Genomic DNA, 67,904 nt, shown 5'->3' with positions numbered 1-67,904 from the left:
TCCTTGAGATTTATCTTGGACATTGCAAACTTACGATATCTTGATTTAGGAAGTGCTTTAGCGAGTGTTTGGTTATGCGATGATGCTTCAACCCTGTTTCCACCGCAACTTTTTAGAAGCTCGAAGTCTTAGATTCTGCATTAACACTGTCTTAACAAAAAGTATAAGTAAAAAGTTGTTAATCCATAGAACCTTAAAATAGAAGCAAAGAAAACATAAAGTTCTTACATGTTACCTGTTGATCTGCCCTCAAATGAATTAAGTCCCTACCATCTTCAGAAAAAGGTACAACAAATTAATGAATTGGTTCCCTACCTACCATACCAATTCATCTCTTGTATGATCCCACCCTAGAGAGAAAAAAAATTTGCTTACTGGATGAAGATCAAATCTGCAGAAGAAGTTAAAGAATCAAATAAATGGCAATCAATCTCATTCACGCATGTGATTGCATTTGCCTGATTAACACGTGATATTGGCACGGCTCAATCAAATAACACAGAGCTTTTATGAATTATAAAACACTGTTCTGATTGAACCGCACCAATATCTCATTTCATGTACTCAACTACAAAACATCATGTTCTTGCCCGCCCTGCAATCAATAACGGAAAAACATATAGTACTACGAAAGAAAAACATTGAAATATGTAACTAGAGTGGTGAAGGAGATGGTAATATATGTTTTGTGAGAATGAGAATTGAAGAAAGCATATAGATATATGAAAGCAAAGAGAGAAAGAAAGAAAGTTGAGTGTATAGGTATTTATTATGAGTTGAGTTGGTGTGCTGCTACTGGCAGTGCCAACCACACTTCAAATTCAAATAGGAAATGACTTTTGGAATCTTTGACAGATGTGTGAGTAGACTTCTTAACATATCAACTTTCATTTATAATTTTTGTTAATATAAGTCATTTTGTTATGGTTATGTTTTGGTAGATGAGTTGTGTTTCCGTGACATGAGCAAGTAGAATGATAATAATAATAGGCGCATGCATGGTTCATGGGACCATGTTTCCGCAAGGAATGCCCATGACTAAGGGGAAGATAGATTTGCTTTCACACGTTTTTGAAGGAATAAAGGTTTACTTTTATCATCACAACTTATGTTGTTAGCAAGATTATGTTCTTTTTCTTTTATCCGGAATTTTCACAAATAAAGCTTCCTAATTAACTTTTTCACAACTACAAAGCCTTATCCATATGTGAATTGGATTTTTGATTGTGTACTTGTTAATCCTTCAATCAATGTTAGTACATGTGAATGACTATTTTAAATATGCTCTTGCCTTGTATATCATGATAGGTCTTTTAAACATAGTCACAAAATTTATGTGAATAGATAAGTTCAAATAAGTCAATTTAAATAGGTCTTTAAGTATTTTATAACCACTTTAAAAATAATTAAATAAAGCATGCTAATTAACTTTTTTTTCAACAATGGGTTTTTCCATTTGTGAAGTGGATTTTCAATTGTGTATGTAGTTTTAATCCTTCAATCATTGCTAATATGCCTTCAGTTCTACTATGTGTCGTTCACAAGACTCACATGTCGAGGCCTAAAAACAAGCGCTACGAAGGAAATTACAGAGAAATAAGTACGACCTTACTTAAGCTTAGAGCAAATAACTTTGACTTTCTGCGAACTTCCTACCGTTAGATCCTATCAAACGGTTATCCACACGAGACGTTGGATCAAGCGAAAGAGGTTATAACCTCCCCTCTATATAAAGCCCTTCACACGCCAACTCATGTATTCTGCTCATTCACATACTCATACTACTTCTCATGCAGCCATTGACTTGGACGTTGAAATGCTAACCTTACAGATCCACCACTCCGCCGTACTGGAAACTCGCTTCACCGTGCTTGAGAGTCCTATTTCACTTAATCATTAACTATTTCTGGTTCTACAACAAAACTATGATTGTGTGTGTGGGAAACACCATATAATTTCCACAAAATTCCACGAGAAACATCCATCTCTTCACCATAACTCGACAAGCTTTGATCTCCTCTTCTTCTCTTTCGAATCATTGATCGAATTCTTAGAATGATAGTAATATCAAGAGCCATTTGATCAAACGTTCCTTCGACCGTTCCAATTGTCAGCATTCTCGATCTCGCTAGGGAGGCTTTGGTCTCTCCGATGATTGGAGATGACATTTTCTACATTGTCTTGGTAACTTATCCTTCCACACCTACACTAGAAGACCGAGTTCCTTTATGAAGGTTCGAAAAACACAATAAGGGGGATGGATTGGGTTTTTAATAAAATAAAAACTTATGACACGTTTGGTTATCCTGGTTCGTTTGAACTCAAACTACACCAGTCCACCCACCCGCCAAGGTGATTTTGCCTCTCTCTTACGAGGACTTAATCCACTAAATCAAACTTGATTACAACAACGTTCACAATGACAACCGTCAAAGTCTTCTTGAAATAAACCACAACCCGATTTCTCAAGGAACAATAACAACAAAACTTAATCTTATATGTTTACAAAAGTGCTTCTAATAAGCAGTATCACAACTGTGATGTATACACAATGTTTAAGAACAATGCACAAAAACAATAAAAAAATGAATAGTAATTTGAGAGCTTTTCGTAAAGGTTTGTGCGTGAGAATTCTTGTCTTTAACTTCAGTAGTGTCTTCAATATATAGTGAAGCTTTTTGAACCGTTTGAGAGACACACTTTTCATTTTTGGAATGTTGAAATAATATGATTTAAGACCTTTTCAAAGATAGAGATTTTGTCCGTAGAATTGATGATCCATCCGTTAACCTTGAATTAATTACTTCGTAACGAAAATGAGTATTAGAGCATTACGCCAGCATTGGTGCAAGAAGCGTTTCTGTATCAGAGCTTTATCAAAACTTATGCTTTTGAAAAATTACAGTCAAAACCTGAGCAATCGACAACCTTACTACTTTGATCTTGGAGAGCTTGTTATAGTGGCTTTCAGAACACGATCTTCTTAGAACGAAGATCAAGTGGCAAATACTTGTTCTTGTGGACTTCCTTCAAAGTCATCAGAACTTCTTGTTTCCATAAACTTCCTTCAGAGATTAGATCTTCTTATTCTTGTAAACCTCTCTCTCGATGAAGCTTTCTGATACTAAGAGACTAATGTTCAGACTATCTTCTTCTTATAAGCTTCCCTCAATGCAGCCTTTTGCTTTGTTTTCTGCTTCAGAACTTTTGAAACATAAATAAACAATTAGGGAGCATATATGTTCTTATTAAAACTATGTGTTTGTTATCATCAAAACTATTTCAAATATGTAGAACCAAACTTTGTTCTAACACTTTAATATAATATACTCATTAATTAAAATAAAATAAACTATATTTATAATCATATAATATATATTTTTTAATTCTATACATACGTATGACATAATTTTAGACTTGATAATAATATAATAATTATTTATACTTAAAAAATAAATATAAAAGAGAAAAAAATTAAGAATATAAAGAAAAAAAATGGTGGGGTTGAAATTTTTCTTCTTATAGTAGGAGTTAGTGACTATTATTAACACTAAAAAATTAGTGTTAAACTTACATAAATATGTTATTCCCTCCGTCTCACAATAAGTGTTATCTTTCCTATTTTTATTTGTCTCAAATTATTTATCAATTTAGAATACCAATGTGATATTTATTAATTCTTTCCACTAATTAACCCTTATTTATTGTATTTTAATTCATTTAAGTATTCCACTATCTATTATTAATAAGGTTATTTTAGTAAGGGTTAAATAAGTTTTTGGTTCCTCTAAATATCATAACTTCATTTTTAGTCCCTCAAAAAATTTCCTTCAAAGAATAGTCCTCTTAAAGTTTTCCATCCACACTTTTGGTCCCTCTTGTCAACGTCCGTTAACAGAAACTGATGTGGCACACCACGTGGCAATGCCATCGTGGCCAGATGATGACGTGTCATGCCACGTGGCTAAGGTCAACATAATACTTGAATCTATAAATTTTCGTAGCTAACCGGCAGATAAAATCGTAGCTAATTTGTGACAAATTTATTGAGGAATTTTGATTCAGAAAAAGATACAGTTTGTTCATCGTGATGAAGTACAAAATGTTAATTTTATTTTTCTTCAATTTGTTCATTGTGATGAAGATGAAGTACAAGATGCTAATTTTATTTTTCTTCCCCCAAGCCCTAATTTTATAGACGCCCTTCTTTCTTTCTCCTGCCATGCAAGTTTAAGCAGAAATGGAAGACCGCTAAGTACATCGTCATCGCACATTTGTCTCTTGGATTGTGGAAGTAAGTTTTCCAACCAGAAAGCGTTCCTCAACATCATCTTTCATATTTCTCCTTTGTATTAAGTTTGTTCCTTTTCTTCCATTAGGTTACATAACTTCTTGAACCGGAACCACCGTATTGGAGTTCGAATGGTCATTGTCGTCAACTCTACTTGTAAGGGTAAGTCCCCTCCTTCCTTAAATGACTTAGTTATGCCGTCAATTTTGAAAACCCAATTTTCTACTAAAAATCTCAAATCTTCATTTTTCTCAAAATTTGAAATTGACTTTCGTAATTTAGGATCTATCTTTTGCAATTTAGGATTTATCACTCAATTGAATTCCACTTTGTTTTGAGATTAAGGTTTGGGATATGGTAACGATTTTGACTAATGCTTAGAAGCGAGCAGGAAACATACAATATCGTGTGACAAAATTTCAGTTGAGATGAATAGAAAGTAATTTCTTTCTTTCTTGAAGTGTGCAGATAAATGGTATTCAATTTTTTTATCCTATTGGATTCATTTTCTACCCATATCTAATAAATAACATAACTGAAACTTACATATTTATGAGATTAATTTCATACATTAGGTCTTTTCTTCTCGCTATGTAAGTGTTCATTTGTATTTGTTTGATTTAAAAAATAAATTATATTCATCTTTGTGTGTGTTGTTTTTGTCGAAAATTGTAATTTGTGGTATATTAATTTTGATCCCATTTGGTCCTTTTATGAATTTAATGTGAACAAACTGCATCTTTTTAGAATCAGAATTTCTGTGATAAATTTGCTACAAATTAGCTACGATTTTAGCTATCAATTAGCTACGAAAATTTATGGGTTCAAGTATCATGTTGACCTTAGCCACGTGGCATGACACGTCAGCATTTGGCCACACTGGCATTGCCACATAGCGTGCCACATCAGCTTCTGTTAACGGACGTTGACAGGAGAGACCAAAAGTGTGGACGGAAAATTTTAGGAGGATCATTCTTTGAAGGAAATTTTTTGAAGGACTAAAAACGAAGTTTGAAATATTTAGAGGGACCAAAAACTTATTTAACCCTTTTAGTTAATGAGACTCATTTTATCATTGAAATCAACATAATTAATCATTTTCTTAAAAAGAGTGAAAATCTTAAAGAGGACACCTATTGTGAGACGGAGGGAGTAATTAAAAAAGAATGAACAAAAGTAATATTAAAAATTACCAAAATATTGAACATAAAATAATTGTCATATATTTTTTAAAAATATCTTGTTATCTTAGTTTTGAGGTATCTATGATAATACTCTATAAAAGTAAAAAAAAAAAAACTAAATTGTTTTGGATAGTTCACTTAAAAAATTGGGGAAAAGGAAAAAATATAGATTGAGCTCAAAAATATATATTTTTGGCTGATTTAGAAGAATATTTTATTAAATTAATAATAAATAAATAAAAATAAAAGAAATAAGTAATTAACTTATCTTTATATAGGTTATAGAGAAAACTAAGTTAGTTAGTTTTGATTAATAATTAAAGAAAATGATAATTAAAAAACATGAGTTAAGAATTTTGTTTTCTTAAAATTAATGAAGTAAGAAGTTAGTGGGGGTGATAGTTAACTTAGAAATATGAGTTAAATTCTTTAATAAAATAATAAAGTAAGTAGTTAGTTAGATAAAGTGATTTTTAATAAATTGTTAAAAAATTAAATAATTATAAATAAAATTAAATGAGTGACATAGGAAACATCACAATTAATATATATTATGATAAGTAAAGGTAGATCATGTGATAAGCTATCATATTACTTTGCATGCAAAACAACGATAAATGTTAAACAATTTATAAAATGCAAAAACAAATAGAGACACTTATGCATAGTAGAGATCATGATAACATTGATCCCACTTGATGAGAAACAGAAGATGATAATTTTTTCTAAAAATAAGCATGGCATAATAAGAATGTTATGGCACAATGAGTAAAATATCACATTTAGTGGAAACAACATATTTATCCTAAGCAAGGTTTCTTAATCCTTATTCATGGCATATGTGCAAGATATGAAACACTTATACATGGCAGAGATGATATGATATAGTGAAGAAGAATCATGAAGCATGTGTATAGTATAAGAAATATCATTCTAGATGATGCATATAAGATTCTCTAAAATATGTATAAGTTTCTCATCTTAAAGTGTACCTAGCAAGAGTATTCAAATCAAGGCATAGAAAGTGTCACATTTTGTGGGATATAATATCTTTAATTTTAAATGTGTGATAAATTTTTTGAAAGATATCTAATGGCGTGTCTTACAAATATGTTTTAGGCAAAATAAGGTTGTACATGTTAATTTTAGGTAATCGAAATATACAAATAAAGGTCACAAATTCCATCTCTAAAAGAGAAAACATACTTTAAATTGAAAAAAAAATAAGAGGTTCATAATGGAATTGCAAAATGGAAAAGTACATAAGGAAAAATGCAAAGTTAAAATTATAGGAATCAAAGAAAAATTGCAAGAAATCTAATATGGGATATTCTTCTTCAGACTCATCATGATGGAAAAGATGATGAGGAAGTTTGGTTTTGTCAGGAATGAAGTGGTGTCTGATGAAATCAATTTTCTCATTTAGTATGTCAATTTTCCCGCATAAAATTTTCATCAGATCCCTGGTTGTGAGAATCTGAGGAGAGGAATCATCACTTTCGATAATTTTGGTATGTATTGACTACTGATTCTTCTCTCTCTTCTGCTGATAACTGGATTTCGTATGTTTTTTTCATTCTTCAACTCATAATGAATTAAGGGTAAGATAGATTTTCCTATTTTTGTGATTTTCTCATTGAAGTTTGTTTTCTTGTTAAGGTTGAATTATGTTTTCTCCAATATTTTTCTGACCAAATTCCCATATGTATAGGTGCATTTTTATTCTTATTTATAACATGTAATCAACTAATAGTTGGGCCCAATTTAACTTTACTTTGTTCTCTATAAATCATATGGTCTTTACATATGCTTGGGTTAGAAAACCAAAGTTTCTCGGTTTGGGAAAGAGAATGTAGGTTAAAATGTAGTGGATCATTATACTCTAAAGGATTATATATCTGGCTGTGAGTGGTGAAGGAATGGGTGAGGATGGTTCTATCACTAAGGAGGATGCAACATGAAAATAGTTATACATATTGGCTTTGTCTCCTAATTCAGTGGGGTGATCTTCATGAGGGAGATCAAGAAGTTCTCCAAATTTTTAAACTGTTGATTGTGCGATTGATACATAGAGATTATTTCTTTGTCTAATCCTTCAAACAATCTTATTAAGTTGATTACAATCTATGTGATTGTTATTGGCCTCTCATATCAACAAAATTCAATGAAAATCTGGTTTGAATCGATTGCACACAAAGTGTTTAACAAATTTTTTAATTCCATTTTTGTGTATTATTTCATTGGAATTTGGTTACTACTGTGTAATTTATATTCAAACTCAAATTGCTGAAAATATATTGGTTCTCTTTCTCATCTCACGTATTCGTTCTATCAGGTTTACGCATATCCGCTCTTTTTTATAAGGGTTCAGGATAGATGATTGTCAATCCAATATTGTTTCTGCGCACCATAGTTAAACTCTTTTCAAAACAAAATTTTATTATGAAAATTTCATTTGCGATCTATTCACCCCTCTAGATTGTAGCTTATCGTCAACATACTCTTTCCTCCTTTGAATCCTCAATCCATGAAGTACTGATTGATTATGTTATACCATGCTTGAGGTGCTTGCTTCAGACCATATAGTGCTTTTCTTAGTCTTAACACTTTGCTTTCTTCGTCTTCAAACAAGAATCGTTATGGCTACTTCACATAGATCTCTTCTTGAATAACCCTGTTAAGGAAGATAAATTTGACATTTAGTTGATGGATACTCCATCCTTTTTGTGCCACAAGAGCTATTAGAGCTCTTATGGTATCAAAACGAGCTACCTCTAAAAATGTCTCATTGTAGTCAATCCCTGGTTGCTGTGAGTAACCCTTAGCTACTAGCCTCGTTTTATGTTTCTGAATGGTTCCGTCGAGGTTGAACTTTGTCTTATAATCCCATTTAACCCTAATGATATCTTTTCCATTGGTACGATTTACTAACTCCCATGTGTTGTTTTTCTCGATCATCTTTATCTCTTCTTCTATTGCCTTGACCCATAGTTTCTAGTTTGACGCTTCTTAAAATCCTCCAAGTTTAAATATGGCTAGGTTGCAGGTTTCATATATGCCCACCAAAGACCTTACTCGTCTTGAAGTAGACTCTGGTGATGATAGTTCTTGTTCTCATTGTTGAGGTGGAGGAGAAACAGGTTCACCTGGATCTTCTTCCTCAGCTTCTTCTTGAGGTAGTTAAGCTGGTATAAGGATGTTCTTCTCCACTTTTTCTTCATCCCAATTCCAAGAAGCACTCTCATGAATTTCAACATCTCGACTGATGATGAGTTTCTTAGTTTGTAAATTGTAGACACGATAACCCTTAGAGATTACGATATACCCCCAGGAAGATACCTCATATAGTTTTGTCTTCAAGTTTGTGCCTTTTCACTTTTGGAATGTGAATGTAGAAAATAGATCCAAGGACCCTTAGGTGCTTTGCTGATGGATTCTTTCCGTTCCAATCTTCAATTGGAGTCTTATCTTATACTATCTTAGTTGGACATCTGTTAAGTATGTAAATAGCAGTGTAGACTGCTTCAGCCCAAAATGTGTTAGGGAATCCCTTCTTATTAAGTATCGATCTATCCATCTCCATAATTGTGCGGTTATTTATTTCGGACAGACCAATTTGTTGAGGAGAATATGCGAATTTAAGTTGTGGCTCTATGCCTTCATCCTCGCAAAAAATTTCAAACTCGCGAGCGGTGTACACTTTTCTGCGATCACTTCTTAGTACTTTTATCTATTTCCCAATTTTGATTTTCAACAAGGGCGTTGAACTTTTTAAATACTCCAAAGAATTCTGATTTTTCTTTTAAGAAATAAACCCATTTCATTCTAGAGAAATCATCAAGGAAGAGTATGAAGTACATGTTATTCTCATGTGATGGCATTCTCATCGGTCCATAGATGTCAGCATGTATATGCTCCAATAGGTCTTTCACTCTACATGCTCTGTCTATTGAGAGCGAAATTCAATGTTACTTATCGAGGAAACATCCTTCGCGCGCGCGACATCATTCTCCTTTTCTTGGAAGATCTCTCATCATGTTCTTTTGGTGTAACAACTTCAAGGCATGTGTGTTGAAGTGACCAAATCTTTGATGCCAGAGTCATGAACCATCAACTTATGCCTTCATGACAATGTTAATTGCATATTTCAAATGGGAAGCTTCTATTACTCTTCTCCATCTTCACTTGGGTTATCTAAACCCCTTGTTTTTATTGACGAATATTTTGCATACCCCATCTTCAAAGTAAAGTGTGTAGCCTCTCTCCATCATTTGACAAATGCTTAGAATATTTTCTTTAAAGCTAGGAACTAGTAAGACATAATGGATGAGTCACATACCTTTATTTGTCTCCACCATGATAATGGTTTTTCCTTTTGATTCTACCATACCGCCATTTCCTAGTCGAATTTTGACTTTGATAGTCTCATCAATGCTTTTGAAAATGGTCTCATCCTTGGCCATGATATTTCTGCAACCACTTCCTTGGCCATGTCGTACGTTGAGTCTTGACTGGCATAGAACGTACATTTTTCTTGATCGTGATCCTCTGTGATATTAGCTTGATGCCTATTTTTGTTGCTATAATTTTTTTCTATGTGCCTGCAATTCTTCCAATGGTTGCATTGCGGCCTGGTCTTTTGCAAATATTACATGGAGGATTTTGGGGCTGAAATTTGAGTTTTGACTGGAAGGAATTTTTAAGTGTATCTTATTTATGCCAATATAGTCTTTGCTCATATGCTTCAAGACAATCTACTTATTCTGTCACTGATAGAGTGGACAAATCTTTACTTTCCTCAATCGTTGTCAAGATTGAGCCAAACGTGTGTGTGTGTGTGGGGGGGGGGGGGGGGGGTGATAATTAGAATATTCTCAATAAATTTCTTGTCAAGAATATCCTCCCCAAAAGCTTTCATTTGACTAATTATTTTTTTAACTTTAGAATATTAATCTTTAACTGTCTCGAACTCCTTCATCTTCAATAATTTAAAATATCTTCTTAGAAAAAGAAGTTTAACGTGACATACCTTGTCGCTTCCTCGAAACTCCTCCCGCAATGTGTTTCATGCTTTTTTTGCAATCTTAACACCCATAATTTTTGAAAAAATTGCATCAGTCACCGCTTGTTGCAAGGAGACAACGCCTTTGAATTTTTATATTTATTTTTCTTCAACTCTTTTTCTTGAGCTGCACAAAGAGTTGAAGTATCTGTGGCGGTGAAGCCTTATTCAACTATGTCCCATAAATCTTGAGATGTAAAAAATGTCTCCATTTTAATACGCCAAAAATCATATTTTCACAATTGGAAACAAGGAGAAAAATATATGATGATTGAGTGGTGTTATTCATAGGTTAGGAAAATTATTAGAGTGAATTAATAGTACATGACAATTTTTTTGAAGTAGTTGAGAAAAGGTAGGTAATATAACTACTCTCAAAGTACGACTCAACGTAGCTCTGATGTCACTGTTGATATTTGAATAGTTGATAGTTGATATAAGATAGTCTTAGAGAGTTGTTTAGAACAAAGACAATATGAAGTTTTTTGGATGATCAATTACAAAGTATCAATTGCCTATTTATAGGTTCAAGTCAAAAACCTCCCAATAATGATGACTGTTTCTAAATTATTTGACTTCTTTCTAGATGTTTCATGATAGTTTAGTATCATAATAATTCTAGTTCTAGCACTTACTTACACATTATTATCTAAGAGAATTCTAAAAATTTGTAGCAATTTCAGCACAAGCTAAGGAAGACAAATACATACCAACAAATAGCAGGACAAAAAGTAATAAATAATTATCACGATCTAAACTCCAGAGAGAATTGTCCTGAATACTACGCCACAATAAAGAACAAGTTAGATCTCAAGCCAATACTGCTAAAACTGTCAGATCAAAGCCTACTAGAAAAAAAATTGAACACTCACACTCACAATCTAGCGAAAATATCATCCGCTATTGATCATTAATCAAAGTGATAGAATTTCGAAGTCAATCTGTAAAGATGCAAGAGTTCTCGACTGATCTCCTCAAAAACCATTTCCAAATCAAATTAAAATTATGATTTGTATAGTTTTTTTTAACATGATTTTTCCACTCAAATTTATTATATTTAAATTTAAACCTCTATACATTCAAGTCAATTTGAACTAAAATCAAGTTTACAACACCAATTCAATTAAAATTAATTTTTGTCAACACATACACTCCATTGTTATTGCATACTTAATATATAGTACTTGACTTGCTTAATTGTATTTAACAGCAGCACATGAAATGTCAAAGAGATATCCCAATTTCAAAAGTTTAATGTACTTGGCTAATACATACACACACAAGCTATACCTAGCTGTCTAGCCTTTGTACTTGAACTTAATTTCAACCTGTCATCCCACACCACAATAATAATAGTACAACATATACATTGCATGCAACAGAGAAACTAAAGAAGAAAAGCCAAAACACAAGATGATTCATGTCATTGCTGAAACATAATGTAAAGAAGCAATAGAAAAAAGTGATAGATGAATTTATCAATGTGACATAACTGGCAAATTAAAGTAAGCAGAGAAAAAGTGTTTCTCTCTTGACCAAAGGACCAGTACTTTGTAGTAGCCAGCCACGATGTGTCCCTATCTTCATGTGAAACAGTGTCTTTTTCTTCACCTTCTTTTACACTAGACAACAATCTCTATTTAACAATGTCTCATTACACAATAACGTGAAAAAATATCCTGCAAATGTTTTCACCTCCCATTTGTCATTCTAGCTAACTCATCAAAATCTCTCATCACTTTTGATAATACAAATAATAAACTACAAACACTAATACCATAATATTTAAAACCTAGAACTAATGTTACCTTAAAGATGATAATGATGTTGTGTAGTGTGGTAAATGAATGAATATATATCAATATTGTTGTTCGTACTTGTGCCAACATAGTAACATGATAATGCACCTCTTTAGTATGTAGAGTCTTGACCTGTGTTCCTTAGCTTTCTTGAGGAACCTTTTCTTCAAGGTGGAGTTAGGTAGGTTTTGAGAATTAGTAGGATATGTTTTTGAATAACAGTTATCCATGTTTGTTGTAGAATATTTTTTGGGAAGAAGTAGCTGAGAAGGTGGAAGTGAATGTGATGATGATGAGGAGAAGAGGGGAGTGAAAAACATGAGATATGAAAGAATGAAGTAGTATGTATGGGAAATAGTACTGAGTACTGTGTTGAGTAGGAAGCATTGTAGGGCTTGTTTGGTACGATCTGAGTCATAATCAGTGTGGGCTTTCTCTTGGTTTGGGACTCATTGGATAGATAGATGGATAGGCCCGTGAGAGAGAGAATCCAACAATCTTGTGAATGGATATATACCAACTTCAGTTAGTTTCCTTGCTTCAATACAATATACAAATATCAACTTACTATTTTGTTTTATTTGTTGTTTGTTTTTGTTATAAAATTAAACAAAGATAAGTTACTATTATTATTATTATTATTATTATTATTATTAATGTGAGATTTTGGATCGAACTCTAGTATGGCCGAAGGGTAGCTTCTTGGTTCGACAGGGTTAAGCATGAAGTCGAAGGTTGTTCACATGCTTGTGTCGAAGATGCTAGGGTTGTTAGCATGTTAAATTAGGTTTTAGTGTTTAAACCCTAATTTGTTAAGTTAGCTTGTTTATTAAGTTGACTTGTGTAATGGGCCTTGTGGAAAAAGCCCATTAGTTAGTATGTTAGGTTTTATTATAAATAGCATACTAGTCTCTCATCATTGCTAAGCTGCAAATCCTAATTTAGGGTGAGAGAGGTTATTTGTTATTCTTGTAAACTTGTAATCTTGTTTTAAGAGAAAGTGAAAGAATAGCAGTTATAACCAATTATTGTGTTCTTCTTCTCCCCTATAATTCCCTATTATACTTTGTTATTGGTATCGTTTTTCACAACAAATTGGTGCGGTGAGCGTGGAGAAGATGCCGTCAACAAAGTATGAGATTGAAAAGTTCACCGGAGTGAATGATTTCGGTCTGTGGCGCTTGAAGATGAAAGCCCTACTGGTTCAGCAGGGTTGTTTGGAAGCGTTGAAGGGAGAGGCAGCCATGAATGCTGCATTAACGGCAGCGGAGAAGACGACTATGATTGAGAAGGCACACAGCGCAATTTTGTTGAGCCTTGGTGATAAGGTTCTCAGGCAGGTATCAAAGGAGACGACGGCATCAGGGTTATGGGTGAAACTTGAAAGTTTGTACATGACCAAATCGCTGGTAAATCGACTCTACCTGAAGCAAGCTTTGTATTCATTCAAGATGATTGAAGACAAAGTATTGGCTGAGCAGTTGGATATGTTCAACAAGCTGATTCTTGATCTTGAAAATATTGATGTGAAAATCGATGATGAAGATCAAGCGCTGTTACTATTGTGTTCTTTGCCTCGATCACATGCTCACTTCAAAGAAACTCTCTTGTATGGAAGGGAGTCCCTGACGTTTGAAGAAGTTCAATCAGCCTTGTACTCTAAGGACTTGAATGAACGAAAGGAGCATAAACCTTCGACTGTTGGCGAAGGTTTGGCCGTTAAAGGAAAACTCTTACGAAAGGATGGTAAGTTCGACAAGAAGAAAGGCAAAAGCCAGTCGAAGACTTACAGTGGCGAAGCATCTGGCATTCGATGCTACCATTGTAAGAAGGAGGGTCACACAAGAAAGGTGTGCCCTGAACGCTTGAAATATCATGGAGGTAAGGATAATGGCAACGCTGCCATTGTTCAAGATGATTTCGAATCATCTGATGTTCTTGTGGTTTCAAGCAGTGACTCTAAGAAGGAGTGGATTATGGATTCAGGTTGCACTTGGCACATGACTCCAAACAAAGACTTGTTCGAGGAATTATGTGATCAAGATGGTGGATCAGTATTGCTGGGAAACAACAAGGCTTGCAAGATTGCAGGTGTTGGATCTGTGAGATTCAAGCTCCATGATGAGTCAATAAGGTTGTTGACTGAAGTCAGGTATGTTCCTGATTTGAAGAGAAATTTGCTTTCTCTTGGTGAATTCGACAAGAAAGGATATGTTTTCCAAGGAGAGAAAAGTATCCTAAGAGTCATGAAGGGGTCGAAGGAAGTCTTGAGAGGCGTGAAGAAACAAGGCTTGTATACCCTTGAGGCTGAAGTTGTAAGTGGTTCGACAAATGTTGTATCCACGAAACCTTTGTCGAAGACAGAAATCTGGCACATGAGATTGGGCCATGTCAGTGAAAGGGGTCTGGTCGAATTAGGGAAACAAAATCTGCTTGGTGGAGACAAAATCGAAAAGCTGAAGTTTTGTGAACCCTGTGTACTTGGAAAATCTTGCAGAGTGAAGTTCAACAAAGGCAAACAAAGAACACATGGATCCCTTGATTACATCCATGCTGATCTTTGGGGGCCTGCAAGGTGTCCATCACATTCAGGAGCAAGGTATTTTCTATCCATAGTAGATGATTATTCCAGAAAATTATGGGTATTCATCCAGAAGACTAAGGATGAAACTTTTGAGAATTTCAAAAGTTGGAAGACTCTGGTTGAAAATCAGACTGGCAGGAAGGTCAAGAGGTTGAGAACCGACAATGGCCTTGAATTTTGCAATGAGGCATTCGACAGTTTTTGTGCTGCCTTTGGTATTGCAAGGCACAGAACTACTGCAGGTACTCCACAGCAAAATGGTTTGGCTGAAAGATTTAATCGAACTATTTTGGAGAGAGTCAGATGCATGTTGACTAGTGCGGGGTTAAAGAAGGTGTTCTGGGCTGAGGCTGTTTCGACAGCAACATATCTGATAAACAGATGTCCTTCGACAGCGTTAGATATGAAGACACCTGAAGAAGTTTGGTCGGGACATCCACCAGATCTCGACAAACTGAGAGTATTTGGCTGTGTAGCCTATGCTCACATTAGGCAAGACAAGGTCGAACCTAGAGCTCTGAAATGCATGTTCATGGGATACCCTGAAGGAGTCAAAGCTTATAGGCTATGGTGCCTAGAGCCAGGTCACAGGAGGTGTATCACCAGTCGAGATGTAGTTTTCAATGAAGCTGAAATGGCTTTTAAGAAAACTGATGATGTTGGTCGAAGTACAGAAACATCTGACGAAGAGCTGGAACAGGTAGAGATTCCTGTTGAGGTGGAGCATGTTGATGCTGAATTGCATATCCCAGATGAAGTCGAAGAAGAAGCAGAAGATGCTGAAGTTAAGGAAACTGACGATGACTACCTATTGTCGAGAGATAGGTCGAGAAGAGTCATCAAGCCACCTCAGAGACTTGGATATGCAGATCTTATAGCTTATGCCTTAATCTCTGCAAGTGAGGTTCTAGACGAAGAACCTAGAGACTATAAGGAAGTTATGAGGAGTCGAAATAAGACTGAATGGCTGAAGGCCATGGATGATGAGATGAAATCTCTTCATGATAATCATACTTGGGAACTGATCAAGAAACCTGTTGGGGCAAGGTTAGTCAGCTGTAAATGGATTTTCAAAGTTAAGGAAGGAATTGAAGGAGTGACGTCGAAAAGATACAAGGCAAGGTTAGTTGCAAGGGGTTTCACTCAGAAAGAAGGTGTCGACTTCAATGATGTGTTTTCTCCTGTTGTGAAGCATAGGTCCATTCGAATGTTGCTTGCCATGGTGGCACAGTTCGATCTTGAACTGGAACAGATGGATGTGAAGACTGCGCTCTTGTATGGTGATTTAGATGAAACGATCCTGATGAGGCAACCTGAAGGGTATGTCGAAAAGGGGAAGGAAGATTATGTGTGCAAGTTAAAGAGATCTTTGTATGGGCTGAAACAATCTCCTCGACAGTGGAATAGGAGATTCGACAAGTTCATGGCACACATAAGTTTCATTAGAAGTCAGTTCGACCACTGTGTTTACTTCAGATTTCGACCTGGTAATTCATTTGTTATTTTGTTGCTTTATGTGGATGATATTCTCATAGCAAGCAACAGTGTCGAAGATGTGATGAGGGTGAAGGCTGAACTCAATAAGGAGTTCGATATGAAGGATCTGGGAGCTGCTTCCAGGATTCTTGGAATTGACATTCGAAGAGATAGAAAGAAGTCGAAGTTATGCCTATCTCAAGAGGCATGTCTACGGAAGATTCTTGAAAAGTTTGGTATGTCGAATTCGAAGCCAGTTGTGACTCCAACAAACCCTCAATTCAAGCTGAGTATTGATCAATGTCCCAGTACTGATGTGGAAAGAGCCTATATGAATAGCATCCCATATGCTAATATAGTTGGTTCTTTGATGTATGCTATGGTTTGTACTAGACCCGACATAGCATACGCAGTAAGTCTTGTAAGCAGGTACATGGCGAATCCTGGAAAGGCTCACTGGCAAGCATTGAAGTGGATTTTAAGGTACATAAATGGGTCTCTGAATAGAGTCCTAATTTATGGTGGAGCCTTGGGTGAAGATGGTAAAGCAGTAATCGAAGGATATGTCGACTCTGATTATGCAGGTTGTATGGATACCAGGAAATCTATTTCTGGATATGTTTTCACTATGTTTGGCACAGCAATTAGTTGGAAAGCAACACTTCAGAAGGTTGTTGCTCTATCAACCACTGAAGCGGAGTACATTGCATTAACTGAAGCTGTGAAAGAAGCATTGTGGCTTGAAGGTTTTGCGAAGGAGCTGAAACTTCAAGGTCGAGGTATCACTGTTAAATGTGATAGTCAAAGTGCAATACACCTGTCGAAGAATTCAGCCTATCATGAGCGAACTAAGCACATTGATGTGAGGCTGCATTTCGTCAGAGGAGTAATCGAGCGTGGAGAAGTCCAAGTGCTGAAGGTTTCGACTGAAGACAATGCTGCTGATATGATCACCAAGACATTGCCGAGTTGCAAGTTTTTCCACTGTATGCAGTTGATAAAGCTGCATGAAGAAAGCTAGTTTGTTCCCTTGATGTTGTAGAGTTAGATCCAAGGTGGAGATTTGTGAGATTTTGGATCGAACTCTAGTATGGCCGAAGGGTAGCTTCTTGGTTCGACAGGGTTAAGCATGAAGTCGAAGGTTGTTCACATGCTTGTGTCGAAGATGCTAAGGTTGTTAGCATGTTAAATTAGGTTTTAGTGTTTAAACCCTAATTTGTTAAGTTAGCTTGTTTATTAAGTTGACTTGTGTAATGGGCCTTGTGGAAAAAGTCCATTAGTTAGTATGTTAGGTTTTATTATAAATAGCATACTAGTCTCTCATCATTGCTAAGCTGCAAATCCTAATTTAGGGTGAGAGAGGTTATTTGTTATTCTTGTAAACTTGTAATCTTGTTTTAAGAGAAAGTGAAAGAATAGCAGTTATAACCAATTATTGTGTTCTTCTTCTCCCCTATAATTCCCTATTATACTTTGTTATTGGTATCGTTTTTCACAACAATTAAAAATAGGACTAATAATTACTTTTACAACTATAAAGTGAATGTGAGATTTGAATCATGTTCTTTGCAGATATATCACTCCCTCCAGTGAGATAGCACCAACCCAACCTCCCTCCATCCAGGGACGAAGCTACATGATGGGAAGGGTGGGCCTATGCCCCACCATCTTTTTAATTTTTAGTATATAAAATATATTGTTTTATATTAAATGCAATATAAGTTAGGAAGAAAATTTTATATTAGTTTACATTTGATAAAAAAAATAGTGATTTGTATAGTTTCCAATACCATCATTCCAGCCATTTAAAATGTAACCATTATTTTGGCTGCTTTGTTTTTTTTTTTTAAATGTTTGGTTTAAAGTAATAAATTAAGGTGAAAATATAACCATTATTTTCTTCTTTATTGCTTACCTTTTAAAAGATGAATTTTTAATTTTAATCTTTATATATTTATTATTTATTTTTATTATTGTAATAAGATTGAAAATATATGTTTTTACTTTAACAAGCTTGAAACCATGTATACACACACAAGTGAGAATGACTATTGTCTTTGAAGGATTCTTTGTTATCCGATTTCTAAATCATCCAACAACAAGTGAAAAACAAAGAGCCTTGATTGGAGACCGCATTAATTTTCATTCAATTATATATATATATCATCGTCATAAAAGTGAATGTGACATGGAAAACAAAAATTATTCCAAATTTGCATGACATTAGGACAATCTATAAGAGTGTGTAAGATAAGTTACACCGCATATATAACAAGAGGCATCTGTTGACATGTGATGAGTTACTCGTGTATAATTGGTAGGTAACTTCCCATGCATGATGATCCACACTAAATGAAGAATATTTCCAAATAACTTGATGTTCGAAAAAGTGGAAATATTCTCTTAATGTTAAAGTGGGTAATCATTCAAATTCCATATAGAGTAATGTGAACAAAAAACTGAAAAAATTATTATAAATATGGAGAGTTAGTTTGAGTTTATTTACCACAACACTTGTTGGGAGGGTTTTTATTTTCTGTCCAAAAATAGTTATTGAGAGGTTTGCAATTTTTCCAAAAATGTTGCTAGAGAATTTGCAATTTTTTCGTCCAATTTTTTTTGTTAAGAGGGTTTACAGATTTTTCATCCAAAAATTGCAAGTAAGTTGTATTGTATTTGTATTCAATTTTTGAAGATTTACTCTAGTTGCATTCTCAACAACTGGCATCAGAGCAAAGATTCTAATCAAGGGAGAAATCATAGGTTTACTACCATCTCCTTGTGGCAATGCACGATACAAGACTATTTGATCCAACAAGGTCTTGATTGTGCTTTGGTAAAGGAAAAATCGAGTGAGATGAAAGAATATGATTCGAATACAATCTCGTTGACACTTACTGCATGTAATAAAATGTATGTGATGAAATAAATCTCTCCAAAGAAATTGTGTGATTTGTTAGAAAGTAAGTTTGCATCAACCATATTAACCAATCGATTGATGATGAAAATGATTTTATAGTAATTAAATATGGAAGATGGTGGCATGATATATTTGACCATATTAATAAATTTAATAAATTGGTATCTAGAATCATGAATGCAAGGAAGATATCAAAGATGAAGAGAAAACACTATTTTTGTTGGCTTCACTACCCAAATCTTACAAATCATTAGTGCAATCAATATTAGCTGGGAAGAGCACACTACAATTAGATTAAGTAGTGAAATCATTGATGGAGAGTCAACAAATGACGGGTATTGATAAATCTCCCAAAGAAAATCATATACTAGTAGCCAAAGGGGGACAAGGAATGAACTATGATGATTAATATGGTAGAATTTTTCAACCAAGAGATATGAATTATGTCAAGTGCCATTATTATTAACAATTTGGTCACATACGATCTAGATGTCCAAAATTCATAGAGGATGTGTGAAGCGTAAAGAAAAAGACAAAGCAACTAAAAAGAGCTCCTTCTGCAAACATGGTTCGTTGTGAAAATGATCTTTTAGTTTGTGAGGATGAAGATGACTATGAAGTGAAGATATGTAAAATTTTGCATGAAGGGAGGATATGTGGTGTTAAAGTGGATACTCATCCAAGTTTCACATCAAGAGGGTTTTATATTTTTCCATCCAAAAATAGTGGTTGAGAGGATTTTCTACCTTTCCGTCCAAAAATAGTTGTGGAGAGGGTTTGCAATTTTTACTGTCCAAAAATTGTTGCTAAGGGTTTGCAATTTTTCGTCCAAAAACTGCAAGTTAGTAATGATTTTTTATTGTGACTTTATTTTATTTTATTGATATTCATTTTTTTTAGATTTACTCTAATTACATTCCTAACAAAAAAATGATACAGTGAAAAAACAAAGGCAATGACAAGCGTCATCACGCAACTTCCTCCACTATCTTTGCTGAAGTAGGGAGTCTTCTTGATCTTATCTTCAGTATAAAGTTATTGGATCCCCATAAACCATGGTAATAATAGACTTAAGGATTTGATATTCTTATCTAACAATAGTTAATGATGATTGATAAGCAGAATCTTCAACTCATAAGGTGGAAGAGAGCATAAGTGACCCTAATATCATTGTATATCAATTGTAGTCACAATGCTGGTTGAAAGAGCATTTTGTGCTAGAGAAAACTATCAAGTTTGTACATAATTTCGCCGTTGAATTTGAGCATCACCAACACCACTCTCTACCATATTTCAAAACTGATAGTAGCTAAGACAATGCCAAAGAGAAAAAGGAGGAACTCCTACTTTATAGTGACTTAAGTCTCCAAGTAAGTAAGTATGGTTGTCAAATTGCAGTAGGGATGTGATGATAGTAGAGATAGAAAGTCTTCCACTAGCGATCCTGACACTAGTACTTAAAGTCAAAGTCTGGAGCATGTTTGACACATTCAAGTGAAAATTTAATTCTCATGTTGGTTTGCAAGGAAATATTGCCAACACCAATTAACTTATAATCATTATCATTTGTTTAGCGTTCTGCTAAATTTGGGGGGAAATAACATGGTCCCTATATTTTATTTTAAACATATATGGAGTCTTAAGTGTCCTAATTGAGTTAAATAATTTGAAAATTATAGATAACATCCATAGTTATTAATTTTACAGAACAGCGGAAATTCATAGCAAATGTAAAGGGTGTATGTAAGTTCCTTGATTTTATGATTGACAACAATTTTGCTAAAACATGGTTCACACCAAGATATTGTGACAGATGTCTTGATATGTTGGCAAGACATCTTAGAAGACAGATGTTCGGAGAGATGTCGTAGCATGTTATACCAGAACGTCAGGACATTTCAGGTTTTTAAATCTTCGAAGATTTGTTTTTTTTATGAAGATTCGGTATGGTTTTAGTACTTATACAATCGCAGATAAAGAAGGATATTTTAGGAAACATTGCAGATTTGATTTGGTTTCATAAAAAGGATCTTGGAGACCTTTTAGAAAACTTTGAAGACTTGTTCCTACTTTTGTGAAAAAGATTTTGAAGAAGATTTACAACTGAAATAATGGATTTGCTTGATGAGTCCAAGCCCATACTGCAAGAGTCTATTTAAAAGAACTTTCAAGACCTAAAAACACTTTGAGAAGTCGTGTGCATGAGATAATGGTTTAGGGTTTTAGTGTGTTCTTTGTTCATTTTGATACACTCGATTATCTCTTTGATAATCAGAGTTAGACTGAATTTTTATTGTTTATTAATCAATCACTCACGAGCTTTTAAGCAAGAGTGGATTGTGTGTCAAGTTTTCTATTATTTATCAATCAAAAGCTTTTAAGCACCACTCATGAAGGGACTTCAATAGTTAAAATTTCAAGACTTCAGCTTCTCACTACTCAATTTGAGAATCTCATGATGAAGGATGATGAATCGATGCATGACTTCCACATGAGCATTCTTGATATTGCCAACTCTACCTGTGCCTTTGGAGAGAAAATGTCAGAAGAAAATATGGTTAGAAAAATTCTCAGGTCTCTACCTAAGAGATTTGACATAAAGGTGACAACCATATAAGAATCCCAAGACATTAGCAACATGAGAGTGGATGAACTTGATGGGTCACTTCAAATATTTGAATTGACTATTAGTGACAAATCTGGAAAGAAAAATAAGAGCATAGCTTTTGTCTCCAACATTGAAGATGAAAAGGGTCAATATGACCTTGATATTAAGGAATATATGTCAAATTCCATTGTGTTACTTGGGGGGCAATTTAACAAGGTGTTCAAGAGAATAGACAGAAGGGTGAGACCTAATGTCAAGAACATATTACTTGACATCAGCAGGAACTATGATTTTCAGGGAAGAAACAGAACTGGAGAAAAGCCAAATCAAGATAAAGGTATTCAGTGTCTTGAGTGTGAAGACTTTGGTCACATTAATTCTGAATTTCCGGCCTTTCTCAAGAAACAAAAGAAGGGTTTTTCCATGTCTTGGTCTGATGATGATGAATCAGAAGATGAAACTAATTATGTGATTGCTCTCACTGGAAGATGGGGATATGATGTAGAATCTTATGGTGAGAATGATCTTTATGTGGACCTGGATGTGTCTTACAAGGAGCCATGTGTCAAGTGTGATGAAATCTATAAGATAGAAGAAAATCAGAAAAAGATTATAGATCAGCTGAAGAATTAAAGGGAGAAACTTGAGTACTGTGTCTGATCTTCAAAAAGAGGTAACCTTTCTAAATTCCAAACTTGACAATTTGACCAGATCCTTGAGAAGGGTGAACAATGGAACTTATGTGATGAAAAAGGAAGGAAATATGAGTAATAATGATCAATCACTTAATCAATAAGGCAAAGTGCCTGAAGGGAAGTTCAATTCTTCTAAAAGGAAGAAAGTGATCACCATGTCCACCCACATGTTACAACATCCTGGAAAACATCTTGAACCTCCAACTAAAGCTAATTCTTTACCTTGGAGATGCCATTATTGTGGTGAGAATGGTCACAAAAGCCTTTTTTCTACAAATTGTATGGAAGTTCAAAAACCTTCAACTCATTTTAAGGCTAATCTAGTGAGTAAAAAGAGATGTTCTAAAGATAGGGATGTTATCCTTATAGCTCATACTTCTTTGAGAGCTTCAACTAGAGAAGAATGGTACCTTAACAATGGATGCTCTTAACATATGACAGGGGCTCAGAAGTTGTTGGTGAATATCAGATCTCAGTCCATCGATTCTATCAGATTTGGTGATGGATCTAAAGGTGAAATTAAAGGAGTTGGATAATTGGTGTGTGTTCTGGCTCTCCTATTCTAGAAGATGTTCTTCTTGTTAAAGGACTAACTGCTAATCTTATTAGCATTTGTCAGTTGTGTGACCAATGATTGTTATTCAACTTTTTAAAGTCAGAATATTTAGTCAAGGATGATAAAGATGTTATTCTGATGAAGGTTATAAGGTCTAAAGACAACTGTTATCCGTGGGAACCTCAAATAACTGATTATTCTTAACCATGTTTAATAACCAACGAGGATGAAGTGAAGCTATGGAACCAGAATGTTGGACACATTCATCTCAAAAGAATGAACAAAATCATATCTGAAGGAGCTATTAGATGAATGCCAAAACTAAAGAATGAGGATAGGAAAGTCTGTGGTGAGTATGAAATTAGGAAGCAAACCATGATGCCACACCCAATGTTGCAGCATCAGGCTACTTCAAAAGTTCTAGAACTTCTTCAAATGGATTTAATGGGACCAATGCAGATAGAAAGCATGGGTGGAAAGAGGTATGTCAATGTGGTTATAGAAGATTTTTCTGGGTTTACAAGGATGAACTTTCTTAGAGAAAAATCAGACACCTTTGAAGTCTTCAAAGATCTGTGTCAAAGTATTCAAAAGGAGTAGAATAGTGTGATTGTCAAGGTTAGGATTGACCATGACAAGGAGTTTGAGAATGCAAAATTCTTTGAATTTTGTGCTTCTGAAGATATTAGTCATGAATTATCTTTTTCCATCACTTCTCAACAAGATGGAATTGTTGAGCAATATACTAGGGCTATACAAGAATCAACTATAGTGATGCTTCATGCAAAGAAATTTTCATTGTAGTTTTGGACTGAGGTTGTGAATATTGCATGCTATATTCATAATAAGGCCACTTTGAGGGAAGACACTTCAGCCACTCTCCATGAGTTATGGAAAGGAAGGAAGCCTACAGTCAAATACTTTCATAACTTTGGAAGTAAATACTATGTCTTGACTGACAAAGATCAAAAGGATAAGATGGATCCCATAAGTGATGAAGGGATATTTCTGGGTTACTCTTCAAACAATAGAGCTTATAAAGTTTTTAACTCCAGAACTAGAGTTATACTGAAAAAGAGATGGATGTCGAAGACAATGTTGGAACACTTTTGTGCAGACTCATGAGGCAGGAAGAGAAGTAATTTGTGAGTTCACAAGTATTGAATCAGGTAACTCTCAAGTCACTTCAAGTATCTCTATTAGAGTTCAGACAAAATAATCCAAGGAAATATCAAATTCATGTCTTGTCTCTAAACATGAACCAAGGATGAGCCCTATTATTCAAGAAAAGAAGATCTTGAAATGTATCATTGGAACAAGTTTTTATGGTGTGCTTTACTCTCCTGAAAGATTTTTGCAATGCAAAGTGGGATAGTAGTGTTGATGGATGTGTCTCTTTGAGAAACAGTCTAACTTCCTGGTTCAATAAGAAACAAACATGTGCTTCTTGGTATACTGCTGAAGCTAGTATGGTGAAACAAGAAGAAGTTGCTCTCAACTAGAGTGGATGAAACAGATGCTAAAGGAACATAATGTCAAACAGGATGTCATGACATTACATTGTGAAGATTTGAATGAGATCAAATATTTCATTCAACATAGCTTTCATCTGGTTTCACAATATTCTTGATCACTTCAAAAACATCTTGATAACGAAACACCACTTTCATCTGCTTACGCCACTTATCATAATTCTCCGCGTCAAGAATTGGAAGGTTTGCAAGAATTCGCTCATTCGAGGTTGAGACCATCATACACTAGATCAAGGAACCTGACTCTTGATGTCAAATGTTGGAACAAGAAACACAATATTACAATTGATATATATATATATATATATATATATATATATATATATATATATAGAGAGAGAGAGAGAGAGAGAGAGAGAAAGAGAGAGAGAGAGAGAGAATGATTGGATGAGAATGTATTGATTAAACCCTTCAAAAAGTAACATTGCACAAAAGACTTTAACTAACTAACTTAACTAAAAAACCTAAAAGATTACACTCGTGTCGAATACAAACATACCATAAAGTTGTATTCGACTACCAAACAACTGTATTTCAATTCCACAAAACTTGATTCAATCTAAAAGAGTTTGTTTTCTTTCTGTTTTCTCTCTAATCATATAAATACATTTGTTTGTTATGAACACTTTCTTCAATACTTTACTCTACCCTCTTGGATCTCCTCCTTACCTGACTCTTTTGGAACCTGCTTATACAATATGTGATTTTTGTTTTTTGTTTTTTTTTGTTTTTTTTTCCTTTCTTTTTTGTTTTGTACCAAAAAAAAAAATTGCATTTACTAGGAGGAGGGTAGATCCATATCTTTGTTAGCTATATTCTAATTGTTGTTTTTTTATATAAAACAATAACACAATATATTTTAATTGGCATTTAAATTAGTTAGGTGTCTACAATCTACTTAGAATCAACATTATCTTGAATCAAGTTGTAATACTCCTTATACTATGCCGAATAATTGTTTTGCTTATAAAAAATTCATTCAAACGAGGTTATGTTATTCAAAATGGCACCAACAAAATAAAACATCTAAATTCATCAAAAAACTAAAAATTGTAAGAAAAATACAAAACTAACAATACATGCTATGCTATAGTGATGAAAAAAGGAACACCAAAATATCCTCCCATTAACCCAATTGCTTAGTTGCTGTCTTTCTCTTGCACAAACTTTTGAACCACTTGACACAATTTGATGCAGTTTCTTTCACTTTGCTTAAACCACCCTTACCATTTGAGTTCTTAATCTTTGCATCATTTTGAGATTTAGTGTTGTCATCTTCCATTGCTCCAAAACCACCAGCACCCCATTGATCAGCCCAACTTGGTGCCTCACTTGCCATTTCTTCTAGACCATATAATAAAAAAATACTATATAAATCTCAATCTTATGTTCATATATATGATGAAAATAAATATAAATTATTTAGATACATGAATATATAGTACCTTGAAAAATTGAATTGGAATTGGATGTAGAAAATTGTAGAAAATCAGAGAAGCTTGATGGAGGTGTTAAAAATGGACAGAAAGAGTATTGAAATGAATTATAGCTATATAGGGAGATATATTGTATATATATGTAACCATGTTATATATGTTAGATGGGCTCTCAATGTTAGATTGCTTTTCCTTTTTCTAATTTATATCTTTTCCTTTTTCATGACTTGACAACTCACCTTATGCTTTGAGTATTTCCATCCTGTTAAGCAAACTATGTGCGACATCTTTACATGCTTATTTAATTTTAAATATTCATATACTTATCATATAATAGTGGGTTTGATACTTTGGTTACCAATGTGACTTAATTATATGCTCCACTTAGACACTATGTGGTATTAATATAATTATGATGAAAGGTGTGGACGGTATCCGACACGTGATTTGAATTTTGATGCGGTAAAATGAGTTTTTGATATGGCTGAGCGAGAGCGAACATATAAGTTATATAAGTTAGTAGATAAGTGGTAAAATAATTTAAAAGTTTGAACGAGAGATTATATGCAATAACGCATGTTAGACTTTATATAGTGTGGACGGTTAGAGATATTCCTGCATGATCTGACGTCTCGTGAGAAGGTCTTCTGATTATATCTAACCCTAGTGAGCACTTTAAGCCACTAATATCTTAACATGCATGTTCTTGAATTGGATCTCATCGTATTTGAGCTTTACCGTACTTGGACATGTGGTAGGTCCGTAACATACATTATACATGTTAAGTCGATTAATTATTGTTAGACCAAGGTATGGTTGTGTGGCACTTTCATAGAAGGCCAAAGGTATTTGTCAAGCAATTAATGTTATTGGCATCAACTTATCCACTTTTTTTTTTTTTTTTAATTCATGCATTTGCAATTATAGATCATTTCTATTAACTTTTGAACCTACTTTTAACATTTACTTGAAGATTTTTGTTGCATAAGGAAGAAAAATAAATCATTGAGTAAATTAAATTCTGTAAATCAATTAAATCTACCTAAACTTATAAGTATTTTTATATAGTAACATCATCTATATGAGTAGATTATGTGAATATGGATTACATCTAATATAAAAACTAACTATAGTAATAATAGTAGTTACAACTTATTGTTTGTTGTATTTAGTTTACACCACTATTACTATTTTAACTCCCCATAATTGATATTTTAGATTCTTGAAATCACATTTGTGAACATTTCTTTAAATAATGAAAATGTTAAAAATACTGTTTTTATTTTTTATTTGTTAAGAATACATTATTTGTAAAAATGAATTATTTTTAATAAACATTTTGTTTCCTCTCCATAGCTATTAATTATTTAAAAATCTCACATTTAGCAAAACAAAAAATATTTTAATGACATTAAACTAGTTCATGACACATTATACATCTCAACTCAATGAGATGCGTTTTTCAAAATGACAAAGTCATGACACATTTTCACATTCAAAACGGACAATATTTCGTAATCGCAGTAACGCAAATTTGAAGCTGACCAAAATATTTGTGCTATTTGTGGGAAGGCGACCCACATGCTCGAGGCTCGCATATCGCCTCTTAGCTTCGACTAGGGACATTGTTTCTTAATTAGTCAAAATAGTCTCATATTACTTAAGAATCGAGATTAAAAGGTAAGTATGAGAAGCAATCTCAGAGGAGTGGTCGTGAATTATATTCGATAGATTTTTCTAGTTATTAGGCAAAGTTTTTTATCTTTTATTTTTACCAGAAATAACAAGGGATTGATTGTAACTTTTATATGAATTTAAGTGCGAAAAATTAAAGGCAAAATAATAAAGGACACACAAAAACTATACTATTTCTTTGATCAGCCAATGTTATATCTAATTACTCTACTCCTTAGAAATTTTTTTACTATGTTTAAATTCTTGTATAAGCCTTCACACCAAGACTTCTTTATAACTTTCTAAAACATAAACAAAAAAGAAAGAACGCTACTTTCTTTTTAATACAACAAATACTAAACTCTATGGTGGATTTTGAATCACCCCAACTCAAAAAACTTTTTTCGTAATCACCAAACACTATGGTGAAAAAACAATATACACTTTGTAAATGATTTGAATAATATTTGTCTTGCCTTGAATTCCATGTTGAATGATTAATTTAATATTTTCTTTATATATTTCACAATTTAAGATAATATCATTTGAGTGCGTTTAAAACTTTTATAATGTTTGAAAATTATACATGGTTTTAAAATTTTGAAAGAATAATGATGGACAATTTTAAAACATGTTTGAATTGTGTAAAGATGATTTTATGAAAGAGGTAAGTTTGTGTTTCTGATGTATAGACCCTTATATACATCCTTAAACACCTATTTGAAATGATGCATAAGTTAAAAATTGAACCATGAAACATTACAATGAGTTACACACATCATAACTTTGAAAAAAATGCAATGTTTTAGGTTGGTAGTCCAATATACCAATATGAAATAGTCGACTACCACTCTCTCAACGTTTAATTTTTCAAAATTTGAACATTTAGTCAAATACCATTTTTCTCCGCACTCATTTTTTTGCAAAGTTCATATTTTTACCATTCAAATTTTCTTATCATTTAGAATACTTAAAATAAATTTTAAGAGTATTTTTTTATATAAACGAATTCAAACCAATTTTCTCTACAATTAAGAAACTCTTTATAAATTAAAAAAAAAAAAAGAAAAGGAAAGTTTGCCCAAAAATAGTAAGGAGAAAAGATATAAAGATTATGGATAAAAGTCTTTTGTTCTAAGGACTCTCAATTATTTGGAACAAATAGATATTAGAATTTTGAAGTTAACAATTATATATATATATATATATATATATATATATATATATATATATATATATATATATATATATATATATATATATATATATATATATATATATATATATATATATATATATATATAGAGAGAGAGAGGGGAGGGTTATATTGACTCTAAGAGTAAGTTATAATAATTTACTTCACATCTTGACCATTAATTCTTTTCAATCTAATGGTTAAAAATAATAAGTCATTAAATGTGGAAAGAGAAAACTATTTCTTATTATTTTTAACCATTAGATTGAAAAGAATTAATAGTTAAGATGTGAAGTAAATTATTATAACTTACTCTTAGAGTCAATATAACCCTCCTCTATATATATATATATATATATATATATATATATATATATATATATATATATATATATATATATATATATATATATATATATATATATTGGAACTTAGTCTGGTACCTTCTCTCCATTACAATTATTTATTTTAAAAAATATTATGAATTTTTCTTCAAAAGTTAAAATAAAGGTATATATTTATTATATAAAAAAAAAAAACACTTCCACATACCGAAAAGGAATGTTAAAAAAGATTTCATCTTTTTGAAGTACCGGATAAAGATACGTTATTGTGTTTTCTTTAATAGAACTGTTCAAAAGAAAGTATCTTTAATAGAAAGCTGTGTAGATTCCCTAAAGATACATTATAAATACCTTTTTGTAATTTAATCTTAAATTCAATTGGTAGTGAGAATAGGAAATGATAGGTGTACTAGCAAATAATTTGAGGCTAAGTTATTAAAAGTCGCGAGTGTGGGTGAGGGTTTAGAATATTGTAGATTGGAAGTAAGAAAAACAAAATAGGGTTAAATTTATGTTGAATTTAAAAAAAAAAAAAATATTATACTTATATAAAATGTGGGTGTACTAGCAAATAATTTGAGGCTAAGTTATTAAAAGTCGCGAGTGTGGGTGAGGGTTTAGAATATTGTAGATTGGAAGTAAGAAAAACAAAATAGGGTTAAATTTATATTGTAGATTCACACTAGGATCTAGTCTTGCTCCCCCCACCGAGCCTAACCAGACTCAATAGAATGAAGCACTGAAATTGTCAATAGGCTAAATATTCAAGACCCAAGAGACATTAACACCACATATTCACTCAAAATCTTAAGGCATTATGAATATGAGTCATTAATCTTATAAAGCCAACATTTCCTCCATTTCTAGTCAATGTGAAATTTAACCACTCATACTTGAATCCCAACAATCTCTCCCACAAATATGAGTCACTCACATCACTAGTCTTGATTCACACTAAGATCCACTTGCCCTCTTCCACCGAGCCTAACTAGGCCCTGATACCATTTGTTGGGGAGTCCGGAGAACGAAGCGTCGAAAGTTAATGTTCAGAATCCAAGAGACTTGACACCACATATCCACTCAAGAGTCATGTAGCTCATTAATACATCATAGTACTATTTTCTTAAGAAACTAGCAAGAGACCCGTGCGTTCGCACGGGTCGCGCAAATGTAATTATAAATAATAAATAAATATAATATAATAATGATTAATAAAAGTATATAAAAGATATATAAATTAAATAGTCTCGTTCAGTCAAAAATAAATATTTTACTAAAAAAATAGATGACTAAATAAATTTTGATTTTTAATTATAAACAAATTGAGATAAATGTTTTAAAAAACTTAAAAAAGTTAATATATGGATTAAAAAACCTATATTCTGTCGCCCTTAGAACATATGATCTATAATATCTTTTCAATTTAAGTAAATATTTTGTCGGCCCGTTAGGAAAAAAGGTTCGACCCATCGGGCATGGATTAAAAAACCTATATTCTGTCGCCCCATTAAAACATATGATCTATAATATCTGTTCAATTTAAGTAAATATTTTGTCGGCCCGTTAGAAAAAAAGGTTGGCCCGTTGGGCATCCCTATAATTTTCTGTATAATTATAATTATTAAAAGTCAATATATTTAACCAATCGTTAGTTGGTCTAGTGGAGAACCACGGTTCAATCCTCCGCAATTTCGAAAGGGGTGGAACCACATGATGTCAGAACTAACCCCGGGCTAGTTTATATATTAATAAGTGTAAATATAGGAATTCCAAAGGTCTGTTTTCGTTTTGAGACTTGTTCTCTACATTTGAGTACATACGTTGGAATCAGAATATGGTTGAAAGGAAGTTATTAATGACCTATATAATTAATAGGTAAGTAATAATACGCACAATTCCTTAAGTATCAACCTTTTAGTAACCAATATACTACATTTATATTTATTAGTTGTTGATAATGATAATATTGCAAAATAATAAATAGAGGTATGAATTAGGGGTTGAGAGAATTGAAAAACACTATTATCACATTATTAGTACTTATTATTATTATATAGTATTATTATTAATTTGTTGATAAAAACTGTGTTTTAAAAATCGGATCGGACCGGCCGGTCGGACCGGTTGAACCGGGAACCGGCCAGGTAACCGGTCTGGTTCAATTCCTGGATCAGATATGCCATTGAAACTTCAGATGTTAATTTGCATATATATATATATATATATATATATATATATATATATATATATATATATATATATATAGTATTAAGTTATTAAAATACTAATATACAAAATTTTATAAGGAATATTTCTAATAAACCAAAAACTATTTATTATTGATTGACATATTAATATGATATAAATTTTCTTGTAATTGAATACATGTATTTTGATGAAAAGCTGGTTGAAATTCTTAAATTCTAAAAATAAAATATACTATGCAAAAGACTGAGGTATATCTCAAAGTAAAATGATTGTTGCTTCAAATAAAATTCACAATCAACATCTTTACCTTTTTCTCAAGAAAAAGTGTCTACAACAATAAAACAATCAAAAGAATATTACAATAAAAATTGAAAATTGCATTAGTGCTACTAACTAATGATTAAATTAAATTAATCAAATAATGTCAAAAAAAGTTAAATTAATCAACTTATATAGAGATTGACCCATTGAACCTATAAGTTGAACCTATTAGTTGGTGATTGACCCATTGAATCTATTAGATGCAATAAAAATATGAAAATGGAGATATTTCTTGAAAAGTACATGTGGTAATTAAAGTGGGCCAAAATACACTTTGGATTCGAATTGGAATTGATAAAACCCTCCACATTCCCATGTTTATTTATTCTGTAAAAATGAATTTACAACTGATACAAATTCCAATTATATAGACATTTAATAATTCATCTGTCACTATATTGAAAACTCTACTTAAAACTCTTGCATAAAGGTACATTCTACACCAAGATAAAAGACTTTGAATTCGAATTTACGAAAAACTAACCATTAATAATTTAATAAGTCAGTTCAGAAGTAAGACATAAATATGTTTAATTGCAATGATATAAAAAACTAAGAGTGACCTCTTGATAGAGGTAACATTGAAGACAGTTTTCATATCCCTCTTGAAATATTTGTCGACGGTTGCATAACTCAGGCAGATAAGAAAATCTTGCAGCAACAACAATTAGAGAAGCTATAGCTTCTCTGCATTCCTGATTACAGTTTGAGTACATCAATTAAGGGATTATATATAATTAGTAAAACTAAAAGAAGAAAGAACACACCCAATGTCATTGAGCGATTTAAATTAGATTTATTACAGATAAAAAAATACATAATATTTTAGAAAATAGTTAACTCACCATAACTTTTTCATAAAAAATTAATTTCGTAGATCTATATCCCAAATAGACGACTAATCCAACACGCATAGAAAAAAGAAGAATAGATCTTTTAACATTTGGTTGACTTTTCAATCGTGGGAACAAACAAAACCTAAAACAAAAGACCTAAAACACAAAACCTATAACGTAAAATTTTTTAATCATAAACTTTGTTCTCTCTCTTTGAAATGTTTATCTCTTTCAGCAAACACATCACCAAGTGTTTGGATCTTCTGCTGCGTTTGTCTGCAGCTTCCCCTGCTACTCCATATTCAATGGTTAAGAAATAAGAAAATATTAATGAATGAGAAGAAAGATAAAACCAAAAAATAATTCAAAGGTCATACTTAGTGCTGTTATGGAGCAGAAGACAATAAATTGGAGAAGATCTATACCCACCATCACCATACTCTTCTTCTGAAAACAATACATTTTTTTTATGAAAATCAAAATAAAATTCAACACTTCTTTCTCATCAACATCAACATTAATAGCTTTAATATCCCAGACACAACAACAAAATTTTTCCTCTCTAAAAAAGGGAAAATACGCCGCAAACTAAAATGGATGACATTCAAAGGAAAGAAAGGGATACCGCACAGTTTCAGAGTTGATTCGACATTTCCAGCGGCTAAGCGCGATTTTGTAGCATGATGAGTGTGACTGGATTTGTACTTTGTGTTTCCGGCAAGTACTCATATGGTGATTTGGCTCTCACTGCAGATCCGGTGCAAAAGTGAAAAATTACGTACGCCGAGGGTCGAAAAAATTGTTAACAACACTCCATGCATCAACGATTCAAACCACCAATCTCCAAGTTTCCTTTTAATCGGTTAATGTCCTTGATAGAGTCAATCCTTCGACTCATTTTTCTGCTAAATTCGAATATTAAATCGAAATCAAACATAAATCACAGAAATATTAAATGGATATCAAACATGATACAAACTTACTGGATTTTGATTTGAGAATGGTTGATTTGAGAGGGGAGATTAAAGATTAGGGTTACAGATGGTATATGTGGTAGAGGATTATGTTGTGGGTTTTAATAAGAAACCCTAAAGCAGCTAAAATTAAATGAAGGAATTGGAAAGGGTTTGCATTGGTATGATTTACGGTTATCATGTTGCCTTGGAATTATAAGTTTTTCTGAAAAAACATTATCACGTGATTGGAAGTTGTAAATTGACCTCACTAAATTAGTATATTTCAAACCTTGTAATTATGATTTTGATTAATTTTTATTTTAATTATTTAAAACCCCTAATGACTATTATACCCTTAAAAATTGGTTAATCCATGGATTAACTTAAGATTAAAATGTAATTAAATGAGGCATTAGTTTTCTTAGTATAGTATTGATTTGGTGGATGTTTGATTTACTTAGGAAGAAAGGTGGCTTCGGAGATGTATCTGCAAATTTATCTTTGGTTTATTCATTGATGCATCTCCGAACTAAATTTACGCAGAAAATGGTATTCTTTTGTGTTCGGAGATATATCTCCAAATTCATCCAAAGATATTTTAGAATTTTCAAAAGTGTGCCTCTGCAATGAAATTGCCTTAATATCGTTTAAAAAAAAATTTAAAAAATTTAGAAAGGTGTAGAAGTAGATCAGTAATATAGAGACATAGTATTGAATGTATGTAAAAGATAAAGAGCTCTGCAATCTAAAATTCTAAATTAAAGGGCGCAAATAAATGATGTTATAAAATAACATAAAAGAGATAGAAAAATGAGGATTTCATCCTAAGATAAACTATGACAAAACTTCTTAGGAAATCAACATTATTTCTAAACAGGTGCCTGGAGTAATGCTTCTCTCCCTTTGACTCCGGTTGTAACCTAGCCGCTCTTGCTGTAAGCAAGACAAACAGCATCTATGGTTGCTTCTAGCTATACTTTAAAGACGTTGAAGAACTTTTATACGTGTGTATCCATTCGGTAACAACCAAAAACTCGAAGAAAACTAGCAATTTCCTGAAATGTAAATGCAAAAAACAGATGTTAATTAACTCGAGATGGCTTCTGATATGAACGCTTAACATAGAACTAGAGAAGGGTTTTTTTTATCATGGGTGGATTCATGTATTTCCACACATGCAAGGAATTTTAATAATGTAACATGCAACTTATATGGTAGAAAAATTTCTAACTGGGATGCTGCTTGGATCGAGTGAGTACGGAAAAATATTTAGAAGAGATAAGGTGACATAGAAGTTAGAGATGGTAATGGACGGACCTGCAACTGTCCTAAAGCCTTTTGTGCACGAGGCTCTGCCATTGAAGCTTCAAAATCGATGTAGAACAGGTAGTCAAAATACCTGTCACCAGAAACACACTTACAATAAACTTCCATGCAAAATATACCAGAATAATTAATAATGAATTAAAACCAAAAGAATAGATTTGACAAGGGGATCAGTCAATTGAACTGAAAACTTGTTAAGGTATAAGCCATTTTAAACTTATGAAGCACGGATACCTCTAGGATTAGAGGTTGTTATCTTTTAATAAACGTGTAGCAAAGTTTGACTCTAACACCCTTGGTGTCCGACACTGGTATGGCACCCGTACGAATGATAGTCAAATTCTATCATATATTTGACGGTGTCAGTGTCCTGTGTCTTTTACAGTAGCGGTGTTGACATGTGGGTGTCGTGGCAGGTGTCCGTGTTAGAGTTTGTGGCTCATAAATTTAAACTTAACTATGGAAAATCTCAAATAGGGAACTGAGCAACTCACTTGGAACTCCCTTGATTTGAATCATCAACAATCCTTAAGGGGCGCTGCTTCAGTGGACGACTCTCTATCTGAAATAAAAAATACTGAAAATGTTAGACCGATGATTGAATGTGTGTTTTAGTTTCAAAAGTTTAACATCAACTAATCAACTCGCCTTTGACAGATTAATATCCCTCATAGAAAACACCGACAGTGCTTTGAATAGTGCACCTGGACCTCCTTGTAAGCTGAAAACAATGCTAGTCTGAAGAAAAAAATCATGAACATGTCAGCAAATTCAAAAAAGTAACAAGTATTTAAATACAACTTGTATACCTTATGTGGGCCGTCGGTTCCTGGAATTCTAGGCTCCCTCGCAAGAACCAAGAAACGCGTAACATTTTCATCATCATCCTATAAAGATAACAAAAAACAGCTCAGCTTTAATCTTGACTTAGACCAGCAAACGCAGAATATATTATTACATGAGTTGCGGCAATGTTCTTTAGCAGCTCAATCTTCAAAAACGTATAAATGAAGTATTACCTGAATTCCTTCAGCAAGAATATCCAGGCCATATATTTCTGCCGCTCGAGAACTGGCAATAGCTCCAATGTGTCTTACACAATTTATGGCCACTCTCTGTCAACAAAATCTTTATAGTTATGACATGTCACTCTACAACCAAGTCGTTACGTGCTTTCACACAGAGAAAATTTATAATATACCTTAGCAGCAACAGCAGTATCCTGGTCACCAACTTTGTCAACACCTAAATCGTCAAGCAGCGTCTTACATTGAGCAAGAGCCTGCATACGAAAAAAGATCGGTTATTCGTTGTCAACACGTAAGCATATTCTAGAGATACAGTTTGCAGTATCAGGAGTCAGCGCAAATCATAAACCAGGTTAACACATGAAAATCGGCATGTTTAGATAAGCCAATAGATTTGATTTCATTGAGAAATAATCACTAAATAACTGACAGTAAATATGGTTGAGGCAATTTAATAAATTGTATTAAAGTCACTGCAAACTTTAAAGCATATCTATTCAGCGTAATTGAATAAGAAACATAACGTATCATCTTCATTCGTTCTCAATCAAAATGGAAAAAATATAATTATACAAGATACATGATAACCAACCAACCTGAGGATGACTCATAACACTGTTGAGCTCCTCCTTAGACACACCAGGCAATCCTAAAAGACAATGGTTGACAAGCAGTTGCACCTCTCCGACAATGTGCAACCTATGTCGAAGAAGTAAGTCATAATTGCGGTGGATGCTTCCATCCACAGAATTTTCAATTGGTAGAACCGCTTTATCAACCAACCACAGTTCAACTGCCTACAATTAGAATACAAATATATCAATACAACAATTACAAGTCATATATTAAAGCATCAAGTAAGTCGATTCACAAAAAAAAAATCAAGTCATAAATTGAATAATTGAACCTTAAATGCAGCTTCGTAATCCTCACAAGGCACAGTCTCACATTTTGGATACGCTCTAAAAGCAGCATCCTCACCGTATGCTCCCGGCACTCCCTATATCGAACAAATTATTAGTTAGCACAACAAACAATTTCATGGATATTTCAGTTGAATAGTAGATAGAAATGCTTACGCATGATACCTGATAACCCACACGCAACTTTGATCCATCACTCGCAGAAGAAGAATCATCGATTGACGTTAGCGGCTCTGCAATTATACACTTTACATCGTCATGCTAATACGTATAGTAAAATAGTAAAAGGAATTAAATCGCATTGACACGACCATCGTGTTCGTATCACATAACATTACAAACATTAATCATAATTAGTCTATTGCCTTTCTGCAAATACCTGGCAATGACAGCTTCAACCACAAAAACCATTTCCACCAAGTTCAATTGGAGATATGCAAGTTCATAATCGATCAAATAATAATATTAATAATAATCAATGAGAGTTTGAAAAACTCACTGGGAAGCCTGTTGATGTCTTTGTGAAAGCCCTTGGAGTGATTCTGATTAGCAGAATGAAGCAAGTGCTTTTGATCTTTAACAGGAATGGTAGCTCTCTGATGAGCTGAAACTGAAACACTGAAACAACTACGTTTGTTCACAATTTCGTATCTCAAATTTCCAATCAACACAGAATGAGAAGGAGAATTGGAGCAACAGCCCAATATGAATGTAGTAGAAGTACCCTTATTAATAACAAAATCAAGAGCCATCATTTCAAAATCAAACAAAAACAGTCTACACTATAGTTCCGAGTTCAGAACTATTCTTGTGACTTAAGAAGACTTAAGAAGACACTGTAACTGACCCAACCAATTCTGCTTATATATGTACTTGAAATATATAGATAGATGACAGACATGCTTTGAATTTTGGTGTCATATTTTTTTATATAAAATACTTGGTTTAATTACCAACTAAAGTTTTCTTTGGGTGATGTACATATCTAAATAATGTTAGATATGTACATAGAATATAAATGGCTAGATGGAAAGAATGCATTTTTACCAAAAATGAAATAAGTTAATGCAATGTATCAAATATTGTTCAAGGAAATTTCAACGAATACCAAAAAAGTGAATGGAAAAAACGTTATAATAATAATAATAGTTTTTTTTTTTTTGACCATTATAAGGTTAAAAGATAAACATGTAAAAAACATAAACATTAAATAATAATAATAATAATAATAATAATAATAATAATAATAATAATTATTATTATTATTATTATTATTATTATTATTATTATTATTATTATTATTATTATTATTATTATATGTATCAAATCTCATTTCTAGGGATGTAAATGGATATCCATGGGACGGATAGTATGATATCCGTATCCGCCCCGTTGGATAAATATGATATTCATATCCGTGCGGATATCTGTTAAACGGGTAATTCGCAGGTTTTAAGGTATCTGGCTATCTGCGGATATTTACAAATATCTATGGATAACACTATTTTTTTTAAATTATATTTTGAAAAAAATATTTACAGTTTCTTTTAAAAACACTAGACGTTATTATCACATAACATTCATACAAATCTCTCTTATTTTAACAAAAAAATTTCAAATTAATTTTCTTCATTTTCACCAAAGCATAATATCCCATACATTTCTTTTTTTTTAAAAAAAAGAATTATATTGTGATTGTGAGCTTATGGTGGAAGACCGGACAACGGAGGAGTATAAAGGATGATACTGGTTGAACAGGAAAAGAGCGGTACTGGTTGGTTGAAAGGTGAAATTGTTGAAGTGAGGTATGGAGTATAGAAGAAGCTTAAATATGAAATGGCCAATAAAATTTGAACAAAGTATAATGGTTTTCTTCAAAGAAAACTTCAAAAAAAATTATGAGACTAGTTTTTTAGTTTTTTAGAAGATGAAAAGATAGAGTAAAATAAACTAATATATTTAAGTAATTTTTATAATTTATTAACGGATACGGATATCCGCGGGCACGGGTAACATTAAACCCGTATCCATATCCATTAATAAACGGATATTTAAATATACATTTGTTTTATCCGTGAATATCTATTAAACCATTCGCCCCGTATAGTGACGGATTTCATAACAAAACAGTTTTTATCTTATGCGTGCAATCATAGGGAGTAATTACTTGAGTCGGAAAGAATTACACCAGACAATAAAAAATTTCTTAAAAAAATTTAACATGTGCTTGTCCAGAGCTGGATTAAACTCATAACCTCTAGTGTAATAATTGTAACTGTTCTGGGTTGCCCAAAGGCCTAATGCATGGGTCCAACCAATCGCAAGCCCAATCAAAATTATCCAACGTATAAATTCAATACAGGTAAAATATAATTTTCTGATCTCCAGTTTTTACTATATTTGTTTAGGACTCTCAATTGACTTGGGCATTGGAGTGCTAACATCGGAGATCAGCATCACTAAATTCAGAGTTCTATGTCATCAATCAACACCAATTTTGAAAAAAATATTATGGGATCTGTACCGGTAAAAAAATACAGGTGTGTGTGGTATCCCTACAAGGGTAGAGGATACTCAGAGGTCTTAGTATGTTTATAACAGCTAGGGCTTACCCGCAACAACGAAAATCCCTGTATGGTGGTAATATGGTGTTTTAGGTCGTAAGAGAGACCAACTCACGTGAGGTGAGAGGCTCTATGATATGCGTAAAGCTGGTTATGTTATGATCTCCTGTCATCCATCAGGGGAGAAGTATTTATAGAAGTCCTTGAGCCCCATTGGTTCGGGAGATTGTTATAACCTATTTTCCAAGAAGTCGTGGTATGACTCGGTCTGCATGACTAGTGGAGTCTGCTACGCAAAGCCAGTGCCCAGGAAACACCTCACGAGGCAGGAACCCTTGTGTGCTCTTATGTAGGACTCTCACAAATATAACAACACTACACAGTCCCTCAAACACGGGGGCTTGTAAAAATGACAAAATGTTTTGAGGCGTACTTCAGATTTTGCCCTGTGGTATGGGGTGAGTCTTTTAATAGGGGACACGTCCCTTGTCTTAGGGCATGACCCTTTCGAATGGGAGGCAAGACCCTTAACTTGGGGCGAATCCCTCAACTAAAGGCATCCTTTCGAAAGGGAGGCGAGTCCCTCAGCTTGGGAACGAGTATCTATCTCTGGCTAGATGTTTCTTGGATAGCTAGGCATTAGTGGGATATGTCAAGTTTCTTTTGATTGAATTTTGAGACATCAAAACATCAAACAATTGTGAAAGCTTGAGTGCTTTAGTGGAGAAAGAGCGTAGGTAGCATTTAATGCAAATCATAATGGCATTCCTGGGAAAACCAATCAGCCTCTTTTCTTACACGCATCTTCCATGTGTAATAACTTTTCCACTCCTCGCGGGAAGTTATCCCATTGGCGGGATCTATTGCTTGTGCTATTAGATTTCTATAAAGAGATTGATACCGTGCCCTAGAAAATAATTTTCTCTTCTTTTCTACTTTTCCCTTCTCAGAAAAATACACAGGCCTAGGACAATTTGTTCCTTTCCTAGGACAAAAACACCAATCCTTGCTCTTACATCTGAAGAAAAATGGGTAAAAATGCTTGATGTTCTTCTTATCCATTTTTTCTTCATATGTAAGATTTCTTCATATATATTTAGTCCATTAGTTAGGCCCATTAGATTAGAATAGTCTTATATAAAGAGATTAGTGCTTGAAATTTTAAGATGCTTAAAATATATTATTCAATTCCAAACATGGTATCACGAGCTTTCGTTCGAGAGGGTTTCGCGCATAAAAAATTCTAACCGCCTTAATTGCAATTCTTTTTTCAAAACCCTAGCCGCCTTAGTCGCAGTTCTTTTTTCAAAACCCTAGCTACCTTAATTGTGGGGTTTAGGTTCAGAAACACTGTTCACCGCAGGATCACTGTTCATCCACGGTACGGTTCATTGCCAACAGCACTGTTCTCTACAGAAATATTGTTCATCAGCGGTACTGTTCACCGGCAGAAACATTGTTCATTCGCATCACTCATTATTCATCGCGGAGGCACTATTCACTTTAAAAAAAACAATTGAAGGTTGTCGGCCTCTTTATGACTAGTTTGCTGGTAATTTTTTATTCTATTAAGTCAGACACATTCACATGACATCCATCAATATGTCAGAAAGAGAATTGGTTCAACTCAACAAAGACAAAGCAGAGAGGCTGAGATCTCTCCTTAATAAGTTAGATAAATCAGCAGGTACTTCTATGCTGGTACATTCAGGTACGTTTCCATTTTCACTTCCTCTGGATAAGTCTCAATTTTCTTTTGGACTTAATGCCTCAAATAAACCCTTTAACCAATATTGAATACTGGATTCAGGAGCCACTGACCACATGACACCTTTACCCACACACTTTTCTACTTATTCACCATGTCCTAGCAACAAAAAAATATCCACTGCAGATGGCATTCTTATAAATATAATTGGGCATGGAGATATCCAAATAAGCCCATCTATAATCCTTCGAAATGTTCTTCATATTCCCAAATTGTCCACTAGCCTAATTTTCATACAAAAACTCACAACTGGTCTATCATGTAATGTTTTATATAACAATGCTTGTGTTTTCCAGGACAAGAATTCAGGGAGGAAAATTGAAAATGCTAGAGAATGAAATGGCCTTTATTACTTGGATAACCAAAATATTCCTCCAAATCTATTCAGTAACAACAAATCATTTTATTCAGAATCAATTAAAATCAACATAAATAAGGTCTAATTGTATCAATGTCGCCTTGGTCATCCATCATTTAAGGTCATAAAACAATTATTTCCTTCATTATTTAAAAGTTTAGATGTGGAGAGTCTTTGTTGTGAGGTGTGTAAACTTGCTAAACAGAAGTGTGCCTCTTTTCCAGTCAATAATAAAATGAGTACTTTTCCGTTTTACTTAATTCATACAAATGTTAAGGGTCTGTCGAATGTTCCAAATATATCAGGTGCTTGTTGGTTTGTAACATTTATTGATGATTGCAGTCGGGTTACTTGGTCTACTTGTTAAAATAAAAATCTGAAGTTTGTTTCGTGATTCTTCACTTCTTCTCTATAGTTAAAAATCTGTTTGGTGTGAGTATTAAGAGTATTAGGTCCGTTAATGCCAAAGATTACTTTAACCACGGTCTTAATTCTTTATGTCAAAAAGAAGGTATTATTCATGAGTCTTCTTGTGTTAAAACCCCTCAACAAAATAGGACTGTTGATAGAAAGAATGGACACTTGTTAGACCAAACACGTGCTATAATATTCCAAAATAAAGTCCATAAGAAATATTGAGGCGAGGTTGTCTTAACTGCATCGTATCTCATTAATCGTTTACCCTCTACTGTCCTTGCCTCCAAAACTCCTATTGAAGTCTTATCCTCATTCTATCCTGATGTGCCTACTTCACGTAATCTGAGCCCTAGAATATTTGGGTGTATGTCGTTTGTTCATATCCATAGTGATGGTAGAGGGAAACTTGATCCTAGATCATTAAAATGTGTCTTTATAGGATACTCTTCTACCCAAAAGGGTTACAACTGTTATCATCCATCATCTCATAAATATTGTCTCTCGAGATCTCACCTTTCATGAACGAGAAAGTTACTTCCTTCAAACTCATCTTCAGGAGGAGAATATAAGTAAGGAAGATGAGTCTTCTCTAATTCCTGGCCTTACTTTCGAACCAGAAGTTGAGACTGAAACTAGTGGTGACAATGTTGAGACTGAACTTGATTCTGAAAAAAATGGAAATATTGAAAGTGATGTGAGATTTGGAAAGAATTAAGTATATACAAGAAAGAAGAACATTCTAGAATCTACTCATATCCAAGAATCAAATCCGACATTGCATGAGGTAACTTCTCCCGACCCTTCAAGCACTGGTGATTCAATTTTTGAATTTTCTCATGAACAAGAAATAGAATCCAAGTCAGTTCTACCACCACACTACAAGGATTTAGATCTTCCAATTGCCCTTAGAAAAGATACCAAAAAATGTACTAAAAAGTCATTTTACCCTATATCCAACTACCTAAATTTTGAACATTTTTCATCCACCCATAAAGCCTTCCTCAGAAGTTTAAACACTATAACAATACCTAACTCTTTATCTGAGGCATTGTCTGACAGGAAATGGAAACAAGTCAAGGACTTGGAGATGGAAGCACTGAATAAGAACAATACTTGGGAATTGGTTTCTCTGTCAAATGGAAAGAAACCTGTAAGGTGCAGATGGGTATACAGTGTAAAATACAAGGCTGGTGGATTTATTGAGAGGTACAAGGCAAGATTAGTTGTCAAAGGATTCACCCAAACTTATGGAGTAGATTACTCAGAGACATTTGCTCTCGTTGCTAAAATGAATATCGTAAGGGTGATATTATCTTTAGCAGCTAATTACAATTGGAATTTACATCAATTTGATGTGAAAAATGTCTTCCTTCATGGAGAAATTGATTAAGATATCTATATGGATGTACTCCCTGGATACTGTGAACTTACTGCCCCCAACATTGTGTGCAAATTAAAAAAGGCTTTATATGGGTTAAAGCAGTCACCACGAGCGTGGTTTAGAAGATTCACCAAAGTTATGATAAGTTTGGGCTTTAAACAAAGTCAAGGAGATTATACTCTATTTATCAAACATTCTGATCAGGGAGAGTAATAGTTTTATTAATGTATGTGGATGACATTATAGTAACAGGTGATGATGAGAAGGAGAAACAATTGTTAGGCAAACACTTAGCCAAGGAGTTTAAGATTAAGACCTTGGGAAAATTGAAGTTCCTTTTGGGAATTGAAGTTGTCCAATCTAAGAAAGGAATCTTCATATTTCAACAAAAATACATTACTGATCTTCTACAAGAGACGGGTAAGAGCATGCAAGCCTGCAAGTACACCAATTGATCCAAGTGTAAAGTTGGGGAACGCGGAAGAAAATATTTCGTTTGATAAGGGACCTAAATTCACGCACCCAACTTCAGCACAATTCTTGCCCAGGATCTAATTTTACGCAAAATTATTTCGGAGATGCATCTCCTAAAGGTTTACGTAGATGCATCTCCGGACGCTATCCGTTCAAATACGCGCCAGAGCCCCTTCCTCTTCCTCACTCACGAAAACTCAATTCAAAACCCATATCCAAAAACACTCCTCCACCCCATTTTTTCAAACTCACTCATAACACACCAAAACAACATCAAAGAGCATCAATCTTCATGAAACATCTGACTTCAAACAAAATTGAGCAACAACAATCAACTTGAAGACACAAATTGTAAGTTTTTGTAAAGTTTATTGAGCTTATGTAAAATTGTGTACAAGTTGAGTTTTAGGTTATGAAATCGAAAGATTTTTAGTGTTTGATAGCTTAGAACTAATGAGGAACGAATTAGTTAGGTAGATTTTATGATAAACGGATTATTTTTTATGTTTAATGGGTATGCATTCCGCCATTGACGGTGCTTGGAGTTGCAGGAGTTTTCAGATATGCATATTTGGAATGTTTCAACGTTTATCCAGAATCGGATATGCATCTCTTTAAGCAGTTTGTGCAGTGTTTTTGCCCTTTTTTTTGTAATCAACTCATTGTATAACGCCTTTCTTGTCTATTTACATGAATTATGGCTAAAAGACCATCCCGGTTGAGACACGTCAGGCTTGCATAACATTTATCCGTTCGGAGAGAAAAAAGTAAGCAATTGCAGGCTCCTTCTACCTCTAGACCGGTTGATGTGGAGACGTCAGGTTCCAGGACTCATGTATCTCCGCCTTCTTATTCGCCTTCTCATAGCAGGCGAGGGTCTCCTGCTCATGCTTCCCCGCCTCCATCTTCACCTAGACACATGAGTTTAACTATTCAGGCATCTGAAGCCGGAGAGACATCTCAGGCCCAGGCGATTGAGGCGGCACCTGAGGCATCCCATCCAGGCGGCACCTGAGACATCCCAATCCCAAACGACACCTGAAACATCTCAGGCCCAGGCGGCAGAGTCGGCACCTGAGGCACCTCAGGGTTTTGGAGGAGGACCGTCAGACTTATCACTGTTGCCTCTTTACCCAAACCATATTGCCAGACATATTTGACGGAGAGGTAAAATTTAGTTGAAATTATTCGTTTAAACCTGTGTTTGTTTTATTATTAACTTTTGTTTGTTTTAATCATTCTTATTAAACCATGTATGCAGGAACGTGATCCGCTAAAAATCATCAACCATATGCGGAAGATCACACTCCTGGAAGAGCCCAATGAGCACTGGTTTCAAAAAGTTTTGCAGCTATCAGAGATGCGAGACTTGAGAAAGACGAGTTATGTTACAGTTAATCATGGTATGATTAATGCATTTGTAAGGAGATGGCACATGGAGACCTCATTATTTCGGCTACCACATGGTGAGATGTTCATCACACTGTCTGTTACATCTTCTGTTTAGGGAGAGATTTTTATATCATGGGAGGTGTAAAAAAGAAGAGGCACTGGAGTTGATGGTAGACTATCTAGGAGTTGACCCAGAGGCTGCCATGGAGGAGCTTGACTTCACCCGTGGAACTCATGCTAGTTTTATGCAGAAGGTGTTTGATGATGAGATAGCAAGATCACGGCAAGTTTTTTGTGATAACGAGCAAGTATGGATGCATAGAGGGTATGCTATGAGAGCATACCTATTGTATTTGGTTAGCACTGCCATTTTTGTGGACAAGAATGTCATTTATGTGGATGTCATATACATGCGGTACTTTGAGGACTTTAAGCAGATCCATGAGTACAACTGGGGGACCGCTTGTTTGGTCTACTTGTACTCTAAGTTATCTGAAGGGTGTATCTGGAAGACGAAGTAGATGACAGGCAGTATCACACTTTTGACGGTAACACTTCTTGGTCTTCTATTGCTTGTGTGTCATTTTTTTAATTATTGCAACGCCGTTACTAACGAATGATTCGTGTTTTCAAGCTTGGATCCTCCAGCACTTCCCACGCATCTCCGGTTGGTCACTTGAGCCGACTTATATTGAGGATAAGCCGCGTGGTTCTGCATTCTTCCCGCTTAGAAGGAACCAAGCGACAGAGTCGTTCAGAGTGTATATTGAGTATTGACTACTTGGTAGCAGAGGATATACATTTCCACTGTTACATCGATCACCGTGAGACGATTCCCTTTGATGACATTGTCTTATACTCTGGATGGTTGGCTTGGGGGTCACGTTCAGGGCCGGTCTTGGGCCAGGGCAACCAGGCCCACGGTCCAGGGCCTCAAAAAGTCGGGGGCCTCAAAATCGAAAAAAGTTAAAAAAATTAAAATAAATAATAGGTAATATAAAACTGTTTGCAAATATGTCACTGGATGAAGCTATAGCTGAGTGGAGGGAGCTGCATTTGCCAGTTAGGTTGTTGTGGTGGGTTCGAGTCCTACTAGAAGTATTTCATGCATTTATTTTTTAAAAAGAAGGCAGTTTGTATTAATTTCACATGTTTGTTTTATTGCTGTTTGTATTAGTTTCACATGTTTCATTTATTAAAAACTAACTTAGTATTAATATAAGTAAAAATATCATATATGCATTTTCAGTTTTTTAAATATACTATATAAATTACATTTAATTCATATTTAAAGATTCATCATTAACAAATTTATTTATTATTATTATTATTATTAAATTTATAGGATAAAATATATTAATATTGCGTCTAATTCTATTACTTTCTACTTTACTTGTAAAAAAGTTGTTAAATTTTATTTTATAATACTAAATTAAAAAATTCAATATTATTTTTGTGTAATTGATTCTTCAACAATTGTATTATTTTTGTGAAGCACTCTCTAACTCAATACATTAGTTTAATTTGATTGTATCGATGTCAATATAAAATTTACATATCATTTTCCCTTTGAATTTGATTGTACTCTCTCCAAAACAAAAGGAAAAAATAAAATCCAAAAAAAGAATATAAAATTTAAAGTTGTTCGATTTTTTATTAAAAATAAATTTTTATTAAGACTAAATTTTTATCAGTCCAGGGCCTCTAAAAGGTCAGGACCGGCCCTGGTCACGTTTGTCGGGTCCTCATCTGATTGAGTGCGTCATGCGTTAATTCGGCTACATGCAGTACATTCCCAGAGATCCTTATGTGTATGCTCCTCCCACTGTGAAACGTAGAGATATGGATGCTATGTTTGATGATTATGCTAATCATCTGGTACCAGATAAGGCACGGAGTACCATAGCAAAGAACAACTGGAGCTACGTAGACGGTTACATCCAGTGTTTCTTCCGGATGTCACATCCATATATGATACAGGATGCTCCATGAGATCCACCTAGATCAGCTCATCAGGAGATACTAGAGGAGGAGCAGGCTATGGCAGATCATGCTCATGATGTCTTACCTAGGTGTCGTCGTTTCATGCAGATTAGGAAGGCGGGTATTGGCGGAGGACTCTTTCTGGATGGCTCTGAGACGAGGGGCGTTGTGGATGCCATGATGGCGGAGGCTCAGGAGTCTCTGCAATACAGGAGGCAGCGTAGAAACAGGGGGAGCGAGGCCGAGGCCGAGTCCGTCATACGTAGTAGATTATTGTATTTGTACTCTTGATACATTTTTGGTTGTATTAGATATATCGACTTCCTTGTAACTTTTAGATTGGGTTCGTGTAATCTTGAATTATAACTTTATATATGTCGTTTTATTCATATCCTTAGTCTTGTCGAATCCTAGAATACCTTCTAACTATTTGATATGAGAAGCATTTAAAATTAATATGTGTTTTGTATGCATAAAATACGGAGATACATCTATGAATACTTTACGAAAAAATGTATCCCTGAAACAAACTGCCTTATAACTAAAAAAAAAGTTCCGGAGATTCATCTCCAAAATAAATTAACGTTTTAAACCAAAAAAGATGCGTCCGAGGATACATCTCTGAAAATTGAGGGACATTCTAGGAATTGCATAGGGTCCTTTTGAGGTATATAAGGTGCATTAAGAATATATATATATATATATATATATATATATATATATATATATATATATATATATATATATATATATATATATATATATATATATTATGTGAGTTATTGTTTTTATATATTTTTTTATTTTGAGTTGTTTATTTATAATTATATATTTTAGTTTTAGTTTTTTTTTAAAAGTCTTATTTTTAAAATTGTATTATCAATATGTGGGTTTGTTGGTTGAAATAATGTAACGGAATGAAGATTTATCAGAAGAATTTCAATTGGTAAAGCTGATGGTGCTCTGAGTGATGACATTGGTTGATACTTTGCTAACCTTTTGTCAGATAGAGATAGAAACACAATACAATGTAAGATGTGTAATAGAAATAGAATGATAACGGGTGAAATTACTCGGTTGAAGGAATATCTTGCACACATGCCAAGTGAAATAAAAGGTTGTGCTAGTGTCACAACTCTTGTTAGAGAAAGTATGATGAAACTTCTTTTACTAGACGTTAAGGCAAAGAAAAATGATCCACATAAAACAAAGGAAGAATTTGTTTCGCATTTAAGAGGGGACTACCAAGGTGAAAATGAAAATGCCCTGAGACAAGCTACACAAGAAAGTGTGATGTCCCATAGACAATGGCAAGATAAACAAAAACGATCCACATGAAAGAAAGGAAGAATTTGTTTCACATTTGAGAGAGGACTACAATGATGACGATGAAGATGTCAATGGAATTTATTAGCAGAATAATGACATAGTTGATTTCCTCATTATTACAAAATATTGATTATTATTAGCTGTAATTATGTAATTATTTAGCATCTCCTTAATTAAGGAAATAGATTGTATACACTAGTTATATATAGAGAAATAAGACAACAGGAAAAAAAAACACAGTTTGATAATACGTGTTTGACATGGTATCAGTCTAGGTTTCGATCCTACCCTAATTCAGTCTTAGTTTCTTGTCTTTCTCGAATCTGTCCAGATCTAGTTTTTTTGTCCTCTCTTGTCATTTTTCTCGACCTCATGTCTACCGAAAAGTATGACAAATATGATATTTTGTTCATTCGCCTGAATGACAAGAACTATTCAGCTTGGGCATTTCAGTTCCAGATTTTTGTCACTGGTAAGGATCTTTGGGGTCATGTTGATGGCACCAAACCTACCCCTGACAAAGAGAAGCACAAGGAAGACCATGCCAAATGGATAGTCAAAGATGCTCAAGTCATGGCATGGATCATAGGCTCTGTTGATCCTACCATTGTTCTCAATCTTCGGCCATTTAACACTGCAGCAAAGATGTGGGCCTATCTAAAGAAAGTATACAGCCAAAATAACGCAGCTCGTAGATTCCAGCTAGAACACGACATTGCCATTTCTCAACAGGATAGTCTCTCAATTTCTGAATTTTATTCTCATTTTATCAATCTTTGGGCTGAATACACTGACATTGTCTATGAAGATTTGTCAACTACCGATCAAATTGCAGTGCGAAAAGTTCACGAAACTACTCAAAGAGATCAATTTCTTATGAAACTGAGATCTGATTTTGAAGGTATCTGGTCCAATCTCATGAATAGAGCCACTGTCCCCACCTTGGATGCATGCTTTAATGAGCTTCTTCGTGAAGAACAGCGCCTCCTAACTCAAACAACAATGGAACAACATAAATCGTCTTCGATTCCGATTGCATACGCTGTACAAGGCAAGCCTAGAGGACGTGATATGAGTGTTGTCCAATGTTTCTGCTGCAAAGGACTAGGACATTTTGCTTCACACTGTCCTAACAAGTTCTGTAACTATTGCAAAAAAGACGGTCACATCATTAAGGAATGCCCTATAAGACCACCAAAGAAAACTGTACCCGCTTTTACTGCCTGTGTTGGTTCCTCTTCTGCAACTGGTAGTGTGGATCAGATTGCTTCCACCAACGTCCAGAACATGACTCCTGAAATGGTTCAACAAATGATAATTTCAGCTTTTTCTGCTTTAGGAATTTCAGGTAAACCTTCTCCTCCCTGTTCTCCTTGGTATTTTGACTCTGGGGCCTCAAATCATATGACCAACAATGTTGATACTCTTACAAACGTTACAAGATATTTTGGTGATCTTCAAATTCACACGGCTGATGGGAATAATTTACCTATCACAGAAATTGGTGACATTTCCTCCTCTTTAACCAATGTTTATGTTTCCCCTAGTCTCACTAGTAATCTTATTTCTGTCGGACAATTGGTTGATAATAATTGCCGAGTTGAATTCTCAAAATCTGGTTGTCTTGTGCAGGATCAACACTCAGGGAAACTGATCGCGAAGGGGCCTAAAGTTGGACGTCTTTTTCCTCTTTATTTATCTTTGTCTCCACGCTCTTTATTGCATTTTGTTTCTTGTAATTCTGCTACTGTTGATTTTCAAATATGGCATAAGCGTCTTGGTCACCCAAATTCATATGTACTTCATGACTAGGGCTGTTTTCGGTCCGGTTCGGTCCGGGTATTTGCTATCCCGAGAGCCGGACCGAAATAGTATCGGGTAAATCCGGACCGGACCGAAACAGTGATGGACCAATTTTTTGGACCGAAACCGGACCATTACTTCGGATATCCGACAAAAGTATCCAATAAGTATCTAATATAGTATCCAATTTTGGTATCGGATAAAAAAATTACCCATTCTCGGACCGAATAACATTTGGTCGGTCCAATGGACCGGTTCCACCGGTCCGGTTTCCGGTCTGGTTCTCGGATCCTATGGACCAAATACAGCCCTATTCATGACTTAGTGAAATCTGGTGTTCTTGGTAATAAAAATTCTCCTTCTTTTAGTGTTGTTCAATTTGATTGCAATTCTTGTAAACTTGGTAAAAGTAAAATTCTACCATTTCCGATTCATCAATCAAATATGAATCAACCTTTTGATATGATTCATAGTGATTTAAGGGGAATATCACCAGTTATATCTCATGCGAATTACAAATATTTTATCACTTTTATTGACGACTATAGTCGTTTCACATGGGTCTATTTTTTGCGCTCGAAAAATGAAGCATTTTCTGCTTTCAAAAAATTTCTAGCTTATGTTCAAACTCAATTTTCTTCCAAAATCGGGGGGAATACACATCTCATTTGTTCCAAGATTTCTTGCAGGTCAATGGAATTTTATCTCAGAGGTCGTGTCCTTCGACACCTCAACAAAATGGGGTGGCTGAAAGAAAAAATCGACATCTTCTTGATGTCGTTCGTACACTCATGTTGGAATCCTTTACGCCACCACGATTTTGGTGTGAAGCTCTCTCCACTGCTGCCCACCTTATTAATCGGTTACCCTCTCAATCTTTAAATAATGATTCTCCTTTCTCACGACTTTTTGGTCACACGCCCATTTATTCCAATCTACGCACTTTTGGTTGTGTGTGCTATGTTCATCTTCTCCCACAAGAACGCACTAAGCTCACAGCTCAATCTGTTAAATGTGCTTTTCTTGGTTACTCAACCAACCAAAAAGGTTTTCTATGCTATGATCCTAATCTACGTAGGATTCGGGTTTCTAGAAATGTCATATTTCAAGAAAATACATATTTTTTTGCAACTCATCAAGATACTCTCCCTTCTACATGCAAGTCTATTTTGCCACTGTTTTCTAATGTTTCTGCAGGAGAATCAACACCTAAACCTTTATTGGTTTACCAAAGACGTCCGGCTGTTCTACCCAATACCAGGCCCCCTCTTGATCAATCTCTGGCTGCTGGTCCAGTACTTAATCCAGAACCAGCTCCCATACGTCGCAGTACTCGCGTTGGTAAACCTCCGGAAAAATATGGTTTTTCTTCCCATTTGTCTTTAACAGCTACTTTAGCATCTGTTCCTATTCCTTCTTTCTATAAGCAGGCCATGGAGCACAACTCATGGCAAGAAGCTGTTGAAGCAGAACTTCTAGCACTTGAAGAAAATCAGACATGGGAAGTTGTTTCATGTCCTCCATCTGTTAAACCTCTTGGCAGTAAATTTGTGTTCACTATAAAGCTTCGCTCAGATGGATCAATAGATCGTTACAAGGCTAGGCTAGTTGTTCTCGGAAATAAGCAAGAATTTGGTCTTGACTATGAGGAGACTTTTGCACCTGTGGCCAAGATGACTACCGTGCGTATTATTCTTGCCATTGCAGCATCCAAATCTTGGCACCTACACCAGATGGATGTAAAGAACGCGTTTCTACACGGTGACCTCAAGGAAGAAGTTTACATCAAACTCCCTACAGGTATGCCTTGTTCATCGCCTAATGTTGTTTGCAAACTGAAGCGTTCTTTGTATGGATTGAAACAGGCCCCAAGAGTATGGTTTGAAAAATTCAGAACAACACTCCTTGGCTTTTCATTCACACAGAGTCGGTACGATCCCTCCCTTTTTATACAAAACACCTCCAAGGGAATTGTGTTACTCTTGGTATATGTGGATGATATTGTAGTCACTGGATCTGATCAAGAGTCTATCTCAACAATCAAGAAACTGTTGCAGTCCACGTTTCACATGAAAGATCTTGGCCAACTAACTTACTTCTTGGGATTAGAAGTGCAATATCAACAAGAAGGCATTTATGTTACCCAACACAAATATGTACATGATCTGATTAAGCTCGCTGGTCTTGCCAATGCAACTATGGTTGACAGCCCTATGGAAGTAAATGTAAAATATCGACGGGATGAAGGTACACTTTTACAAGACCCGACTGTTTATAGAAAACTTGTGGGAAGTCTTATCTACCTAACCATTACACGACCAGACATCTCGTTTGCTGTCCACACAGTAAGCAAATTCATGCAATCCCCTCGGCACTTGCATCTTTCAGCAGTCCACCGTATTATTAGATACCTCGTCGGCACCTCCAATCGTGGTATATTCTTCCCCGTTGGTGCATCTCCACAACTCCAAGCCTACAGCGATGCCGATTGGGCCGGATGTCCAGACACTAGGAAATCTACTACGGGATGGTGTATGTTTTTAGGCAATGCACCAATTTCATGGAAATGTAAGAAACAAGACTCAGTCTCTAAGTCATCCACTGAATCAGAATATCGCGCCATGTCTGCAGCATGCTCTGAGATTATTTGGTTGCGTGGTCTTCTGTCAGAGATTGGTATTTCACAAACACAACCAACTTCGTTGCATGCTGACAATACAAGTGCCATACAAATTGCAGCAAATCCTGTTTATCATGAACGGACAAAACACATAGAAGTTGATTGTCACTCCATCCGGGAAGCTTACGATCGTAGAGTTATCACGCTACCTCATGTCTCCACTTCAATTCAAATTGCAGACATATTCACCAAACCTTTGACACGTCAGCGTCATAATTTCCTTGTCAGCAAATTGATGTTGATAGATTTACCAACATCAATTTGAGGGGGGATGTCAATGGAATTTATTAGCAGAATAATGACATAGTTGATTTCCTCATTATTACAAAATATTGATTATTATTAGCTGTAATTATGTAATTATTTAGCATCTCCTTAATTAAGGAAATAGATTGTATACACTAGTTATATATAGAGAAATAAGACAACAGAAAAAAAACACAGTTTGATAATACGTGTTTGACAGAAGATGCCCCAAGACAAGCTACACAAGAATCTGGTTTAAAATTGATGGAAAAAAGACATCATCTTTATTGGTCTTGGATTTGTGTTTAAGATATTGATTTAAAACGGAATCAGTCGGTTGAACTGCAAAAATTGGTCAGGTATAAGCCATTTTAAACCTTTGAAGCACGGACACCTCTAGAATTAGAGGTTATCTTTCAACAGATGTATCGCTCTGACACGCGTCGGTGTCTGACACTTGTATGACACCCGTATGACACGTTTCAGAAAACTCAAACAAGTGTCACCAAACAATAATTTTACACACTAAACTCAACTATGGAAAAGCCGAAATAGGGATCAAAGCAACTCACTTGGAACTCCCTTGATTTGAATCATCAACAATCCTTAAGGAGAACTGCTTCAGTCGACGACTCTATCTGAAATAAAAAATAGTGAAAAAGTTAGACCAATGATTGAATGTGTGCTTTACTTTAAAAAATTAAAACATCAATTAATCAACTCGCCTTTGACAAATTAATATTCTTCGTAGAAAACACTGACAGAGCTTTGAGTAGTGCACCTGGACCTTCTTCTAAACTGAAAACAACGCTGGTCTGAAGAAAAATCACGAACCTGTCAGCAAATTCAAAAAGTAACAAGTATTTAAATATGACTTGTATACCTTATGAGGCCCTGTCTGTTCCTGGAATTCTAGGCTCCCTCGCAATGCAAGGACCAAGAAACGGGTAACATTTTCAGCATCATCCTATGAAGATAGCAAAATATATTATTACAAAAGTTAAGGCAATGTTCTATAGCTGCTCAATCTTCGAAATCGTATACATGAAGTATTACCTAAATTCCTTCAGCAGGAATGTCCAGGCCTATATTTCAGAAACTCGGGAACTTGCAACAGCTCCAATGTGTCTTACACAATTTATGGCCACTGTCTGCCCACTAGGGGTGGGAATAGGCCAGGCCGGCCTACAGGGGCCTACGGCCCAGCCTACATAGGCCTAGGCCAGGCCAGGCCTATTTAATAAAGAGGCCAGGCTTAGGCTTTTTTAAAAGCCTATTTTATTTAATAGGCCAAGCTTAGGCTATTAAAAAAGCCTATGAAGCCTTATAGGCCGGCCTATACTTTCATAAATATTAGAGATATGTTAAATAAGTTGGTTTAGTTGGTTAATGTATGCATATATATTAGAAAAAAAAGCTAAATAGGCTACCCTATATAAATAAATATATATATATATATATATATATATATATATATATATATATATATATAACAAATGCTAAATAGGTTCACTTATATATGTATATATAGGTCGACCTACAAGACTTCTTAAGTTATACAGATTAATTGAAAACTTTAATAAGATACAGGCTTTTTAAATAGGCTTTCAGGCCAGGCCAGGCCAGACTTTTAAAAAGGCCAGGCCAGGCTAAAAAACTGAGCCTATGATAGGCCTTAGGCCAGGCTTAGGCCTTTTAAGTTTATCGTAGGTCAGGCTCAGGCCTTCTAAAGCCTAGCCTAGCCTAGCCTATTTCCACCCCTACTGCCCACAAAACCTTAATAGTTAATTAAGGCAAGTCACTCTATAAATTAGTCATACTTTCTTTCACACAGAGAAAATTCATAATATTACTTAGCAACAACGGCCGTTTCCTGGTCACCAATTTTGTCAACACCTAAATCATTAAGCATCGCCCTACATTGAGCAAGAGCCTGCGCATAAAAAATATTGGTTATTCATTGTCAACATGTAAGCATATTCTAGAGATACAAGTTTGCAGTCTCAAGAGTTTGCGCAAATCATAAACAAGGTTAACACCTGAAAATTGGCATGTTTAGATAATCCAATAGATTCTATTCCATTGAGAAATATTCACTAAATAATTGACAGTAAATATGGTTGATGCAATCTGATAAATTGTATTAAAGTCACTGCAAATTTTAAAGCATATCTATTCAGCGTATTTGAATAGGAAATTCATTCTTAATCAAAATGGAAAAAAATGATTATACAAGATATATGATAACCAACCAAGCTGAGGATGACTCACAACACAGAGGAGCTCCTCCTTAGTCACACCAGGCAATCCTAAGAGACAATGGCTAACACGCAGCTGAACCCCTCCAACAATGTGCAACCTATGTCGAAGAAGTAAGTCATAATTGCGGTGGATGCTTCCATCCATAGAATTTTCAATTGGAGGAACCGCTTTATCAACAAACCACAATTCAACTGCATACAGGAAGTATACAAATATATCAACACAGCAGTTATAATTCATAAATTAAAGCATCAAGTAAGTCATAAATTGAACAATGGAACCTTAAATGCAGCTTCGTAGTCGTCACATGGCACAGTCTCACAATTTGGATACGCTTTCAAAGCTGCATCCTCACTGTAAGATCCCGGCAATCCCTATATCGAGCAATTGACTAGTTAGCAAAAGAAACAACACCGTTGATTTTTCAGATCAATAGTAAATAGAAACGGTTGCGCATAATCTGATAAGTCACGCGCACCTTTGATCCATCACTTGCAGAAGAAGAATCATCGATTGACATTAACGGCTCTGCAATTATACATTTAACATCGCCGTGCTAAAGCGTATAGTAAAATAGTAAAAGGAATTAAATTGCAATGACACGAACACCGTGTTCGCATCACACATACTACCTACGGAAAGCCTAAAATCATAAATTTCATTCATTACATTACATCACACCCATAATTAGTCTATGGCCTTTCTGTAAACACCTAGCGATGACAGCTTCAACCAAAAAAACCATTTCCCCCTAGTTCAATTGGAGATATACAAGTTCATAATCAATCAAATAATAATATTAATAATAATCAATCATGGTATTGTAGACCAAAGAGTTTGAAAAACTCACTGGGAAGCATGTTGATGTCTTTGTGAAAGCGCTTGGAGTGATTCGGATAAGCAGAATGAAGCAAGGGCTTTTGCTCTTCAACAGGAGGAGTAGCTCTCTGATAAGCTGAAACACTCAAACAACTACATTTGTTCACAATTTCATATCTCAGATTCCCAACCCCATATGAGTGTAGTAATACCCTTATTAATAACAAAATCAAGCGTCGTCATTTCAAAATCAAACAAAAACAACGCAAAATTTGTTAAGGTAGATGTATTGTACTAAGTCTGTTAAGACGTAAGAAGATACTCTGTAACCAACCCATCCAATTTTGTTTATATATGCATCTGAAATTGAAAGATAGATGACAAGCTTTGAAATTTGGTGTCATGTTTTTTTATATAAAAATAATAATTTTAAATTGCTTCAATTACCAACTAAGGTTTTCAATGGAAGAATATAATTGGGTAGATTGGAAGGATGCAATGTATCAAACATTGTTTAAGAAAAATGCAATGAATAACAAAAAAGTAAATGCATGCAAATTATTATTTATACTAAAGTAGGAGATTTTTTTTACCATTATAAGGTTTAAAAATATTTATATAAAAAGTATGTCAAACATTAAATAATAATAATAATAATAATGAAGTATAAAAATTCTCATTATCTAAAATATTCTCTTTGTATAACCTTCTTTTCCAACACAAAATAGATAACAAGGTTCTCCCTCAAAAATTTGATGGAAGGCCAACTAATATAATTGTAAAGGAGGCTCTGAGACAATGTGCCCAGGAGTCTGTAGTTTTTTTTATTAAAAACTTTGATCTTTAACAGCGTTTTGCGCTAATGAATGATAATATAAAATAACATAATAGAGATACAAAAATGAGGATGCCTGCATGGCATTATTTATAAACTGGTGCATCTCCCTTTGACTCCGGTTGTAGCCTAGTCGTTCTTACAGTCGGTAAAACAAACAGCGTCTACGGTTGCTCCTAGCTATACTTTAAATACGTTGAAGAACTTTTATACATGTTTATCCATCGGATAACAACCAAGAACTCGAAGAAAACCCGTAACTTCCTGAAATGTAAGTGCCAAAAACAGATGTTACCAACAACTCAAGATAGCTTCTGATATGAACGCTTAACATACTGTTGAAGTCGCTAAAGAAACCTAAAACCTCTAGTAAATAAAAGCATAGTGAAGACTAGACAAGGGTTTTGTGATTATGTATGGATTCATTTGTTTGCTGCAAAGGGAATTTTAATAATGCAACTTATATGGAAGGAAATTTTCTAATTGGGATGCTGCTTAGTACAAAATCACAATGATACGGCTTTCCTAACAACGTTGTAGAGTAAATTGGGCTGAGTGAGTAAGGCAAAAATATTAAGAGATAAGGTGACCTAGAAGTTAGAGATGATAATGGACGGACCTTCAACTGTCCTAAAGCCTTTTGTGCACGAGGTTCTGCCATTGAAGCTTCAAAGTCAATGTAGAAGAGGTAGTCAAAAAACCTGCCACCAGAAAATGTTTATTTCCAAATCATAGTTTTACATTAAACTTCATGTAAAATACCAGAATAATCAATAATGAGTTAAAACCAAAAGAATGGCTTTGAAAACTGGATCAGTCGGTTGAACTGAACATTGGTCAGGTAAAATCCATTTTAAACCTAGGTAGCATAGACACCTCTAGAATTAGAGGTTGTGATCTTTTAACAGATGTGTTGCAGTGTCCGACACGTATTGATGTTTGACACTTGTATGACACTCTTACAAAACATGCCGAACAATTCAGACAAATGTTTCAAAAAAAAAAATGCTTTGCTTCGACATACGTTATATATTCCTTAGGCAAATTTCAAATACATCTAAAAAGGTTAAAGGTGTGTAGAAACAATGTTGATCAATGAAGAGTTAAAAATATTGAATTCGATTAGAACATTTTTCACGTTTTCAGTAGTAGACTGATAAATGAAGGTCAAATTCTATCATATATGTACTATGTCAGTGTCTTATGTCTTTTACGGTAGCGGTGTCAAAATGTGTGTGTCATGTAAGGTATCTGTGTTTCAGTCCAATCTGGTGGTCAGAACCAGAACCAGTTTGCACACATCATTTTTTTTTATTATAAACTGTTAACGGTAATGACTAAAGGGATTTCAACATATCATGAACTACAAACTATGTTCTCCCTTCTTGCCTGTTAATTTTACACACTAAACTCAACTATGGAAAATCTCAAATAGTGAGTGAACAAAGCAACTCACTTGGAACTCCCTTGATTTGAATCATCAACAATCCTTAAGGGGCGCTGCTTCAGTGGACGACTCTCTATCTGAAATAAAAAAATACTGAAAAAGTTAGACCGATGATTGAATGTGTGTTTTAGTTTCAAAAGTTCAACATCAACAAATCAACTTGCCTTTGACAAATTAATGTCCCTCATAGAAAACACTGCCAGAGCTTTGAATAGTGCACCTGGACCTTCTTCTAAACTGAAAACAATGCTTGTCTGAAGAAAAATCACAAACCTGTCAGCAAATTCAAAAAGTAACAATTGCTGGTATTTAAATACAACTTGTGTACCTTATGGGGCCCGTCAGTTCCTGGAATTCTAGGCTCTCTCGCAAGGACCAAGAAACGGGTAACATTTTCATCATCATCCTATAAAGGTAGCAAAAAACAGCTCAACTTTAACAGAACATATTATTACATAAGTTAAGGCAAAGTTCTATAGCAACTCAATCTTCGAAAACATATAAATGAAGTATTACCTGAATTCCTTCAGCAAGAACATCCAGGCCATATATTTCTGCAGCTCGGGAACTAGCAATAGCTCCAGTATGTCTTACACAATTTAAGGCCACTGTCTGTCCACAAAATCTGACATGTCACTCTAGATCCTAGTCAATAAGTACTTTCACACAAAGGAAGTTCAGAATATACCTTAGCAGCAACAGCAGTATCCTGGTCACCAACTTTGTCTACACCTAAATCGTTAAGAACCGTCCTACATTGAGCAAGAGCCTGCATATGAAAAAGATCGGTTATTCGTTGTCAACATGTAAGCATATTCTAGAGATATAGTTTGCAGTCTTAGAAGTCTGCGCAGATCATAAACCAGGTTAAGACCTGAAAATCGGCATGTTTAAATAAGCCAATAGATTCCATTGAGAAACAATTACTAAATAACTGTCAGTAAATACAGTTGATGCAATCTGATAAATTGTATTAAAGTGAAGTCACTGCAAATTTTAAAGCATATCTATTCAGTGTGTTTGAATAGGAAACATAATGTATACAAGATACATGAAAACCAACCAACCTGAGGATGACTCATAACACTGTTGAGCTCCTCCTTTGTCACACCAGGCAATCCTAAGAGACAATGGTTAACTCGCTGCTGCACCTCGCCAACAATGTGCAATCTATGTCGAAGAAGTAAGTCATAATTGCGGTGGATGCTTCCATCCACAGAATTTTCAATAGGTAGGACCGCTTTATCAACCAACCACAGTTCAACTGCCTACATGGACAATACAAATATATCAATACAGCAGTTATAATTCATAAATTAAAGCAACAAGTAAGTCATAAATTAAATAACCGAACCTTAAATGCAGCTTCGTAATCGTCACATGGCACGGTCTCACAGTTTGGATACGCTTTCAAAGCTGCATCTTCACTATAAGCTCCCGGCACTCCCTATATCGAACAAATGATTAGTTAGCACAACAAACAATGTCATGGATATTTCATCTGAATAGTAAATAGAAAGGCTTACACATTATACCTGATAACCCACGCGCACTTTTGATCCATCACTTGCTGAAGAAGAATCATCAATTGACGTTAACGGCTCTGCAATTATACATTTTACATCGTCATGTTAAAACGTATAGTAAAATAAGAAAAAGGGAATTAAATCGCAATGACACGAACACCGTGTTCGTATCACACATATTAGCTACAGAAAGCCTAAAATCATAAATTTCATTCATTACTTTACAAACACAATTTGTCTATGGCCTTTCTGCAAACACCTAACAATGACAGCTTCAACCACAAAAACCATTTCCCTCAAGTTCAATTGGAGATATATAAGTTCAAAATTGATAATCAAAGATGATATTATAGAGCAAAGAGACAACACATGAAAAGAAGAATGGTTAGAATAAAAACTCACTGGGAAGCATGTTGATGTCTCTGTGAAAGCCCATGGAGTGATTCTGATAAGCAGAATCAAGTGAGGGCTTTTGATCTTCAACAGGAATGGCAGCTCTCTGTTGAGCTGAAACTGAAACAGTGAAACAACTACATTTGTTCACAATTTCATAACTCAAATTCCCAATAACCAACCCAGAATGAAAAGAACCCAATTGTGGTTTGGAACAAGAACCCCATATGCATGTAGTAGCAGTACACTTATTAACAACAAAATCAAGAGCCATAATTCAATCGAAATCAAACAAAAACAATCTACACAATAGTTCAGAGTTCAGAATCATCCATAAATCAAAATTGAATTTTGGACAATGTTGAAAGTTTGAAGAAAACGAAAAAAACAAAACACCACAAAAATGGTTAAGGTAGATGTACTACGTTTGTTAAGACTTAAAGTGACACTCTGTAACCGACCCAACCAATTTTGTTTATATGTGGAACTGAAATTGAAAGATAGAAGACATGCTATGAATTTTCGGTGTCTTGTTTTTCTTTTTTTTTTTTTATATGAAATAAAAAATTAAATTGCTTAATTACCTACTTAAGGTGTTCATTGGGTGATGTACATGTCTAATTAATGTTAGCTATGTTCATAGAATACAATTGGATAGATTGGAAAGATGGATTTTTACCAAAAAAAATGAAATAGCTTAATGCAATGTATTAAAATTTGTTTAAGAAAAATACCATGAATAACAAAAAGGTTAATTCATGCACATTATTGTTTATTATATTAAAATAGGAGAATTTTTTTGACCGTTATAAGGTTAGGTATTGTATTTATGTAAAAAGCATAAAGTTAAATAATTATATAAAAAACAAGTATAAAGTAAAATAAAGTTGCATAATAATGTATGTATCAAACCTGATTCATAACCGGATTCATATCATAAAATAAGATAATTTCTCAACATATAACATGAACCTCTCATGCACTACCGAATTGACAAAACTGCTCTTGTGCTTTCATAGATGTACCTTCGGAAGCACTCCTTTTTTTGTTTAACGTTGCTTTGTTTCGTAGATGCATCTACGAAAGTCTTCTGTATGTGGATCTACAGAAAGGTTCGGTGTTATAATTCGTGTAAGACCTTTCCCCTCCCTCATTCTCTTCGTTTCAAACTCAAACTCAACTCTCCTCATACTCTCTCAACCCCAAACTATCTTTCCCCTACCTCAAAAGCGATATCAAATTTACTACGTTGTCAACATCAACTTCAAATCTCTTTTAAGTTCAAAGCGATATTTTAATTGGTAAGTTTTTCGAATTTTTAGTTAATTTAGAGTAGTTTTGAAATTGAATTAGAATGTGATATTTAGGAGTAGAAATGAATTGATAGGTTTAGCAATAGTGTTTAGAGACAATGTAGGGGTTGTTTGACGTTTTAAACGGACGATCAAGCCACCAAAAATAGAGTTTGTAGTGGTTGGACTGACTCATACGCCATTGCTGTGTTTCTGAGTTTCAATTGCTTCTGTAGATACATCTACGGAAGAGATGGACGTTGGGGCTTTCCGTAGATCCATCTACAGAAGCACCCAATGTATTTGACAATTAACATGCTTCCGTAGGTCCATCTACGGAAGCACCCAAGGTTTTAGGAACTAACATACTTTCGTAAGTGCATCTACAGAAAGAGTATTTTTATTTTTAATTTCTTGTTTATTTGTATTTCATTGTTCATGTACGGTTACCTATGCAGACATTATGACTCATGGGCCAGATAGAGATATACATGGGAGGACTGCGCAGCACGCACTATGCGTTGCGAACAGATGCGTGTTATATCTCAGGTGACTGATGGAGCTGTTGTTCTAGTTCATACATCCGCTACAGTCGGGCATTCTACACCTGTCCCAGTTGAGGGGCCTTCCCCGTCTACTACTACTTCACGGAGGCCCCGGGATGGTGCGGAGGGTGCTTCACAGATGCCACCATTCCTCAGACGTCGTTGTAGCACTTCTTCTACTTCTACTCATGTGCCTTCTACTCCTACTTCTGTGCTTGTGCCAATGACGGGCGATGCAGGATCTGTTGATTACTATTTATTTTCGTCATGTGCCTTTTATTTGTTGATTATTATTTATTTTCGTCAGTTCTGACCTTACTTATTACTAAACGTTTGAATTTTTTAAAAATTTCAGAGTAGGGATCCCCTGAGGTTCTACAACCATGGGCGGAAGATTAAAGATCTCGCGCAGCCTGACGAGCCATGCTTTCAGGAGGTACTGGCAGCTTCAGGCATGAGGGACCTCTATACGCTCGGCTACCATACTATACATAATGGTATGCTTGCGGCCTTTGCGGAGAGATGGCATCCTGAGACATCATCATTTCATCTACCCCACAATGAGATTATCATCACCCTAAATGATGTGGCATGCCTACTCCATCTACCTATCAAGGGTACCCTCCTTTGTCACAGTAGGCTGACAAAGGCAGAAGCTCAGGAGATGCTGATTGTTGAGCTGGGGGATGATCCTGATGACGCCTTTGAGGAGGTGGAGAGGACACGAGGGCCCCATGTCAGGTTTAGCTTCCTGTAGAGACAGTATGCTGCAGAGATCACTGCGGCACAGTAGGCTGAGGGGGACGAGTTGGAGCAGGCTACACAGCAGGCGCTAAGATGCTACTTCCTATTTTTTATAGACACTCAACTCTTTGTGGACACGAGCTCGACGTACATAGATGTCGCCTACCTGACGTACTTATCGGATATAGCATGTATCCATGATGTATCCATGAATACAACTGGGGAGTGGCTATAGTGGCGTACAGTTACCACAGACTTTGAGAGGGATGCCTGTGGAAGACAAGGAGAGTTGCGGGCAGCTGTACTCTTTTGGTGGTAACAATCTTATACTCTTTTATTTTTTTATATTTTTTGATAGTACTTTAAAATAACCGTGTTTTTTTCAGGGTTGGATACTACAACACTTCGCAGACATTATTGGCTGGGGAGAGGTAGAGGAGTACACAGAGGTCATGCCGCGTGCCAGTGCTTTCACCCCCCTTAGAAGGAACCAGGTGCCTGATCCCTACAGGCGCGGTCTTGACCGGATTGCCGCGGAGGACATCAGGTACTGCTTATATGATAAGCACCAGGAGACGGTTCTGTTTGACGAGATAGCTTTGTATTATGGATGGTTGGTCGCCAGCTCGACCATTGTTGTACGCTATCTTCCGGAGCGCGTCATGCGTCAATTTGGATATGAGCAGACGATACCCCGCGATTCTACTGTCTCAGCTCCTATCGCCATGACCCGCAAGGCAGTTAGATGAGGTCTTTGTAGACTGGGAGCATCACATGGTCCCTGAGGAGACACGGGCGACAAGAGCAGAGCACGACTGGAGCTGTGCCGAGGGGTACATCACTTGGTACTACAGAGTCTCACACCCATACATGCTTCCAGCTGCAGATGGGTCCCCGGCAACGGCGCCAATTTGATCCGCTGTCGCGCGCGGGTCAAAAACGAGTTGTTTAGTATAAAAGCAGTACAACGACAGTTGACTCGAAATATCGTTCTCAAAGGATTCTTATTTTTATTAACTAAAAGCTAAATCGATTTAGGGGGGGGTTGGTCGAAAAATGATTATCAAAAGTGATTCTGAAAATAAGCTGATTTGAAAAAGTGATTAATAATTAAGCTAAAACGAATCAACCTACTGTATCGACTTCCGCCTCATCATTGATTCATATAAATTTCCAAACGGGTCTGATCCTATTCGACTACAACAACTATCAACAAGCGCAATAGCAATTATACGAAGGAAGTTTCTGAAATCCGAATTAAGCAAACGGAATAAAACCTATGCGAATTAAGCAAACGCAAATTGATCGAACGCGATAACGCAAAAGCTACGGTAACGCGAATATGATTCAGAAACAACAACACAATCGAATTTAAGAATTATATCCTATAGCCACAACCAAATTAAGCAAATAATTGAGATTATAAGAATAATTCAAAGGAAACAGATCAATATGGAATTTATAAAAGAACCTCAAAGTGGAATTCGTTTACAGCAGATTGATTCTTGGAAAATTAGTTCTCCATAGTCATTCTTTGCAAGCTTTCCAATTCGTGAATAGTCAAGGTGAATGAACAGTGTCGCGGCTGCTACCCTAAGGGGAGAGAGAGCGACCCGTTTTACAATCCAACTGGGTCAAAAATACGACCCAGGCCCAAAACTAACTGACCCGAAACTTAACTAAAACTAGTGCTGCAACTTCAACGAATATTCTGGCCCTTCTACAGTCCGATTCTGACTTTGACTCCAACATAAGAATTGTAGCTCTTTCTCTTAGCTTTCCGGCGATTATTAGAACGCCTCAATCGGACTCCTGGAACTCCAGATATGATCGTTTCCGTGCAGACTGTTAATGCTGAAAAATTAATACGAAAAACAAATAAGTGCAAAAATAAAATAAAATATAAAAACATATTAAAACATAAAAATAAATAAAACAAACCGAAGAAATGCTTGAGTACAAACATGGAAGAACGTGCATTAAAATGCACTGATCAGTCCGCCCAGACCAACCTACGAGGAGATTCTCCGCACGCATCAGGCTCAGTTGGACCACACTCAGGATCTTCTACCTCTGTGTCGTCAGATAGCTGACAGGGGCATTAGAGCCATTGCAGAGGGTTTATTCCCTGACGGGACTGCTTTTAGGTGTGTGCTGGATGATATGATCAGACTGGCAGAGAGTGCATTTCTGTACCGTTGACATCGTGCCAGGACTCGTGGAACACTTGATGCTAGGGGTAGAGCCAGCATAGCCCTTGGTGGACTCAGAGTGGATGGTACGCAGGATGACACCTGGCATACTCAGTAGTTATATTAGATTATGTATTTATATTTTATTTTTGTATGTATTTGATGATGTACTCGACACTTTGACTTTCATTATTTATATATTGTATTTTTATTGGTCTACCTACTGTTGTCTTTTAAATGCATTACTGTTTAAATAACTCTCAATTGGCGAGAGTAAGATATGGCAGACATGCCATAAAATTAACTTCAAAGAAACGAGTGTGATGTCTCTTTTGGACCACTACAAAAGTAACGTTAGGTAGATACCCTTCCTCTATTGATTTACAAGCCTGATAAACATATATAGAATTTAGCGGTGTATATTTATGAACAATAAAGCAACAAGAAAACATTGGGTGATCTACAATACATTCAAAAAATTCAATAAATAGCAGACTGTTCCGTAGATGGATCTACGGAAGTACCTTTGTTCCAAAAATATTGGGTGCTTCCGTAGATGCATCTACAAAAGTATTGCTAAACTGAATATAAGGTAAAATTAACTGTGTTTTCTTTTGTTTTATACGCTTCCGTAGATGCCTCTATGAAAAGAATCAATTTTTTTCAAAATATGAAGTGCTTTTGGATGTACATCTACTTAAACTGGGGACAAAATTAGAATTTTGCATAGAGTATAAAAAATGCATGAGGTTGGATGAGAAACTTTCTAAAATAATATCTTACTTCTCTTTACATTTCATTTTTTCTACTCAAAAGAGAACAAAAATAAACCGCAAAACTTTTTTTAAAAATATTTAACAACTATCCGTAACAAAGTAGAAATATTCATTTAAAAGTCACAAATATAATTATGAGTGTTAAAGATAAAACTCTAACAATAACGTCCAACTTGATTTTTAATTAAGGCCTTTATGTTTAATTGGATATAAGATAAGAAGAAGAAAATAGTAGTCTAGTCAAATAATTCTAATATTAGTTTTGATAAAATAATAATAATTGTAATTAATTTAAGCTACTTTAGTTCATTAAAATTAAATATGAATAATTTTTTGTTACAGTAATTGAATTGAAATTATATTATATTTTATTAAATAAGTGTTGGATTAGGATTTTAAAAGTCGTTTTTTATATATATATAAAAAAATTAAAATATTAAATTTAAATTATTACAGCACACTTTCTAATAGATTATTCAAATGTACTTGTTATTTCATTAAAATTCAAATTATTTTTATAAATTTTAATTTTATTTGCTTAGAATTATGTTAATCCTTATTATACCAACAATAACATTAATGAGGTATGGAGAGATTATCAAATTATTTTCATTTTGAGGATTGTTATTTTTATGTGCGATATTTTCATTGTTATCATATTGATCATATTTTTTAAGAAAGTACATCTATGAATAAATTTATTTTGAATTTTTACTAAGATATGTATGATTATTATATATCACACACTTCAAAATGGAGCTAAAATTTGACGTTTTTGATTAAAAGATTTTAGTTTTAATAATAATCACGCTAAAGACTGAAGTTGTTACGTCTAATTTTATATATTGCTTTAGTTGGGATTGGTTGAAAATATATTTGTTAAAAAAATTTCACATCGCTTAATTTTATGAAGAAAGAGATGGTCTAATACTATATATAAAATTAAAGTTCTTTTAAATTTCACATTTCTAAGTTTAGTGAAGGAAGAGGAAGTCCAAAGTTATATATATGACTCAAGTTCTTCTTTCCAAAACTAGTAACAAACTCGTGCGTACGCACGGGTTCTGGTTGGATACGTGCATTATTTCTACAAATAGTCATTGTTGTTTATAAAAAAAATACATTAATGAGGACAAAATAAATATTTGAAATACAGATATATTTTTATTCAAAGTAAATTATAAGCGGTTTTTTAAAAATAAAATTACATGGTATTTAATAATTGTTTAACAACTAAAATGTAGGATTAAGAGAAACTAAAAGAGAGTTAAAGCGTATGGAAAGTGCCCGTGAGGATACACGAGTACTGATTTGTTACGTGCATTTGTACACAAATTAAGAAATTAATAAAACAAAAATATTTTGTTTTGACATCATTTATAAAAGTATTTGAATAAGTAGTATTTTTTTCTCGTATATAAAAATAATATCATTTACAAAAATATTAGAATTAATCATAAATTATTTTTTTGTATTTTAATATGATTTATAAAATTATTTGAATCTATAATACATTTTTCCGTAAATAAAAATAATACTGTTTATTAAAATATTTGGCCCCCATTCAACAGTGTTTTAAAATTTTTTAATTCATATAGATGAATTGAATGGTTAGAATATAAATTATTTCTTGAAACTTAAATATCAAATTAATATAGCTATGGGTGAAATTCAATTGTGAGTTAAATTTTGCCTTAACATTTAAAATAAATAGTGCAAATTGA

General features: G+C 34.5%; 3 protein-coding genes across 11 annotated transcripts; all 3 read right to left on the bottom strand.

Moving 5' to 3' along the window:
* Positions 1-25,681: 25,681 nt before the first annotated feature.
* On the bottom strand, positions 25,682-26,347 carry LOC131636768 (uncharacterized). Of its 3 annotated transcripts, none has more exons than XM_058907367.1 (2): positions 26,153-26,347; positions 25,682-26,074 (listed from the first exon to the last, which is right to left on the bottom strand). In XM_058907367.1, the coding sequence occupies exon 2, from the start codon at positions 26,044-26,046 to the stop codon at positions 25,834-25,836; it is 213 nt and encodes a 70-aa protein (XP_058763350.1). In that variant the 5' UTR covers positions 26,047-26,074; positions 26,153-26,347; the 3' UTR covers positions 25,682-25,833. The 3 variants fall into 3 exon arrangements, with proteins under 3 accessions (XP_058763350.1, XP_058763349.1, XP_058763348.1); XM_058907366.1 differs by having other exon boundaries at positions 25,682-26,051; positions 26,153-26,343; XM_058907365.1 differs by having other exon boundaries at positions 25,682-26,048; positions 26,153-26,341.
* A 7,575-nt stretch (positions 26,348-33,922) lies between these two features.
* LOC131636784 (arogenate dehydratase/prephenate dehydratase 1, chloroplastic-like) lies at positions 33,923-56,941 on the bottom strand. The gene is made up of 19 exons (XM_058907380.1): positions 56,878-56,941; positions 56,462-56,566; positions 56,090-56,139; positions 55,919-55,985; positions 55,621-55,802; positions 55,203-55,282; positions 54,075-54,183; positions 53,922-53,983; positions 37,454-37,572; positions 37,120-37,187; positions 36,939-37,031; positions 36,628-36,828; positions 36,205-36,285; positions 36,023-36,118; positions 35,813-35,890; positions 35,652-35,741; positions 35,498-35,565; positions 34,995-35,076; positions 33,923-34,732 (listed from the first exon to the last, which is right to left on the bottom strand). The coding sequence occupies exons 1-19, from the start codon at positions 56,939-56,941 to the stop codon at positions 34,676-34,678; spliced, it is 1,752 nt and encodes a 583-aa protein (XP_058763363.1). The 3' UTR covers positions 33,923-34,675.
* LOC131636756 (arogenate dehydratase/prephenate dehydratase 1, chloroplastic-like) lies at positions 54,075-61,141 on the bottom strand. Of its 7 annotated transcripts, none has more exons than XM_058907349.1 (17): positions 60,641-61,141; positions 60,248-60,315; positions 60,067-60,159; positions 59,780-59,980; positions 59,401-59,481; positions 59,229-59,324; positions 59,041-59,118; positions 58,722-58,966; positions 57,885-57,966; positions 56,462-57,529; positions 56,090-56,362; positions 55,893-55,985; positions 55,621-55,802; positions 55,203-55,282; positions 54,406-54,500; positions 54,233-54,316; positions 54,075-54,164 (listed from the first exon to the last, which is right to left on the bottom strand). In XM_058907349.1, exons 1-8 carry the CDS (start codon positions 60,903-60,905, stop codon positions 58,868-58,870), a joined length of 981 nt encoding a protein of 326 aa, XP_058763332.1. In that variant the 5' UTR covers positions 60,906-61,141; the 3' UTR covers positions 54,075-54,164; positions 54,233-54,316; positions 54,406-54,500; positions 55,203-55,282; positions 55,621-55,802; positions 55,893-55,985; positions 56,090-56,362; positions 56,462-57,529; positions 57,885-57,966; positions 58,722-58,867. The 7 variants fall into 7 exon arrangements, with proteins under 7 accessions (XP_058763332.1, XP_058763333.1, XP_058763331.1 ...); XM_058907350.1 differs by having other exon boundaries at positions 55,602-55,802; positions 56,090-56,139; XM_058907348.1 differs by having other exon boundaries at positions 56,090-56,139.
* Positions 61,142-67,904: the final 6,763 nt, after the last annotated feature.

This window comes from Vicia villosa, unplaced genomic scaffold (assembly GCF_029867415.1).
Source record: "Vicia villosa cultivar HV-30 ecotype Madison, WI unplaced genomic scaffold, Vvil1.0 ctg.001829F_1_1, whole genome shotgun sequence".
NCBI lineage: Eukaryota > Viridiplantae > Streptophyta > Magnoliopsida > Fabales > Fabaceae > Vicia > Vicia villosa.
Note: the sequence above shows the minus strand (reverse complement) of the source record. Positions and strands in the feature narration are given on the sequence as shown.

Coding starts and splice junctions, on each gene's coding strand:
- LOC131636768 (XM_058907367.1), bottom strand. CDS start 26,046: ATGGCAAGTGAGGCACCAAGTTGGGCTGATCAATGGGGTGCTGGTGGT.
- LOC131636784 (XM_058907380.1), bottom strand. CDS start 56,941: ATGTTTGATACATTGCATCCTTCCAATCTACCCAATTATATTCTTCCA. Junction 55,283..55,620: donor AGGAGGAGCTCCTCTGTGTT/GTGAGTCATCCT, acceptor TTTTATGCGCAG/GCTCTTGCTCAATGTAGGGC. Junction 35,742..35,812: donor GAACCGACGGCCCACATAAG/GTATACAAGTTG, acceptor TTTTTTCTTCAG/ACTAGCATTGTTTTCAGCTT.
- LOC131636756 (XM_058907349.1), bottom strand. CDS start 60,905: ATGGCTCTTGATTTTGTTGTTAATAAGTGTACTGCTACTACATGCATA. Junction 60,160..60,247: donor AAGTGCGCGTGGGTTATCAG/GTATAATGTGTA, acceptor TGTTCGATATAG/GGAGTGCCGGGAGCTTATAG. Junction 59,119..59,228: donor TTCTTGCTGAAGGAATTCAG/GTAATACTTCAT, acceptor CTACCTTTATAG/GATGATGATGAAAATGTTAC.